The sequence below is a fragment of the Haemorhous mexicanus genome, chromosome 3 (assembly GCF_027477595.1).
Source record: "Haemorhous mexicanus isolate bHaeMex1 chromosome 3, bHaeMex1.pri, whole genome shotgun sequence".
In the NCBI taxonomy this organism is placed as follows: domain Eukaryota; kingdom Metazoa; phylum Chordata; class Aves; order Passeriformes; family Fringillidae; genus Haemorhous; species Haemorhous mexicanus.
This window is the reverse complement of record NC_082343.1, coordinates 61,755,592-61,825,773: the sequence shown is the minus strand read 5'-3', so window position 1 is coordinate 61,825,773 and position 70,182 is coordinate 61,755,592. Positions and strand designations below refer to the sequence as shown.

General features: G+C 41.7%; 4 protein-coding genes and 3 non-coding genes across 9 annotated transcripts in view; 4 read left to right on the top strand and 3 right to left on the bottom strand.

Annotated features, from left to right (window-relative positions):
• The window catches only part of LOC132325133 (pantetheinase-like), a 6,129-nt gene extending 2,511 nt beyond the window's left edge, over positions 1-3,618 (bottom strand). Inside the window, exons 1-5 of the mRNA XM_059842074.1 lie at positions 3,365-3,618; positions 3,130-3,260; positions 1,896-2,088; positions 1,003-1,294; positions 1-92 (exon numbers count right to left, since the gene is read on the bottom strand). The exon at positions 1-92 is cut by the window's left edge and continues 282 nt beyond it. Of these exons, the coding sequence (XP_059698057.1) occupies positions 1-92; positions 1,003-1,294; positions 1,896-2,088; positions 3,130-3,260; positions 3,365-3,577 (921 nt within the window). The 5' untranslated portion in view covers positions 3,578-3,618. The remainder of the gene's footprint in view (positions 93-1,002; positions 1,295-1,895; positions 2,089-3,129; positions 3,261-3,364) is intronic.
• A 9,129-nt stretch (positions 3,619-12,747) lies between these two features.
• Positions 12,748-23,380, bottom strand: LOC132325132 (pantetheinase-like). 3 transcript variants are annotated; one of them, XM_059842071.1, is made up of 8 exons: positions 23,239-23,380; positions 21,276-21,439; positions 21,041-21,171; positions 19,111-19,303; positions 17,399-17,690; positions 15,868-16,241; positions 13,591-13,761; positions 12,748-13,219 (listed from the first exon to the last, which is right to left on the bottom strand). In XM_059842071.1, exons 2-8 carry the CDS (start codon positions 21,327-21,329, stop codon positions 13,040-13,042), a joined length of 1,395 nt encoding a protein of 464 aa, XP_059698054.1. In that variant the 5' UTR covers positions 21,330-21,439; positions 23,239-23,380; the 3' UTR covers positions 12,748-13,039. The 3 variants fall into 3 exon arrangements, with proteins under 3 accessions (XP_059698054.1, XP_059698053.1, XP_059698055.1); XM_059842070.1 differs by having other exon boundaries at positions 21,276-21,517; positions 23,239-23,379; XM_059842072.1 differs by lacking the exon at positions 23,239-23,380 and adding an exon at positions 22,891-23,129.
• A 3,353-nt stretch (positions 23,381-26,733) lies between these two features.
• On the bottom strand, positions 26,734-43,348 carry SLC18B1 (solute carrier family 18 member B1). Its single transcript, XM_059842075.1, has 14 exons — positions 43,219-43,348; positions 42,694-42,833; positions 41,536-41,631; positions 39,772-39,845; positions 38,852-38,999; positions 35,926-36,082; positions 34,315-34,451; positions 32,716-32,817; positions 31,732-31,823; positions 30,497-30,592; positions 29,876-29,950; positions 28,352-28,445; positions 28,207-28,253; positions 26,734-27,404 (listed from the first exon to the last, which is right to left on the bottom strand). Exons 1-14 carry the CDS (start codon positions 43,253-43,255, stop codon positions 27,332-27,334), a joined length of 1,368 nt encoding a protein of 455 aa, XP_059698058.1. The 5' UTR covers positions 43,256-43,348; the 3' UTR covers positions 26,734-27,331.
• A 6,032-nt stretch (positions 43,349-49,380) lies between these two features.
• On the top strand, positions 49,381-53,403 carry RPS12 (ribosomal protein S12). The gene is made up of 6 exons (XM_059842069.1): positions 49,381-49,496; positions 49,636-49,687; positions 50,106-50,222; positions 51,904-52,006; positions 52,473-52,574; positions 53,314-53,403. Exons 2-6 carry the CDS (start codon positions 49,674-49,676, stop codon positions 53,374-53,376), a joined length of 399 nt encoding a protein of 132 aa, XP_059698052.1. The 5' UTR covers positions 49,381-49,496; positions 49,636-49,673; the 3' UTR covers positions 53,377-53,403.
• LOC132325905 (small nucleolar RNA SNORD101) lies at positions 50,950-51,024 on the top strand. The gene has a single exon (XR_009486061.1). It is a non-coding gene; the product is annotated as a small nucleolar RNA SNORD101 (small nucleolar RNA).
• On the top strand, positions 52,320-52,406 carry LOC132325915 (small nucleolar RNA SNORD100). The gene has a single exon (XR_009486070.1). It is a non-coding gene; the product is annotated as a small nucleolar RNA SNORD100 (small nucleolar RNA).
• LOC132325914 (small nucleolar RNA SNORA33) lies at positions 52,851-52,985 on the top strand. Its single transcript, XR_009486069.1, has one exon. It is a non-coding gene; the product is annotated as a small nucleolar RNA SNORA33 (small nucleolar RNA).
• Positions 53,404-70,182: the final 16,779 nt, after the last annotated feature.

Here is a 70,182-nt window from a genome sequence, read left to right as displayed (position 1 = left end):
TGCACTCAACTCTGCGAGCAGGAGATGTCCCTCCTCGGTGTCACTGTCGTAGTGGTAGGCAGCAGGTCCTTCTGGTGTGAACAGCCCACTGCCTGCCGGGGACACCAGCAGCCCTCCGTTAGCCAGCACCACGCAGCACGGCTTGGCAGGGGCGTCAGTCACCCCCCACACCACACTGGCATTGCTTTTCAGTGATACTGTTTTCATTCAATACATTATGGAGAGGTTTTGGAATAATTTTAAAGCAGCGGAAAGCTGAAATACCCATCCTAGTGTTAAATTTAGGTTCATTTAAAAATAAATCATAGCTCTCACAGTGGCATATTTGACAACAGAGAGGCAATGATGGGGGTAGTCATGTTTCACTGAAGGACACACAGGGCTGTGGCCTAAACTCAGTCTATTTAGGGCAGGCAAAAATGCTCCTTTGTAGTTTTCACTTTGATTCAGGGAAGAGTAACAGATGCAGCTACATCCTTTTCTCAGTTAACAGAAAAAAAAAGTAGTAAATATATTTTCAGAGCAAAGCAAAACATAATATCTGTAAGCCTTCAGCAGCCACAAGAAAAAAAGAGAATGTTTTATTCAGTATTCGGGTGGAATTCTCCTTTTGGTTTTACACTACTAGGTTCTGATTAAAACATTTTTTCTCCATTTAACTGTTGATTGAATTTTGAACAGAAAATGCTGCCTCTAGATGAGAGACTGAATATTTAAGTGAAACTTTGTGCTATTTTCTGAAATAAAATTTCACTTTTACGTTATCAAAACTTAATGTCTATTTTTCTATTTTTAAAATTGTCTAATGTCTTAATGTCTATTTTTTTCTATTTTTACCTTTTTCAGAACATTCAACATTCTTTTACCTGAAGTTGCTTGTTGCATTCACTACCAAATCACAAAGACCTTTAGTCCAATTAAAACACTGTTTTTCAGAGACTTCACTATGTCTAAAACATTTCTGCTTCTGAATCTGGGAATGATTTCCTGAATGCAACTCACCTGTCATTGCCTTGGTGGTGTTGTGAGTATTTGCTAAAAGTAAATTAACACGCATGCCCATAGCCCAGGCAGAGTGAAACTCAATTGCAGTCAGAAAGGGCAGGACATTCATCCAAGCTGTTGGGAAGAGCACGGTGTCCACCTGCATCTTGCTCACCAGGACCACGGCAGGCTCATAGAAAAGGATGTCAAAGCAAGTGAAAATACCAAATTTCCCAAAAGGAGTCTCAAAGGTGACAGCTTCTGGCTCTTTTGGATAATCAAACTGAGTTTCACTTCTAAAGAGATTGTACTGCAGGTGAAGAAAATGGCATATTAGAAACTGAAAATAAGGCAAGATTATGAACAAATTTTGCATCTGAGACAGGCTTTAATGCAGAAGTGGGAGTGGAGGTACCTCAGCTGCCTGGCACAGCTGGTTTGTATCCATCCAGCTGACCCTCCCCCCCCAAAATGGGGTGGCTGTGCCCCATCTACCTCCTGACAGCAATGCCCATCCAGTATTTGCTGCTTAACTCCAAGACCAAGGGCCAAGATGTCCCTTCGAAAGAACTGTCTAGGTTGGCTACAAATGTGTCAAAGAAAAGCTAATGTTTACTGAGTATGGAAAATTCTGTCACTGTTTTCTTACCATTTACTGTCATAAATGTAGTCCTCAAGTGTTTGGCAGCTGGCATGAACTCTGCAGCTGCAGTGCTCCTGGGAATAATTTGCCTGACTGGTCAAGCAATTACTTTGTTTTCCTTCTGCTCACAGGATCATCAAATCATCCTGGATTGGTTGGCACTTTATAATAATGTAAAATTATTGTATAAACCATCTGAAATTGGTGCCAGAGAGCTGAAAAATTCATCGATAATAAATTAGAGGTTGATGTTGAAGCATTTCCTTACCTTATGGTACCGAGCCACCAGTTTCCCCTGTGTGTCAAAGACAACATTTGTATTGTACTGGTACCGACCGTCCCTGGGGCAGCTGGGATCACTGGAGTTACACAGCTTCTTGTCCCCAATATTTGCAACCACATAGATGGAGTTATTTCTGGCCATGCAGCTGAGTCGTTCCTGCACTGGTCTTGGACCAAATCTGTTGCATTTTTAGTGAAGGAAAAAAAAAGTCTATTAGAATTTGAAGCGCCCATGTAAAAGTAATCCATTCAGAATTACTACTCCATTAACTTCACATCCCCAGATGCTGAAAAGCAATAGATCAAATCATAGGTTTTGTTCATTTTCTTCTCTGTTCACAGCATCATTTTAAATTGCCAGTCTCTTTTATCTTTAAAAAATGGCCTCCCTGTGTTCTTCTTTCCTGTATCCTTTACAATGTTAATTTCTGTGTGGATAGAATTCCCAGCGAACATGCATACAAAGATGTGAAGAGCTTCAGAAATCAAAGACAAGAATAAATCAGTACAGAGACATAAATCTTAAATAGCATAAAAAGCAAATTATCAAGCAGCTGTAAGCCTTGATTCAGAATAAAATGTTAGCCTTTTTTAATAATAGTTGTCTATATGCCTTTAATAAAAAGTGGACACGGCATTTGCAGAGCTGAGGACTCCCGAAATCTAGCTTCATAAGGCCTCAGAAGAGAACATAAAAGCTTAGCTTAGACATGAACTCAGTCTTTGTCCCCAGCTGACACACATTGGGACCACCTCTATGTGTAACACAGCACAAGTGGCTGGATTTCCAAAAGATATTTCTTTCAGATCTGGATTAATATTTTGTGCAATTTGGTTTAGAAATCACTCAGCCACCTGAACTGAGGACTGAATCAGCTTGTCTGATCTAAGCAGCTACATGATAATAAAATAGCTCCTACTCACAGAAGGTTTTCACCAGTGATCTGAATCAATAAAGTTGTGCATGTTTTTAAAATAATTATTTTGCCTAAAACATCCTCATTTCTGTCCTTTTCCAAGTAAAACTGTCTCAATGCTATTACCTGACATATTCCCATTATCATTTAATTAAGAACTCTTTTTGATATATCTCATTGCTACAGTACTTGTGAATTTTTATAGATTAAAGAATTAGCAGTTCTTAGTAATTTAATGTGAGCTGCTCAAGTCTCCAGGAGATAAAAGGCTGCAATCACCTAAACCACTGCAAAAGGAATCACCTTGAGGGGTCAGTGCAGGGAATCCAATTCACCACCGGATCAGGGATATCCTCCAGGTAGGGGTAGATGGATTCTCTTGTGAATTGCCAGCCATAGATGCCATCTTCAGGAGTCACAATGATTTGGGCACCCTGTCACAACAGGCTCCGTTTAAAGGGCACCCATCAACAGACAAGCAGGAGGGTCAGCAGGAGCAGGAAACACTGAGGCACAACCCTCACGGTAGCCCTCCTACCTGCTGGGCAGCTTCCTTGATGGCCCCTTCCAAGACATCCATGTTTTTGTTCATCAGGGCCAAAGCATCGCTGGGAGGAACGGGCTCCTGGGTGGCGTGTGGCAGGATGACGGCGTGCTCGTAGACGGCTGCCAGGAAGGTGTCGGAGGCAAGGGCCCGAAGGGCTGTGAGTGCAAACACCACAGTGGGCAGGAGAGCCTGGGAAGGGAGCATGGCTGCAGCCTCCCAGCTCCTGGGTCAGCGTGGGGAATATAAACTAGAGAGAAAGAGGAGGAGTAAAGACCAATAGGTTTGCTTTGGCAATAATCTTCTGTTGAGTAATCAGAGATTTCTGCCAAAAAGTCAAAGAAGCTTTTCTGTGAATTTGATTTTGCTTCCAATATGAAAGGTTGTAAATAAAAGTAGAACAAAAGGCTAAGAGAACTTTCAGAAGCCATGTTACTCTACAAGGGGTTCATTGGAAGGAGCACTTGCACATTTCATTTGCACATCCCTCTCCACGCTTTTGAACCCATCTTGGGGAAAGCCCAGACTCCCTTGGTAAGGATACACTACTCCATATCACCTTACTGCACATGGCTGCCATCAGTGAAAACTTCAGCCATGGCTGAAGACAGACCACCTGTGTGGGGTGCAGCCCTCCAGAGGGCAGACAATTCAGCGATGTTTATGAGACATGATCCCGCCATACCTCCTGCTTTTGTCCAATGGCTTATTACAGTTTAAGTGGGTGCCTTGAGAATGTCCTCCCCACCAGGCTCACACTGCAGTATAAACCCTCCCTTGAATTGTGCTGACCTCTCTGCCTAGAGCTAACAGACTTGCTTGTTTTGTGAGAAAGAATTTGACAACACAATTTTTTCTTTAGTATGGTCCTTTCAAAAGGAAGTTTTTGTACAATAAGCAACTTGAAATTGCTCATGGAAAGCAGCATTTTTTCTCATGAAAATAAATTTCTAGCATAGTAGTTTGTAAATAGAATATTGCTACTAGAGTTTTAGACAATCCCTAGAAAAACCTTAGTTAAGACCTGTGGTATTTTAGTGAGGGTAAAGGAGTATAACCTGACTTGTCATTTACCACTTAGAAGAAATTAAAAAAAAAAAAAATCCTTCTTCCTCCTTGAAAAATCTTCCTCTTCTTTATGTAGTGTCACGCAAAACAATGATTCTTCTCCATCAGCACCAAGGCCTCCTCAGGAGAAGCCAACACTTCATCAAGTCTATGTTCTAAAATGTCATTGTGCTCACAGATGGCTGCAACATCTTTGTTCAGGGCACAGGCCTCCAGAGCAGATAGCACCAAAAGCACAGCAGAGGCATAAGTTTTAGGAAGCCTCACGTCTGGAGCCTGGAAGTCACCCAAGAGGACGTGGCAGGCAGGCAAAGGCAGTGGGCTTTAAAAAGAGGAAGTCTTGCACAAAAGCTGGGAATTCCTCAGGGTAGCTAAAAGATGACACCCATGTAATAACCCTGTCCGGAAAGACTCAGCATCAAAAGGAAGAGAGCTGCCAGCATTGAGCAATTCTGCCTCACAGCAACACAGGGAAGCCACTGAGAAGTCCCCACTTGTGCTGCAGCTGAAAAAACACGTTACTTACCAGCTACACAAAAAAATCAGGCATAGTATTGCTGTAGCAACACAGTTCAAGGCAAGCCTGGGTCCCAGAAGGAAAATCACTTTGGGAAATCTCAGCAGAGACCAGTTTGGACACATTCCTGCCCAAACTCATGAGGGCATGAGGTGCTGGGAGAGGTAGGCCCCAGCATGGGTAATACCTATGCCACCCCAGCTCAGCACAGCACAGGTCAGAGTAGCAGGGACTTTTGGGGCTGCTGCATATCCTAGGGGGGAGCTGTGGGGAAGGCTGGTTGTCTGAGCAGAATCATCAGCACACCCACCACTCAATAACCAAGCCCCAAAAATCTCTGGTCCCCAAAGGTCTCTGTAGGAAGACCGCTGTGAATAGGACACACAATTTCTAGATTTTGCCTATTGCAATGTGCTTTCTTATATCCACAGATCACTCCGGCAGAAATCTTGAAGCTAAAGCTGCATGTGCACAAAAATCACTTGTATCTGGCACCCAAGTTCTTACCTTCTTTGGTTCTGACTCAGCAGTCAGGTAACAAAAGGGTTTTTTCTGCACTACCCTTGAAGAAGTGTTTATTGTTATTGGTGGTTACACGCAGCCTTGTTTTTATACAGAGTGAGTTGGTATGTGGGTGACGGGTGGACTTGCACAGGATTACTTTCTGTATGCTTGACTCACTTCTCACAATAACACATTTCACAATGATAAGTGCTATGCAATCTCTGTAGCAAAAAAAGAATTCAGTGTCATTATGGCTTCTGCCAGTCTTCTGTAGGAAAATACTCAACATACCTTAACCAAACCACAATGGCTTGAACAAAATCCTGAATTCAAGATACTCACCACATTCAGGGCTGGGATCCTACACCACCTGCACACACATTCCATTATCCAGAGGACTGGTATCAGCAGTGAACAAACCTGAAGAAGCCACCTCTTAGCTTTGAGACCGGCCACACACTCCTGCTGAATCCTTTCTGCAAGATGAGATCTTCCCAGGTGCCATAACTTCCCTTAAATCCAGATCTTTTCTTTGGGAGAGAGTTGTGGTACCACCCACCAGGTTCCCTGGGGACAACTACAATGTCTGCACTGAGTTTGTACCCATGGGAAGAGGACCACACTGGATAAACCCTTGCTGGACTGAGATCGGTCTGTGGTCACACAGTAACTGACTCAAACAGTGAACAATGTTTTCAGACAGTGTGGCTTTAGCAGCAATAATGTTGAGCTTCCATGAGTCAGAGTACATTGTCTGGGGCTTTTGATAAACATGTCATTATGTGAGACATGTCACTGTTATGTCACATGTACCTATTTACACTTGGAAACAAAAATGGTCATACGGCGTACAGCAGTGGCAATCAGTGCTGGAGTCTGGAGAATATTTGCACTTCCAGTGTCTCACCAGCTCCAGAACATGGGATTGAGGACCTTGAGAGCATCATGGTAAAAATCTTGGATGGGTAAAAAAATGACTAGATGACACTAAGTTGGGTGGAAGTGTTGATCTGTGTGAGGGTAGGAAGGGTCTACAGAGAGAGCTGGACAGACTCGACCAATGGACTAAGGACAATTGCAGGAGGTTCAAGAAGGGGAGGTGCCAGGTCCTACCCTCGGGTCACAGCAACCCCAGGCAGTGCTACAGGCTGGGGGAAGAGTAGTCCAGAGCTGTTTGATAGAAATAGACTTGGGAGTGCTGGCTGACAGCTGGCTCAGTATAAGCCAGCAGTGTGCCCAGGTGGCCAAGAAGGTCAATGGCATCTGGGCCTGTATCAAGAACAGTGTGGCCAGCAGGACATCCACTGTACTTAGCACTGGTGAGGCTGCACTTTGAGTCCTGTTTTGTTCTGGAACTCTCGCATTAACAAGGGCATTGATGTGCCGGAGCCTGTCCAGAGAAGGGCAACAAGGCTCCTGAAAGGTCTAGAAAACATGTATTATGAGGAACAGCTGACGGAGCTGGATTTGTTTAGTCTGGAGAAGAGGAAGCTCACAGGAGACCTCATCACTCTCTACAGCTCCCTGAAAGGAGTTTGCAATGAGGTGAGGGCCAGTTTCTCCTGCTGTGCCCGCCATGAAAGGACCAGAGGTAATGGCCTTAAACTGGGACAGAGGAAATTCAGGTTAGATTTTAGAAAAAAACTTTTTCACTGTACAGGTGGTCAGGCATTGGAATAGGTTGTGCAGGGAGGTTGTTGAGCCCCAGACATGTTTAAGAGGGGTCTGGATACGGCACTGCATGATGGTTTAGTGGTTTAGGGGTTACCCTAGCAATGCCAAGTTTACAGCTGGAATGGATGATCTCAAAGGTCTCTTCCAACCCTGAAGATTCTGATTCTACAGTGAGACCAGCAACAGTAGCAATGTGGGGAAAAGGAAGGAGAAATTACACAAGCAGAGGTCTCTAACCACTGTTAAAGACACAGCCACGGAACATGCACATCTTTATACCCTGATGTGCTGAAAGAAGGTCACTAAGGTCCAGCAGGATCAACAAAACACAGACCACTGGGGGAAGAGAAAGCAAAAATGTGAACAGTGCCATCTCACCAGGACTAGCTGGTCTGAAACATAATAAATCCCCAAATAAAAATCCCCAAATTCCTACAGAAAATTCATCTGCAGGGCAGCACCACCCAGCATTAACAAGAAGGAGCAAAGGGAAAAGCTTATTTCACATACATTGGTGTTACATGATGTCGTGGTTTGAGAGGAAGTGAGTTTTTTGAGATGCTGTCGTCAAACCAATAGGTGCTCAGATTTGAATATTGACACCTGGTATGGCCACTGAGGACATGGATACACCTCTGAGAACACAGTGGGGTTAAAAGCTGAGAACGGCAAGGTGGAAGTTCTTTTGGGTTCCGTCTGTCCGTGAAGGAGAGACCGGCCCTCCCCTGCCCGGCTCCAGGCTGGGTGATGAAGGGGAGGCCACGAGGCCTGCCTGAGGTAGGCCGGGCCTTGGACAGAGAAGGGAGGTGAAGGCCCCTGCAAGATGGAAGGGTGGAGGAACCCTACGAGACATCTGGCAGCCCTCCCCCCCGCCCCGGGGAGAGAGAGAGCTGGTGTCTGTGCCTGTGCCACCTTGAAATTTGATAGCACGACGGCGTGAAGGAGAACGGGGCGGGGGGGGGGCGGGTGTTGCGGGTGCCGGCAGGGCAGCCGTGGGAGTTCTGGACAGGCAGAGCCTGAGACTTTTAACCCTTTTCTTGGATGCTGGAAACCTTGCAAATGCTGATTACTCCTGGAGTTGAAGGAGAAGAGAGACAGAGATGGGATAAGAGGAAATGGGCCACGACAGAAGCTGAAAAGAATCTTAGGTGGGAGGAGGTGATGGAGTGGCCTTTGGCTGGACTTTTCTTGTATGGCCACGGACAGAACCATTTTTCCTGTGACACAGAGACAGCATTTAGGGGAGAGGCAATGGCTTGAAGCCAAGAGAGCGCAGTGATGTGATGCGATGTGAAGGAGTGCATGAACAGAGATGACGGGTGAGGAGGGTGGTGGTGGTGCCCTCCGTCTTCAGGGAAGAAGAAGAAGATGATCTCTGTTCAGGAGACCCCTCGGCCCCAGGGGCTGAAATTTGGGGGGAACAGGTGTCCCAAAAGTGAGAGACTGTGCTCTTTTTGGAACTGGGCAAAGCACCCTTTAAAAAGGAAAACCCTAGGAGCAACTCTGGTTCATGCACAGTGGTGAGAGCACTAGGCATAGAAAGAAAATGTCACGATGGCAAAATGAACTCTGGGCGGTGCCACGTGTGACATGGAAACACAGGAGGTTTCAACTGTGTATCCTGGGGAAGCCTATGGTACAAGAGGGACTCCTCTCTTCTTGAGGAACTAAGAATTGATTATCTGAAGGGTGGTGATGGACTGAGAGTGGGTGATCTGAGGGGTGAATGCATTGGAAATTTGGTGGGGAGGAGGAGAAATGTTTTTGGAAGGTTCTCATCCTGAGTTCTGTGTGTTTCTTTTATAGTTGTAGGTTAATAAAGTTTTTCCCTTTTATTCCTAATGGAGCCTGCTTTGCTCTACTTCTGATCACATCTCACAGCAGACACCAGGGAGGAAGCATTTTCATGGGAGCACTGGCGTTGCGCCAGGCTCAAACCATGACACATGACCAGAAAGAAATAAAGAAGATGGGAGGGTGGAGCTGCTATGAGATACGAGATCACTCAGTAACTTGCTTACTAGTTGCAGTAAAAATTCTGTCACTGAATAGCATCCAGTGCAGTCAGGAGGTGTCATCAAGCTGTTTTTCAGAACTGACAACCAGAATAATTTGAAGTTTCAATTCCAAGTTTTATTTCAACAGAGGTTTCATATGAATAATTATTCAAATCATGTTCTGACCAAAAAGTCGTGGCACATTTTGTTTCAGGAGGAGCTCCTTGACTGCAGTCCTCATCCAGCTTCCATGATGCACTCTGTTGCCATTTCCTAAATGATAGGCACCAATGGCATAAAGGATATAAAATGAAAGCAACACAAATAGGGAAAAAAAATGTCTAATTGTGGTAAAAGAACAGACTGGCATAAGTCAGCACAAGCCATATTCCAGAGACAAAGATATATTGAGCATGTGTATAGGCCTGACACAAATCACATCTTCCACAGCTTTATTTACTGGTCCCATAATAATCTGCAATGAAAAAATATGCAATGCTGTTTTAATAAGAATGTATAGTGTAGACTACAGTTCAGGCTTTCTGAGGATTAGAAAAATAAAAATCCAACAAACAGAGAAAAACAACTGGTGTTTTGAACTAATAAAATATTAGTAATCTTATGACATAGAAATAGATTCTTCTCAATAAGTGGTAGTAATAACACAATATTTCCACGTTATTGCTAAACAAAACACATTATTGACTTTTTGCAGCTGGAAATGAGAAACATAATCGAGATGGTTGTAGATGATGCTGTATCCCATTTGGACATAACAGTGTAGAGCTTCAGCTACAGAAATATCATTGGGAGCATGTTGGTTGTGGGTCTTGTTTCAGATGATCCCTTTCATACAACCATCCAAAAAGCATCACAGTAATGACTGATTTAGTTGGTTTTTTTCTTATTTATCAAGCATCTGTCATTCAGGACATGATTGAAAAACTTGAAACAAGGAGATTATTAGAGGAGTACCCATACGAACAAAGAGCTCAGAAAAATGTGACGAAACAGGAGGAAGGTACGTAACACCATATCTCTCACTAAAACTAGTGATTTCATTAAAATGTGTTTAATAGGTCTGATTAATCACTAAGAGCAGGTTCACTGTGGCTGGATTGATACAGCTTATTCCATTGCTGTCCTGCAGAGGACTTAGCAAGACACAGCTCCAGGCTGTCTTAAAAACTTCTTTCTTCTAGTATTTTCATATTCCTCAATTCCTATGCTATGTCTCAGCATGTGCAGCATGCTTCTGAATTTCTCTAGACCACAGAAATTGCATTAGCATCTCACTGGACTTAGATGTCATGCACCCAACAGGCCAGCAACAGAACTGTCCCTTGAGTTTATCCCAGTGTCTCTCCCAGTCACTTCTGTTTAGCTGAGCAGCACTTGCCAACAGCCTCCCACTAGAAAATATCAATCTGGATAGAATTTTTCATCAGAAATAAGGTGTGTAAGTAACTCATTGCTTGTCTCTCGCTAGCCTGAAACAAAAGAGCAGGCTAGTTCAGCAGGTGCAGTAGCATGCCTGCTCCTCTGCACATCTTCCTCTACACAGGAACCTGCTGTGCATTGCGAGGCCTTCACTTTTAATCTTCAACTCACTAACTCATTTCAAATCCATTTGTTCCAATGACATTTTCCATTTTTTGACTTTCTAGTATTTGCAGTACTCTCATTTGAAAAAGGCTTATCTGAGCAGTGGGAATCAGAACAGGCTGTCTGCTTTCAGCTACAGCAGACTGTCACTGTAGAGCTGGCTCAGAAAATACAGACAGGTGATGAATGCAGATACTACAGAGTTCTCTCACAGAGTAGGGCTTACTGAGGGTTTCAATCATTCGCAACTTTGATATTTATCTGGTGATGTTCATCCCTAAGTACTTCTCCACACACATTCCTAGATCCAGCATGCTCATTCAGGAGCCTGAAATACAAGCCTTTGAAAGGCTGCAGTAGAGATCTCGGTGACACTTGAACTAATGGAGCTTGAAAGTCTCCCTCCCCCTCTGCCTCCCATTTTACCAAACGAAATATAGGCTGAGTCACATTAAGCACAATCAGACATCAGGGTGACAGAGGAAGTAGCAAATGCTCCCTTGTTTAGCAACAGCGAGGACATCAGCCAGAAAGGTGACTGCCCTGCCAGGGCTGAGTAGAAATATTTACAAGTGCGGTGTTAGGGGAATGCCCCGCAGAATTCCAGTCCCACTGCCGGCACAAGGTGCACTGGAGTTATCCCTGTTTGCCTCGGTAGCAGCAGGCAGCGCTCCCTATTTCCTGCGGGGCTGGGAGCTCGCCCAGGAGCAAGGAACTGACACCAGGTAAACAAACAAATGCACCCAATAAACTGAAGAAAACTGCAGCGATCCGGGCTCTCCGTGGCTGAGCACAATATAAGGGGAAACTTACCGAGATCTCCGCCTACTTTCCACACCTCTCTCCTCCCAATCCACCCTTCCCACCCCTGCACTGCAGCCGTCCCCATTGCTGCCACCGCCCGATGGTGGGGGCTACCTGAGGATTGACTTTGTGAAGCAGGATGTAATTTGGCTCTAAATCAGCTTAGCTGTAGAGGGAGTCTGTCGTCAGACTGTGCTCCGGCTTCTTTTCTTGAGCTTAGCGAGAGGAGAGCGTGAGGAAGACAGCCGCGCATTCCAAGGGTTAACCTTGCCTGGAGGAGGCTGTGCGAAAGGTGACTCGGGCAGCCACGCAATCACTGCCGAGCACTGAGTCCACGTGAGCAGGAGTCGGGAAGTCAGAAGGCGCTCACTTCTGCCAACAGCACGTAGTTGTGTTACTTGTGCCGTAACAGGATGGCTTTGCCTAGGGCGCGAGTCGAAATTTAAAGATACAGTGCTTTTCCTCCCCGAACAGCAGAATGTTTCCCATTACTTCCACTACATGAATTGTAGAGCGTTTCCGTCTGATACTTTCACGGACTACAATCTTATTTTTAAGACATTCCCTTGTTAAAAAACACTAATGTATTTTGCCTCCTACAAGTCTATATTTTTTAAATGATGTTGATCAGATTAAGTGTTTGGACTTCAAAGCAAACGTGCAGAACAAACAAGAGAATTCGGTACACAGAAATCTTAGCTGGGAAACACAAAGTAATCCAGTCCACTTGCCTAAGAAACACAGTCTGCAGGGCCCACATCCTCACATGTGCCAGCGTGTCCCATCTGCTCCAGCTGTCCCTCCCCCTTCCCAACAACTGCCGGCACAGTCCCTGCTCTCCCTTGCACTGGTAGGAACAACCATTCCATGGGAACTCAGACATGCTCCTGAGAAATTGCTTGTTTTGAGCATTTGTGACACTTATCAACAATTCTGTGTTAGGGAGATTTTCCACATCCTAAAAATGTGGCCAGAAAGATTAAAGCAGACTCCTCTCTCATGAAGTATGCATCATGGTGCGATAACACACTGCCATATGCTGAGCTGAATAACTGTTTTTTGAAGGTACATGGTTTTGAGGCCTTTTTCTTTTTCAAAGGAAGTTAGAATCTTCAAAGGTTCAGGTGATCTCTTGTTTACAAAAGTGGCTGTTCAGAAATGGAGTGGGAACAGTGTTGTGGAAATGGCTGCTAATACTCCAACAAAAATTTAAAATCATTAAAACCTCTTTTTTATTGAGGCACAACCCACTGAATCCTACACCAGTAAAGTCAGAGGAATTAATTTTCTGTTGTTTCCAATGTTAAGACCAAGCCAATGCCAACCAAATCTATCATATAAAAATGCATACACACTGGTCCAGCAGTGTATTGATTTTTGCTGCAAAATCGAGTCAATAAATCAATGTGCAGTAATTGTGCCATTTGATAAGGCAACTAGAAAAATAGAATGCTATTTTAATTATGAATATTACTATTAATTACCATTATTTGTGATTAATTAGCAGTACAGAAACAAGCAGATCCAAGCTAGAAGGACCTGCAGTGAAATCATGCTGAAGCTTGATATGGAGGGTCCTTTTGATGGAGGGTCCTTTTCATACCACCTCCCAAAGAGTGTTACAGTCAAAACTGGCTCTGATGTAGTATTCCGATTTATCAGACGTCCATCAGCCAGCACCTGGGTATGAAAAAGCAAAATAAGAAAGAGCATCATCAAAGCAGTATTCTTGTATGGCAAACACAAAATCATATATTCAGTAATGTTGATGTAGTCAAAAGAGCTCCCATCTCAACTGGAGCTAGCAGGAAGGCTGAAAAAAACTACATTTCTGTCTTGAGGCAGATCTGGTTCTAGAGGATTTGGGGGAACCCCGTAGAAGAGAATTGGCAAGGTGGACTTACTGTTTGAATACAACCAGGAAAATCAGGCAGAAATAAAGCTGCCTTGAACTCAAGGCCGAGGACAGAGCACTCTGGTAACAACTAAGTTGATCTTGTAGTGGCTTTTTGACCACTGATGTCTGACAAATCACAAAGCTGTCCAGTTACCTCGAACTCCCCGGGGGCCAGCTGCACCCCGCTGTACAGCACTTCTGGGAAGACGTAGCTGGTGCCAAATGTGCCACTGAGGGAGAACATCTCAAACTTGGTCTGAGCTGTCTCCACGGGCTGCCCACATGTGCTCAGGCTTGTGCTGGGGCACTTGAGCAGAGTGCAGATCTGTGGGGAGGAAGAGACAATAATGTATTTAGCAAGACGGTAACACTGGGTGGGAAGCCTTGTGTCATCAAAGCTAATGTGTGCCAAAGCAGGTGATAGTCACAGGATCTCCTTCATAATTCTTGGGTGACTCCTTTTCAGTTGTAGCTTGTTTTTTAATCCCTTGATCTCATAGGGTGTATTCCAGACCTGCATTGCCTTAGTCTTATATTTTATGAATCAACTGTCTTTGACATAAGTGCAGCCAAAGCACCTTGTTTAATCTCTGAAGCCTGACCCTGACCCTTGCACAATTCTTTCAATCACCAATTGTCTTATTTGAAGGTTTCTTTCCCACATGTCCAAGTAAGATGAGTTTGTGAATGGAAATTTTAGGCAAACGAAACAAAGTCTTCCATATAGGTACATTGTACAAGTGCACATCCAGGTCCTCTTACTGCTAATTGTACATGTTGCTACTGGTACTTAGATGGCCTGGTAGTCCATGGGAAGTCTGAATTTGATGTTCCCTGTCCAAATCCTAGTTAATATAGGCCAAGGAGATGAAGTTAGCATCTTTTGTTACAGTTTTGTGTTAGTAGTTGCTGCACAGAGAAGGATGTTCTCTGGTTTTGCTGATAGATGACGAAGTTTTTCTACATGTCTGGTATTGGGGATAGAAGCATATTTGCTAAAAATCAGAATATAGTTTTGTGTGGAAATACAAGTAAGAAGAGAAATAAGGAATATGTTCTGAGGAAATGAAGAAAAATTTTGAGGGAAAAAGGAAGAGTAGAAATTCCTGTATTCGCTAGAATTTTCAATTCTGGCAGAGACTATCTGGCAACTTCCACAACCACTGAAATAAATTTTACAACCAAGCTCACCAAGAACTGAAGTTATTCAAGTTTCCTTCCTAGTATTAGATGAACTGTTTGCTGGATAACACCTCCCCTCATATCCTGGAGTCTGTACCAGCTGGTACAAAATGGTGATGCTGACAGACAGAAGTAACTAAAAAAAGTATCATCTGCTGGCAGAATAACTTAATCATGAGAGCAAAGGATGTTTTCAAATATGGCTTTAGCCAAATTCAACCAGGACGTAACTCACTGCCTTTCCAAATATTTGATTAAAAGAGAGGATATTTCCACTAAGAGTCATAAGCCATTTAACTAAGCTTTTTTGCTATGATTTGGATAATGAAAAAAAAATTAACATTTCTGTGACCCTAACTTATCAGAGCATCTCAGAAAGATAGCTATGATCAACTGATTTTTAACAGCAACTCTTTGATGCAAATGCAGTGAGACCACATCCGGAGTACTGTGCCCAGGCTCCTCTTTTTTCCCAGCACAAGAAAGAAAAGGAGCTACTGGAGAGTGTCCAGCTAAGGCCACAAAGATGATTAGAAATGAGGAGCTTCTCTCTTCTGATGAGTGACTGTGAGAGCTGGGCCTGTTTAGTCTAGAAAAGACTGAGAGGTGTCTCATCAATACATACAAATATCTCAAAGGTATGTGCCAAGAAGATGGCGCCAAGCTTTTTGAGTGGTTCCCAGCAGCAGGATGAGGAGCAATGGCCGTAAGATCCTAAGAAGTTTCACCTCAACATGAGGAAGAACTTTTTTACATTTAGTGGGGCAGAGCATCAGGACAGGCTGCCCAGGGAGGTCTAGGATGCTCCCCCTCTGGAAACACTCAAAAGCCACCCAGATGTGTTTCTGTGTAACCTGCCCTAGGTGACCTTGCCTTGGCAGGGCGATTGGACTAGATGATCTTCAGATGTCCCTAACTATTCTGTGATTCTGTGATAAAGAGGAGATTCAGAACACTTACTGCAGATATTCACAGAAGAGAACCTAAATTTAGCCAATATTACACACCCCCAAAATGTGAGTGCACTCTGGGCATTTAGAAGAAGTTTAGAGACCTCTCTACTTCATTTGTTGGATTTGAAGGCCAACAGGCTTGGAAGTTTTAGCAGCTTCTTTCCATTACTAACAAAAGGTGCACTAGGACTCCAGCATACAAGAGAGTCGTTGTCTTCTCTTTCTCCACCACAGAGCTGAAGGTTTCTCCCTCTAAATAAGCTTCCTAAAGTAAATAAACCCCTCCAAAGAATTACCTGCAGATAGTACTGTCCTTCAAAAACATGAAGGCCATCAAAAGCACCCAGCACATAAACTTCATCCTCTCTTTTCCCTGCCATCTTGTAGCTCAAGTGACAGCAGAGGTCTTTTTGGCAGACAGTGAGATTCCCCCCAGGCTTAGTGAGCTCTGTGAAAGTAAAGAGGTCTTCAAAGATGATTCCTGTGAATTCATGGTCATTCTGTGAGAATCTTTCAACACTCAAAGCATATGAGTTCCAGCTGACAGCAGGTGGGGAGGCAGGAGAAAGACGAGGGTGTGCATCTAGTTCAGCAATGAGGAGGTGACCATCTTCAGTTTTCATGTTGTAGGAGTATGTTCTGGCTCCAGCTGGTGCATAAATGCCACTCCCTGAGGAGAGCACAACAGTCAGTCCAACAAGAATTTAAAACCCATGTTGTCAATCTAATTGTCTCTACTGATAGCTTATCTACTATTCCACACAGATTACAGTAATTTTAGTCTCATCAAAGGTGACCATTAGCAACTCAGTGCACAGAGCTCATGCTCTGGCAAATAAAATTTATTCCCTTAGATAAGGTCTGCTCAGTGTAGCCAAAGACAGAGGATGTTTGGTTTTTTATATTATGATTATGATTATATTTATGGCCTCCTCGGTTCTCTTTTCTTCGGTATGCAATAGAGCTGATAATTCCTTTTTTTCTCAGCTGATTGATGTGAAAGGATCAGCTACTGATTGAGACAATCCAAAACACAACACAGGCAAGTATCACAGGCCTGTCCATGAACAGAAGGAGACAGCAACTGTCCAGCCCCCTTTACATTGGCTGTGAACTCCTCTCCTCATGAGTGATTCACATCTGACCAGCACCAAGGAACAGAGGGAAATCAAAGGTCTGTCATATCCATCACTGAAGAAGCCTTGCAGGCATTTCTAATGAAAAGCCTCAAAACAATACTGTGGTTGCACAGCTCAGTGAAGATACTGGTCTAATTGAAATATACTATTCCATAAGCTGAGGTCTAAAAAAAAAATCAATGCTACATTCTAAAATGAAGATGTGGACATCTTAGCAGTGTTACTACAACAGGCCTGAACATTTGGTTTTTAACGGTTTTCTGTAACAGTGTTAAATACAGCTATAGAAATAAATATCTCATTTGGCAGAATAAATGTAGCCACATATATGGTTTATGAGTATAATTACAGTTTGGCATTCAATCATAGTCTTATAAGTGGAGAGGAAAAGAGCCTTAAAAACCACAAAAATTTCTGTTGAGGCATAAGGGCAGTGATCTACTACTTATTTAGAGCCATTAAAAGAAAAGATAATCCTAAGAAGCTGGGGCAAAGAAAACACTACAAGTTTTTTATGTCTTTATGAAACCAATAGGAACAGGATCCATCAGCTTTAAAATTTGGTGACTAGACTCTTCACCTTCCAGAGAAATACGTTATATTCCTCTGCAAAACCACTTTGTGGAATGGGGAATAAGAGATTCATAGAGGTTATAAAGACCCTCGCATAGAGTGAAAATTAAGTTACCTGTCATTTCCATGCTAGTGTTGTGAGTATTGGCAGCTAAGACATTGACCCGCATGCCCATAGCCCAGGCAGAGTGAAACTCAATTGCAGTCAGAAAGGGCAGGACGTTCATCCAAGCTGTTGGGAAGAGCACGGTGTCCACCTGCATCTTGCTCACCAGGACCACGGCAGGCTCATAGAAAAGGATGTCAAAGCAAGTGAAAATGCCAAACTTCCCAAAAGGAGTCTCAAAGGTGACAGCTTCTGGCTCCTTTGGATAATTAAACTGAGTTTCTCCTAGAAAGAGATTATACTGTAGGGGAAGGAAAATAGAGAAACCAGTTAGAGGCACTTACTATTTGTCTTGGAGTCATTCCCTAAAGCTGTTCAGAATGACTAGACAAAATTTTTGACCTGTGTTGGAAACCCTCAGAGGTAGGAAATCAGGCTAAATGATCACTGTACCCAAAATATGGAACACCTATTACATACTGCCCTGGGATCTAGCTAGGAAAGCAGCCAGCTATCTTCAGTCTGTTGGTGTCATCTGCACAAGAATAATCTCTCCACTCCCCACACCTAGTTTATATTTCTGTCAACCCAAATGCAACCAGAAGAGAAATAGTAATGTAAGGGAAGCATGGGGGATCTGGTGCCAAGAGACAAAACTGGTGAGGAGATGCCCAGAAATACTGGAAGTACACAGCACCGGCATGAAGCACAGGACAGGATTTGGGACACTGCAGAGTAGGAAAAAAAGGCTGTGCTGATGGGGGAAAGGCAGATGATCTCAGCCAACAGAAAAACTGAAGTTTGTGACATTCTCAGCTTTCCAACATTTTCCTTCTTCCTTCATATACATATTTTTTAAGAGTCCTTTATAAATGTCCAGGTGGTCTTAAAGTAAATATGGATGCCATGCCAGAAAAGAAATTCAAGTTTACTTAACTTGCAATTCAGCACGTGGGCCATAGCAGGCTGGGAGACAGATTTGCATTATCAGTGTTTCACTCACCCAGTTTGCTACACAAATAGATATCTTGGCATTGTCTCTACACAATCAGATGAAATACTGGGCCCAAAGTGCATTAAATAAACTCACTTCACTCTACCCACACTGGCATGATATCTGGCACACAATTCATAAACAGCTTAGATGGAACTTGCAGGTAGGCACATAATACTGAAAGAGGAACTTTCATTTGGTACAAATGACCCAAAATCCTTATCTCTTTTTGCACCCCTTGTGCATTTTCACTTGCTTTGCTATATCCAAATAGTTCCCATTGTGCAAAAACTCTGCCAAAACAGCATCAGAAAAAAAGGTCCTGCCTCTCTGAAGCCACACAGCTCATCTACGATGAAATGAACATGAACATTGAAATCCTGGAACAAGAAGTGGTAGTCTGGTGAAAAGCTGGCACTGAAAACTGAAGCGCTCAAGCAGCAGAATTTACAGTAGTAGTGAGCTAATGAACTGAGGAAGTCAACCAAAACCATATGCCACTAAATTGCACCAGAACAATCATTTTTCATTCCAGTCTTTTTTGAGAAACATGACAGCAAATGCAAATTTGGCATCGATGCTTCATAGCAAGAGAGATATTCTTTAAATTTATAAAGAAAACCAAAACTCTGCCAGTGGACAATGACTGGCATCTAATTCTCGTCCCAAAACTAGACATTTTGGAAGTAGGGGAAAATTAATTTCTGTCTCTCCAAGGCCACTTTACCTTATGGTACCGAGCCACCAGTTTCCCCTGTGCGTCAAAGACGACATCTGTATTGTACTGGTACCGACCGTCCCTGGGGCAGCTGGGATCGCTGGAGTCACACGGCTTCTTGTCCCCGATATTTGCAACCACATAGATGGAGTTATTTCTGGCCATGCAGCTGAGTCGTTCCTGCACTGGTGCTGGACCAAATCTAGTGTATTTTTGGGAAGAAGAAAAACAAAATTAACAAAATCTGTGCCGTCAGTGGTGTCCATTTCCACAGTACTTGAGATCACACCAGCAGCATCTCCAACCCTGCAGCCATGGCAGGGTAGGCAGATACACAGAGATGCTGGAGTGCTTCCTCAGATTGCTTCCTGCACCTCGAGGTAGGCCCTGGAGACCTCCCATTGGCCTCTGCAGGGACATGCCTGCCAGTCTCCTTCTGCACCTGGAACATGCTCTGTAGTAAACAGATAATCCTAGGGCTGGGAAAGGGTAGGAGAGCAATCTCTGGGTAGAGGAAGACACTAGCTTGGTGTCACACAAGCAAATATTTTACCATCAGACCTACTGACATCTGAGGGCTGCCAGCTCTGGGCCCTTAGCACACTAAGCAAGGTTGAGGTTGGGATAATGCAGATTACATGGTCAAGGCAATTCAGCATTCATTTCCTCCCACTGACAGGAGCACACAGCACCTGCATGGAGAGCAGTGGGCTATTAATTTTGAGATATGACAGTGTCCATGAGGCAGAAACTGGCAGCACCTCTGAAGCATCCATACCAGGCCATAAAGAGAGCAGCCGTGCATTCCCCTTTGCAGTGGGGCAATGCCTACAGCTTTACAAGGTGTGCGTGGGCCACACAAGGAGGACCTCCATGCAAGATACACATACAGCACCAGGAATAAGCCATGCCAGACACTGATGGCAAGTGCTATATTCCCAAAAGCTGCTAGTGAAACCCCTGATTTGCAACAGTGAGGAGGCACTCAGATCACTTCTGCTAAAGCTGTGTGATGCACTAGAATAAAGACCTGCTTAGACACACCGCCACCCCACACTCCACCTTCAATGAAAGACTGTATACTTGAGCTACCTATGTCTCAGCAAAAGGTTGTGCATCCTCTGCAACTGTGACTCTTCTTCTTGGAAGCACGGAATTATTATATTCCCACAGATAAAATAACCTGCTCCTCATCAAGGAAGTGCAGAAAACCATGGTGAAAAGGGCAGACCACGTCAGTAATTCCATAGCTGAACACGTATTACATGCTGGAAGAGTCTAAAGTCCAGTCCTCAGCAATAGCTTAGTTTCTCACTGCTAAAAATGCTGCTGGAATGACAGATAATGTTCTACAGCACAGAGACTCTAGCAAGTTAGACTTTATCTTATCTTAACTGTGGAAAACAAAGATTAAATATTCCTGGTATTTTATCATTTAGAATTTTGGACTTTAATTATTGACTTCATCACCTCTTATGATCTGCTCAGAGATTACTTCTCGGCTGTCCACAAAAATGGTTTGTGTGCTTTTGTTTCAACATGTCATTTGTAGAAACCAAAAAATCAAAGAAATACTACTATTAATGATTTATAGTCAGTTATATTCAAAATACTGTGGAAAAATTGAAGGCAGAACAAGAAGCAGAATATTCTGGCGCCAAAAATAGAGATTTCCTCAACTTTCAGTAACCCCAGTTCTGTATGTTGTTTGAATTTCTCCTTAAATTGTCTAATTAAAAAAAAAAAAACAAACTTAATGTTTTCCTCATCAGTTAGTCATGGACATAGTATGTATTTCACCATTTAACTACCTTCATACTAAATTTTAATTAAAACTTATGTTAGAGTTGTTAGCAGTTCTTAGTAATTTAATGTGAGCTGCTCAAGTCTCCAGGAGATAAAAGGCTGCAATCAACTAAACCACTGCAGAAGGAATCACCTTGAGGGGTCAGTGCAGGGAATCCAATTCACCACCGGATCAGGGATATCCTCCAGGTAGGGGTAGATGGATTCTCTTGTGAGTCGCCAGCCATAGATGCCGTCTTCAGGAGTCACAATGATTTGGGCACCCTGTCACAACAGGCTCCGTTTAAAGGGCACCCATCAACAGACAAGCAGGAGGGTCAGCAGGAGCAGAAAACACTGATGCACAACCCTCATGGTAGCCCTCCTACCTGCTGGGCAGCTTCCTTGATGGCCCCTTCCAAGACATCCATGTTTTTGTTCATCAGGGCCAAAGCATCGCTGGGAGGAACGGGCTCCTGGGTGGCGTGTGGCAGGATGACGGCGTGCTCGTAGACGGCTGCCAGGAAGGTGTCGGAGGCAAGGGCCCGAAGGGCTGTGAGTGCAAACACCACAGTGGGCAGGAGAGCCTGGGAAGGGAGCATGGCTGCAGCCTCCCAGCTCCCAGAGTGCTCTGGACAAACAGTGCAAAAGGAAAATGAATAGAAAAGAGAAGAGGGACAAAGTTTACTTTGAAAGAGGGAGGAACAAACTGCAGGTCTGTTAAAGCATTACCTTGGAACCATGAGTGAGATATAAGGAAGTATTGCAGTAGACAGTAAGGATGTCATAACTGAGCAAACAAAAAATGCTGGGCAATTCCAAGATTAATGGGGCCAGTAGAAAAATAAGTCATTCAAATCACGTCTAAAAAGAACAGGCCAATTTCTGTTGTTATACTCTTCTCTATCACTGGTAGACTTTTTCTGTGTGGGCTCAGCTGATACCCAGGTGGATATTGCCACCAGGGCAACTAGTCTTTGGTGAATTTTGAGTGGCAAAACTCAGGGTAATAAAAACTTCTTTCTTCTAGTATTTTCATATTCCTCAATTCCTATGCTATGTCTCAGTATGTGCAGCATGCTTCTGAATTTCTCTAGACCACAGAAATTGCATTAGCATCTCACTGGACTTAGATGTCATGCACCCAACAGGCCAGCAACAGAACTGTCCCTTGAGTTTATCCCAGTGTCTCTCCCAGTCACTTCTGTTTAGCTGAGCAGCACTTGCCAACAGCCTCCCACTAGAAAATATCAATCTGGATAGAATTTTTCATCGGAAATAAGGTGTGTAAGTAACTCATTGCTTGTCTCTCGCTAGCCTGAAACAAAAGAGCAGGCTAGTTCAGCAGGTGCAGTAGCATGCCTGCTCCTCTGCACATCTTCCTCTACACAGGAACCTGCTGTGCATTGCGAGGCCTTCACTTTTAATCTTCAACTCACTAACTCATTTCAAATCCATTTGTTCCAATGACATTTTCCATTTTTTTGACTTTCTAGTATTTGCAGTATTCTCATTTGAAAAAGGCTTATCTGAGCAGTGGGAATCAGAACAGGCTGTCTGCTTTCAGCTACAGCAGGCTGTCACTGTAGAGCTGGCTCAGAAAATACAGACAGGTGATGAATGCAGATACCACAGAGTTCTCTCACAGAGTAGGGCTTACTGAGGGTTTCAATCATTCGCAACTTTGATATTTATCTGGTGATGTTCATCCCTAAGTACTTCTCCACACACATTCCTAGATCCAGCATGCTCATTCAGGAGCCTGAAATACAAGCCTTTGAAAGGCTGCAGTAGAGATCTCGGTGACACTTGAACTAATGGAGCTTGAAAGTCTCCCTCCCCCTCTGCCTCACATTTTACCAAACGAAATATAGGCTGAGTCACATTAAGCACAATCAGACATCAGGGTGACAGAGGAAGTAGCAAATGCTCCCTTGTTTAGCAACAGCGAGGACATCAGCCAGAAAGGTGACTGCCCTGCCAGGGCTGAGCAGAAATATTTACAAGTGCGGTGCTAGGAGAATGCCCCGCAGAATTCCAGTCCCGCTGCCGGCACAAGGTGCACTGGAGTTATCCCTGTTTGCCTCGGTAGCAGCAGGCAGCGCTCCCTATTTCCTGCGGGGCTGGGAGCTCGCCCAGGAGCAAGGAACTGACACCAGGTAAACCAACAAATGCACCCAATAAACTGAAGAAAACTGCAGCGATCCGGGCTCTCCGTGGCTATGCACAATTTAAGGGGAAATTTACCGAGATCTCCGCCTACTTTCCACACCTCTCTCCTCCCAATCCACCCTTCCCACCCCTGCACTGCAGCCGTCCCCATCGCTGCCACCGCCCGATGGTGGGGGCTACCTGAGGATTGACTTTGTGAAGCAGGATGCAATTTGGCTCTAAATCAGCTTAGCTGTAGAGGGAGTCTGTCGTCAGACTGTGCTCCGGCTTCTTTTCTTGAGCTTAGCGAGAGGAGAGCGTGAGGAAGACAGCCGCGCATTCCAAGGGTTAACCTTGCCTGGAGGAGGCTGTGCGACAGGTGACTCGGGCAGCCACGCAATCACCGCCGAGCACTGAGTCCACGTGAGCAGGAGTCGGGAAGTCAGAAGGCGCTCACTTCTGCCAACAGCACGTAGTTGTGTTACTTGTGCCGTAACAGGATGGCTTTGCCTAGGGCGCGAGTCGAAATTTAAAGATACAGTGCTTTTCCTCCCCGAACAGCAGAATGTTTCCCATTACTTCCACTACATGAATTGTAGAGGGTTTTCGTTTACTAATTTCACAGAATACAATCTAATTTTTAAAACAGCCCCTTGTTAAAAAACACCAATGTATTTTGCCTTCCACAAGTCTATATATTTTTAATTATGTTGGTTAGATTAAGCGTAAACAATGTTTGTACTTTAAAGCAAACGTGCAGAACAAACAACAGAATTAGGGACACACAGATATCTTAGCTGGGAAACACAAAGTAATCCAGTCCACTTGCCTATGAAACACAGTCTGCAGGGCCCACATCCTCACATGTGCCAGCGTGTCCCATCTGCTCCAGCTGTTCCCTCCCCTTTCCCAACACCTGCCGGCACAGTCCCTGCTCTCCCTTGCACTGGTAGGAACAACCATTCCATGGGAACTCAGACATGCTCCTGAGAAATTGCTTGTTTTGAGCATTTGTGACACTTATCAACAATTCTGTGTTAGGGAGATTTTCCACATCCTAAAAATGTGGCCAGAAAGATTAAAGCAGACTCCTCTCTCATGAAGTATGCATCATGGTGCGATAACACACTGCCATATGCTGAGCTGAATAACTGTTTTTTGAAGGTACATAATTTCAAGACTATTTTTCCTTTTTAAATGAAGTAAGAATCTTCAAAGGTTCTGGTAATCTCTTGTTTACAAAGGTGGCTGTTCAGAAATGGAGTGGGAACAGTGTTGTGGAAATGGCTGTTAATCCTCCAATAAAAATTTAAAATCATTAAAAACTTTTTTATTGAGGCACAACCCATTGAATCCTACACCAGTAGAGTCAGAGGAATTTATTTTCTATTGTTCCCAATGTTAAGGCCAAACCTATGCCAACCAAATCTATCATATAAAAATGCATACACACTGGTCCAGCAGTGTATTGACTTTTGCTGCAAAATCAAGTCAATAAATCAATGTGCATTAACTATGTTGTTAGATAAGGCAAGCTGAAGAACAGAATGCTATTTTAATTATGAATATTACTATTAATTACCATTATTTGTGATTAATTAGCAGTACAGAAATGAGCAGATGAAAGCTCGAAGGACCTGCAGTGAAATCATGCCGAAGCTTGATATGTGGATGGAGGGTCTTTTTCATACCGCCTCCCAAAGAGTGTTACAGTCAAAACTGGCTTTGATGTAATATTCCGATTTATCAGATGTCCATCAGCCAGCACCTGGGTATGAAAAAGCAAAATCAGCAGGAGCATCATCAAAGCAGTACTCTTGTATGGCAAACACAAAATCATATATTCAGTAATGTTGATCTAGTCAAAAGAGCTCCCATCTCAATTGGAGCTAGCAGGAAGGCTGAGAAAACTACATTTCTGTCTTGAGGCAGATCTGGTTCTAGAGGATTTGGGGGAACAGGGCAGAGGAGAATTGGCAAGGTGGATTTACTGTTGGAATACAACCAGGAAAATCAGGCAGAAATAAAGCTGCCTTGAACTCAAGGCTGAGGAGAGAGGACTCTGGTAACAACTAAGTTGCTCTTGTAGTGGCTTTTTGACCACTGATGTCTGACAAATCACAAGTGTCCCGTTACATCGAACTCTCAATTCTGCAGCAGATGCACACAAAATTGGTGCTTGAGTTCTAGCATCTGCTCAGCAATAATATGCAATGAAAGCCAACAAAGAAAATGTGACACTCAAAGTCTCCAACCCAGAACTATTTGCAGAACTCACAAGAACTTTTATCAGAGTTAGGGTTCCATCTAGTGGAGAAAATGAAGTTTGGGGCTTTTACATGGCAAAAATACCAATAAAACACCAGAGCAGAAGATGAAGAATAACACTCATAAACTCCCAGGACTGATTATTTAACAAAGACTAAAGGTGCTGTATCAACTTAAGAATTTCCAAATTCTTACATGGCACATTTTTATTTCCTTTATACCAAGAACTTTACACGTTCTCATGTCCTAGGCCTGTTGACATGAGTATGCATCCTTAAAGCTGATGGGAATTTCTGCTCAGGTCAGCTGCACTACACAGATACAGATGTTGCCCATGAGAACGTGGATCAATTAGAGCACTGTCACATCACCTGTCACATCTAAAGTGGAGTTGTGTGTATTTGCTGAAAGGAAGTTGACCCCCATTCCCAAGGCTCACACTGAGTGAAACTGGACAGCTGACATCAGTGGAAGGGTGTTCACCCAAGCAGTAAGGAACAGAATGGTGTCAATCTGAAATCTGCTTGCCAAGACCACATCTGGGTCAAGGTAGAGTATGTCTGCAGAAGTGAAAATACCAAAGTAGCCAATGGGCGTATTGAAAGTCAGAAATCCTGGATCCTCGGGGTAATTAAATGGTTTCTCTGTCACAGAAAGGTTGCACAGCTCATGGAAAAGAAAAAAAATTCGAGAAAAGAAATTATTAGAAAATATCTTGCATCCAGCTCTAGTCCTCTCAGTTCCTTCTCACCTGGCTCATCATCAGCACTGGCATGGTCAGCATTTCCTAGTAAGCTGAGGCATACATTCCTGGCTTCAGTATAGTCTAATGTCTGATACAAAATGGAAAGGAAGCTATTAACAAGATGTTCTATGGGGAAGCCTGCCCTTTGGTACCCTGAAGTTTCACAGCTCATTTGGCTACCAGAGTTTTTTTTTCTAGGCCAAAAGAGCTCTGACAGAGAAAGAAGTATTTCTTATGTAAAATCCAGGAACTATTCACAGAAGAAACCGACTGGAAGGTGGTAGGACAGACCACTTTGCTTATTTATGGTAAAAAAAGCCACAACAGAGAAGCCCTTCTAGAAGCCAGTTATGAGATCCATGATAAATAAAAGACTTTTGCCACAACCAAGGTCAAGAAGTCTAATGTGAGTTTGTCAGGAGTCTCCTTGTCTCAGTTCCCCTTGAATATCTTTAGCTGAGCATCTGGAAGAAGTGAGGAAATGTTGGGTTTTCTTCTCCACAGTAGCCCTAGAGTCCTTAGAGATTTGCTGTTGCAGAAGCAGTAAGTACAAACATTCTAGCTAACATTTATTAGCAAAATAAATCTCACAATCACCAAGCTGAGTCTTCATATATAATACAAACATGCATTTGTCTTTTGTGTATGTATATAAACGTATACACCAGATGCCAACGCTCCCCCAGGACTGAAGATCAGTTTTTATTGTGTACATATGGCAAATTTTCATTATTTTTGCATCTCATTTTCAGGCACTCTCAAGACAACACAAGGGCTGGTAGACAAGAAGTATCTTAGACTCTTGTTGTCTAAGAAAATGTAAAAAACTTAGGGAAAAAGTTTCTTTATTGAAAACAATATTGTGCTTGGTCCTTTTTAATTTCAAATTCTGTTTTTACAAGATAATGAATTTCCTTTTAAAAAGTACAGAAAATCATGGTAGCACAATAGTAGCTTTACCCAAGAATAACACACAGCACACACAAGCGTGGAAACCAGACATTTGAGAACACATCTTTTCACATACAGTGGTGCACTGTACATGGAACACAATTAAATAGGCTGACAGCTGAGTGTTACTCATCACTTAGGAGAACTTCCAAAAGAAAGGCAGTCAGTGTTTAGTGTTTCAAAACAGTAATGCCTGTACAATTAAACCACAACTGGTTGTTCACTAAGGGATCATGTCCCAGCTCCAGAATAATGAAGCACTGTTAAGGCCAGTCACCTCAATACTAGGTTAAACCACAACAGCAAACAGAGAATTGAAAGTATGTCTGGCTATGTTTCATTGCCCATTAGACGAGTCCTTTCTTCATTATCACCAGGAGGATTTTGCAGGCTGGAACTGGAACTGTTCGCATAAGGAAAATAACAGAAGAGGTAACACAGATTTTATATTCTCTAGATACTTCTATGTGATATCAACATAATATGCAAAGAAGCACATTACATGCAAGAACTACATGGATCACTGGATTTGGTTCCCTACTACTGCACTGTTCATTCCCATGATCATACAGTGGTTCAGATTGAAAGGGACCTTTAAATGTCAGCTAGTCCAGATACCCTGCCATGGGTACCATCTTAAACTAGACCAGGTTTCTCAGAGCCATGTCCACCCTGGGCCTGAATGTTTCCATGGATGAGACATCCACTACCTCTCTGGGCAACCTGGTCGAGTGTTTCACTATCCTCATTGTAAAAATTTTTTCCTCCTATCTAGTCTGAATCTACCTTCTTTTAGTTGTTGGTGAGGATACTAAACAGTACTGGTCCCAAGGCAAACCCCCGAGGGACACCACTCGTCACTAGTCTGTGTCTGGACATTGAGCCATTGACCACTGCTCTCTGCATGTGACCATCCAAACAATTCCAGCTCACAGACACCTTCCTGATGGAGGAACCATCAGAGGGTTTGCTCATTAATGCCACAGTCCTGCTGCTTGTATAGAATAGACACTGCCTGGTTTAGCTGTCCGTTTAGGTCAGTAGGGATTTAGGAAACCATACAGAAAAATTATTTAAGCAATGTTTTTATTGCTCATCTTATCATTCATTATCAGGTTGGTAGTGAGGAAAAAATGCAAGCACAGATTTCAAAGGTTTGCCTTATATGATTGCAAGCAAAATAAAGAATAAATATCTTAGCATACCTTTTCCTAGTTGCCTCAATGATATAAAATATTCCAGTTGCAAGGCCCTTTTGAGGAAACAGACAGTTACAATTGTAGTAATTGTAACAAACTTAGGCAATAGCTCATGACTGCAACAGATACATAAAAATGTGTAATTACTTACACTTAACAGTGGCCATCCTCCTTGGATAGCTGCGGCCCATTCAAAACCCAGTTCTTCATTTAGAAATCCTCCCAGAATTGGACCTACAAATGCCCTGCATCAAATCAAAATCAGGTATTGGCATCCCAAACATAAAGGATAACACCATATTCTCAGAAAACTGTTTCATTGGGTTTTGTGGCCTTCCTTCATAGACTCTCTCCTTTCACAACAAAGAGATTTTCTTCCATAGACCTAACTTTCCTAAAATCCACCATACGTATGAATTTGTTGTTTGCCAAGGCTCCAATAAATCTAATTATCTCCTCATCTGGAAACAGGATCCACATCAGAAAGCTGAATGCAGTCTTTTTCAGTAGAGAGACCCAATTAATGAACATGCTCTAAGAAAACATCTATGCTGATCAATTCTATCATAAGAGAAATCCCTCAAAACAAAAAGTTTCTAAACTTCAAGACAAAGGTGTGATGAATATAAGCAGGTGGGGAGGCACAGCGTGACAGACACAGTCACTGCAATGTTCAGCTGTGTTTAACTGCTCTGCACTTTATGCCTGTCTAAAAATGCAGGTTATAAATGTTGTGCAGCTGCTGTCTCTTTAAAAAGGTTTTATATGACTATATGGTCTCCCATGACAGAAAGAGACAAAACTGTGTAAAACTAGAGACACTTCCTGGAAGCAAGTTACATTATAAAACCAGGCTTAATAGCAGCATAAACCTGGGGTTTGCTAACTTTATCCTACCTGTGTCTGTACTAAACCCTATACCAAATAAACAGGACTGCTAGATCTTAAAAAAAAAAAAAGTGGTGCAAATTTGTGCCACTGAAACATACCTGCAGCCACAGAGGACTGCAAGGACAGATAAAAATATCCTGCAAAGTGACTGCCAACAGGGGCACTCAGTCACTTCCCTGAGTGACAGCTCTGAGGGGCCACTCAGCCAGCAGCACCTTTCACTTACTTCTGGGATGATGACCCTGACTATATAGAGTTATAGAATTACAGACACACTCTGCTGAGCTATACAAGCATAAATCTTAAAGAATTTCTGTGGCTTAAAAAGAAGATTCTAACTTAAGCTATCAAAGACAAAAGGAGGAAATGTGGAAAAATGGAAAAAGGAAAACAGAATTAGTCAGGAGCAGACATCTAGCTCACTCCACCTGGGTGGACTTAGCTTTGTAAAAAATTAAGGTCCACATCTCTCTCTCCTGAGCATTAGATATTTTAGTGAAAGGAAAAATGACCATACAAAAGTCCAAGCAAACATCCACTTTAATCACTGCAGTTTTTTGATATGCAGAGCAATATGCTTCAAGAAAGAGAAGTTCAGAGCATTGTCAAAATAAAAGTTTTACCTTTTGTTAAAGCTTTTTGTAAAAAGCTTTAACATGCCTACCAGGCACCTGTCAAGCAAGAAGCTTTTGAACCAAGGTCCACACAGCAACAATCAGGTTTCCATGTGACAGTAGTGTGGAACAGCTGAACTCTCATCGCTTACAAAAAGGGGTACACTTACCCAAGGGACCACATGGCATTGAAGAGCCCAGACACCAGTCCCAGAAGACTCAGACCTTCTTCAAATCCATTCTCACTGCAGAGAGACAGACAGTCTGTAGACTGAGACACAAGTAGACTCCCTATAGACTTTTTCCCCTCCTTTTAATTTGCACACCACATAAATAGTTAACAAGCACAAGTGTACAGTACAATTTCTGTTCACCCAGTACTTTCTTCTTTACTGCCCCTCTGAAGGATTGCAGTGCCATTCCTCATCACTGTTTTCTTCCAAGATCACACCATCATACCAATTTCCCACGTTTCATATGGCAAGTGTGAAACTGTGACAGGTGGCTTTTTAGAAGCAAAGACCTTGTTCCAAAAGGAACATACTAATAAGAATAAATCAAGACCCTTCTAGGTCATTACTGAGGTACACAAAGTTATACGGAGAGGGTAATGACTGGGGTGCTCAGTCAGAAAAAAACTAAGACAATAGAGCAGTGGAAAATTTAAGTGTTACTATCTGCCTTTGCCTCAAAAAGGGGCAAAAAAGTCACACTTTATATTCACCCCTGAAAAACAGTTGCAGATTCCTAGCATCAGTAACATGAAAGAAGGGTTGGACTGAGTTACTTACTACGCACATTGCAGGATCTCTGGAAACACTGGGATAGCACTCATGCCAAGGGAAAAGCCAATCAAAACCAAGACTAGCACAAACATCCACAGCTGACTGAAAGAGAGGCATTTACAAGAAGTTAGCTGCTGAAGACTCTTTTCAGTAAGGACTCTATTTGACTGAAGGCTGTTGTATTAGCTCTCCCTGACTGATCAGCAAACTATGTGTCTTGAAGCCAATACTAATATTGAAAAATCCAGTTCTATGCTTTAAAAAAAAGACTTTGTAAAAGAATATGAAAAACTTGTGCTCAACCTATATATTTTCTTATCAAAAGCAGCTCATTTTATGATGTGCATACAAGGAGGAGTTAGATAGATGAGGTTAACTGAGCAATGACTGTGTGCAAGCACCAGACTTGTTTTGTTGCAGAAGTGAAGGATTTTGAAGTTTAAATTTTGTAGCCTAATATATTACAACCAAATAGACTTAGCTAAAGAATTTTGAAGACTTTACTAATTTATTTTTCTCCCCAGCTCAAATCTATGATCTAAATTTGGAACCGCACCAGTTACAAACCAATGATATTTAAAAATTAGCAACCTAGGAGGAGTTCTATGCATTAACAAGCCTATTACTTTAACACAGAATCTAACCTGGGACAAAAAGATTGTGTAGTTGTTTTGTCACAGTGTTTTGCTGTGAATTAACTTGAGAAATATGACACTACAGCATTCAGGTACAAGAGACATAGTCTTTGCTAGTGAAAACAAAGGTATAACCTGTCACTTTTCTCAGCAGGCTATGTACTGAGAGAAGTAAAATCAGTACTGCTGCACAGCCATGCAAATAAACCCCATAGTTTAAAAACACTGATGAAACAGAAAAATTTGGAAAATAAGACAAAACAAGAACTTTGTTTTGCTGAACAGGAAATGCCACAAAACTGTGAGGGAAGGAAAATAAAAAGCAACATTCTTCCTACCAAACACATTAACATGAACACAGTAACACTAAAAAGCAAAAGAAAAGGATATACTTAATGAAGCTGTAAAATCTCTGTTTTCAGATGATTTCACCGCTTTATATTCACAGTCTCATGCTACAACATCAAAAAACAACCATGTTTCATGGTCAAAAGTGGAAATTAAAAATCTGTTTCATGGTCAGAGCTGCTAATTACAGACTTACGGGCATACATGACTATGGCTGAAAATATCACATAATGGGACAGGTTCAGGTAGAGGCAGTACCTTTCAATGTGCAGTACAGGAGCAGGTCCTAGCATGAAAAGGCACACTGCTGTCATTAAGTCTCCAAATATCAGCAGCCACTTCCTGATGTACTGTGTAAGAAAAGGAAAAGCTATGCAATTTAAAACTGGGAATCTGTCATGTACACCAAAAACCAACAAATTCTTGTTTCCTCACTCCAGATGCAATCACTGGCAGCAGTGGCTTAGTACAGAGATTTCAGGATACTGAGCAATGATCCTTCTTGGTTAGCAAAGTATTTTAGGTATTAGGCTTCTTTAATATAAGAAACACCCTGTATCATTTTATGATGATCTTTAAGTTCCTTCCAACCCAGGCCATTCTGTGATTCTATGTAATTCTCATGTGACACTAGTTTGCATCAGGAAAAAAGTATCAGAAAATTGTCACTGTCTTTCAGGCATAGTATTCAAAGTTTAGGTTCCCTTCATCAATTAGCACTGGCTGTCAAAAAGGCAGTTTTAGGTCTATCACTGTCAAAGTCTCTTTCTATGGTGCTGTTAAAGGACCAGGTTAAAGGATAGGCAGCCCACTGTGCTGATCTAATTTGAATATTACACTTTTAAAGAAATAAAATCAATACAGCTAACCAGAACATCTTTACTCCTCTTCTCAAAAACTAATAAAATTAGATGTGGTTAAAAGCATGGATAACTGGGACATATTTTCCTACTCTCTATTCCATATTGCTTTGAAAAAGATTGTGCTTAGTCCATTAGAAAAGCTCAGCACACTTCAGCTGCTTGTCTGATTTCCTTTACTGACTTGGACATTCTTAAATTACCCCGGATCTTGCAAAAGAGACCTCCCACATGGCAGTAACGGGTGATGTGCAAGGTCTTGAAAGGCAGACCCCTTTACAAGACCAGGCCTAGATCCTTTGTTTCATCCACTGCTCCCCACGTTTAAGCAAATGCACAGAGTGCTTTAGTCACCCTGCACACATAGCAGGGTAGGACTCACCGGCAGTTTGTCGCTTACAAGTCCAAGGAGGGGAGAAGACAGGGAGTACGAGAGTGCCAAACCAAGGAACACCAAGCCCACATAACCAGCTGGGAGTGTGAACTATGGAAAGGAAGATCAATAAAACAAAAACCATATATGCTATGTTCATTGAAGGACAATCCAAGAATTACATATTAAGTCAAAATACTGAAATGTGCAATTTTAAGTATTTTACTGATACCCTGCTGAGGTTTTTCATATATTTGAAATCATCCACAGAGCTTCCGTTTCATTGCTTTCACCAACACTTTTTAAGCATTGAGTGGTGGAGATACCTGTATTCATATAAAGCCTAAATAACTGTATTCATATAAAGCCTAAATAATGTCAGGAGGAAACATTATGCGATGTCCCCTAAACCAGCACACTGGATTCTAATGTTACAATCTGACACACTTAAAACAGACACTTCAGATACTGAAATTTCAATGATTTAGTCTCTACCTCTCCAATCTTTAGTTTAGTTGCATTAGAAAAAGTAAGTACTGTTTTCATCCATTGTTAATCAGCACAGCTTAAAAGTAAGTAGTGCCATAAAACTCAACTCCAACTTTTCAACCGTAAGATGATTTTATGAGAAGGAATAACATGTTTTTTGCTGACATCCTGAGGCCCACATTTTCCTAATACAGACACATATTCTGCATTGAAACAAAACGTGTAACGAATCAAAAGCACCTTAGTTTCTCAAATAAGTGCCTTAACTAAGAGTTAGAAGGTATTCCAAGATGTTTCATGTGATATAGACTACATAAATATTCACTATTTCCTTGTCATATGCAAATACATGATAATAACTCTAATTTAGTGGTTAGAATACCAGCCAAGAGGGCCACAGCCCTTTCACAGTAAGTATCAGCGAGTACAGAGCAGAGAGAAAGCAGAAGAGCCATAGAAACACACAGACTCTACAGTGGGATAATTTCAGATCCCTCCTGGGGGATGAAAGATGTACATTCACATCTCCACTGATGAAAGAAGTTAGCATCAAGTCCCCTCCACCCTGGACAAGTGCTCAAAGAACAGACTAGGCAGACAAAAAGTAGCAGAGACATCTGTGAAACATTACTCCTTGGAAAAACAATTCGTAAATAAAGCCCTCAAAGACAATTGCTTAATTTTACCTAGGAACAGAATCTTAAAGGGGTTCACATCAAGAGATGTAACTCTCTTAGAAAGTCATGTCAATGACTGCAGCAGCTTTCAAGAATTTGATTTCAGCAAGGAAGGAAAAAATCCCTATTTACAAAAGCAGTTTCTATGCCCTATTCAGAGACAGTACTTTGGAGCTGAAAGACATTTAAGCAGAGAAAGCCCACTTTAAAAGATACACTTCTTCATTCTCAAAGTTATCAAGACCCATCAGGAGGAGATGGTGCAATAGATATTGACTTATCAGTACTGTGTAAATCAAGTTATTTGGAATTCATACAACTAACAGTTAACTAAAGCAGTGTTAATTAGATGAAGCTCAATTTTGTTAAGGATATTTACATTTATAGCTAGTTACTCACTATTTATTAAGTCAAGACTTCACTGCATGTTAGCAGGACTTACCTTCTTTAGGATAAATAGAGATATTGTGGGATCAAAAAAACCCAAGCATGCACTTAGAGAAAATATAGTGAGACAGAGTATTAGGACTTTTGGCAGAAGAATGAGCTTCCAAAATGATTCCTTCCTAGGAGTTGAATCTGTTTCAATAGAAGAGGGGGGGAAACTTCATTATTTTCAGCAGCATAAGCTCATGATTGATCTTCTTGCTTTAGATAAGAAATAGTATTTCCTTTTTTTTAGTTTTCTTACTCCAGTTGCACAACAGATGAAAGTCAATAGTTGATTATTATGGGCTATATTATTTTTATAGTAAAAACTAAAATTCAACAGGTGAAGAAGAAAAGCATTCAATTTAGATTCCAACACTGCAAATCCCCAACTTGAAAAGAACTAAAGCATGTATTACTCCAATTATGTGAAAAAAGTACTTGCGTCTCTGCTAGCAGTTATACAATGAAATCTTCGTGGATATGTCTCAGCTTGATTCTTGAACACATATATGAACAATTCATATCTCATAAAAGAAACATGCTTTGAGAGTAAGATTGCTATTTATCAACTGAGATCTATCCAAGTTTTTAAACAACTAATTGAACTCCAACATGTTCAATTTGTACTCCAGGAAACTTTTTCAGATGTCATGATTATGTGGGAATTTTAAGTCAGGCCCTCTTCCTGACGGTGATTCTCCTATAATACCTGAATGTGGTCTCAAAGTATACAAAGAACTGAAATTTCAGGCATTAGGATCCACCAGCTCAGAGCTAACATTTATGAAACATATTTACAAACTGGCAGCAATATCATGACAATTTCAGAGCTTGGGGAGGTCAGGGGAAACTCAGCAGTAGCAACACACGGTTAATAATTTTAAGTTTCTTCAAAAGGCCAATATACTTGAAGCTATTCTCCATGGGTTTTGTATTAAAGGATAAAAAAAATTAAAGAAGCATTTCAAAGTTACAAACTTTTTTTTTCCTCTAAAACAGAGTAACAGAACTGTAACCTTACAGTTGCATGAGGACTTAGATTTAAGCTAGTTTTCTCTCCAAGCAGGATCATCTAAAATTTAATAAATTTATATGACCTCCAGCACTTCATTAAATCCCTCCTTTATTAGCTTTAACATTCTTTCATGTTTATCAGATCCTGCACTGTTCAGTACAAATAAACACTTTTTTTTTCCTCCCTTTAATTAGTTTTCCCCTCCACTGTTAACTCCTCAAACATGTTGAGTTCTCCTGTTTTAGGCAAAATCTGTCTCCAGCTTTTCTTCAACTAGCTGCAATGACAAACCTACAGGAAGCAGACACAACTGATCCTTTACAAGCCCTAAATCTAAGACAAAAGAAAACAAAAATATATCTCAGTTCACTTCCATACAAAGTTCCTACTGTTTGCAGAAATGGGCATGAGGAGTTGTGTTAATTCCAGGCCATCTTATGAATTTAGGTTAACATTAAACATGGGCCTCATCAAGATGATAAGCTAATTCAACTGGGGTTTTGCCTTCTGACTTGGATCAGACTCCAGAAGCTGAAACTTTTTTAAAGACACTTAAGTACATGAGAAGTTAAGGTGAATGAAGGAAGCAGGTAGAAGGATGCTTACCATATCTTGGCAATATGCACATATTCACAGGCACCAAAGTCAGCACTATGCATCCCAGCGTGATGAAAGGGACCTCATAACCAAATGATTGATACAAAAAGCCACCCAAAGGTGGGCCCAGCACCAGTCCGAGTCCTGAAAAAATTTCAAGGCTGCCCTAAAGCATGAAAAAGCAGAAATTAAGTCAGTATGTTGAGAAAATACAATGCAACAATACAAAGCAAGCCATGTGTCTGAGGAGCAGTACCACATATCCAGGGTAGTGAAAAACAAGACAATGCATTGCCAGGACAAGACCTAGAAGTGACCTTTACAGGGATAGCAAAGGGAATTCCACAGTTACGTGTGTGACAGCCATGACCTCTTTTGCTTCACTACAGGCAACCACCTGTACTGGTTCCTGTACAGCACTCACAACTCTGCTGTCACCTAAGAGATCTCAGTCTTGAGGCAAGGCAAATGCTCCAGTAGCAGAAACCATCCACAGGACAGCTCAGGCTGAAGGGATCACCTCTCCCACCTGCCATTACACTCCAGCCTGAGGGAAAGGAGCTAAACAAACCCACTCAGATGGGTCATTATCTCATGGGATGAAGCATATGTGCCAAGGTAAAGTTTTTACTCCATAAACTGTTTGGACTCACTCCCTAGTGGTAGGAAAAAATAATGAAACTGCAATGGGGACAACCCAGATTGTTTTGGATAGAATTTATTAATGTGGTATGTTTTATAAGATACTAATTTGTAAAAGGACAGTAATACAGATACATCTTGTGCTACAACGTCATAGTCACCACTGTCAACATCTGCCTCTACACTTGATTAATCAATGCTTAGACCACCAGGAAGAGCTGGTGGTAATAACTGCTTACAGATAAAAGTTTTGGTAACTTCCAGAACCCAGAAAGATACTCCAGGGAATAATCCTCATCTTTAATTTTACTGATACAAGTCAGAGTAGTCAAATGTCCTGAAAACAGTCAGAGTCAGCAAAAGCCAAGTTCTTTATCCTAGGTCAGTCTAGGGTTGCAACCTTTTGCTTTCCTAGCAAAGAAAATAACTAGGCATGGCCATTAATATCACTGCATCCAGATGATGCTTTCACTTTTTCACAGCCAGAAAAAACACTTGATTTGTGAGACTTAGGTTCAAATAATTTACATGATTTGGGGCTGTACATCATTTAGCCCTTCTAAGTTAATGAAGAGGGGAGGGCATGGGGGGGAAGCTGAGACATTGCAGTAGTACAGATCAGAGGATAAGATAAACCTGATACAGTAAAGAAGTGAGATTGCTTATGTTCTGAAGTCCACTCCTCCTCCCTCCACAGAGGGATCATGTTGACAGATGCTCAACTTCCCACTCCAACAAGGCTAGTAACTTCCCCATATACCCTCTAGGGTACCCAACAAGTAAAAGGAAGGCTGAAAACTTGTACCAAAATGGTAAGGAGATCAAAGGTGCTTTTCAGGATCTAGCACTATCAAGAAGGACAATACAGAGCACTATAAAAGCCTCATCCACTCCTTCAGGCTTCAATTTTACCCTAGAGTGCACCTTGCTCAAAAAATCAGCTTTCTTCTGCCTCCTGCCTCAGAGCTCACAGAAACAAGAACTCTCTACCATGCCCATTTAAGGACACTAAATCTACATGAACAAATATGAAGAGGTTTTATTCTCACGCAGAGCAAGACACTAGAGTACACAATATGGTAAAAAGACAAACATTTAGAAGTCATCTAGAAGTCATCCTCTTTTTATAGCACCCTTTCTAGATTTTAAACAAAGGTAGGTACCAAGCCACAGCTGTGTAGCATTTCTGCTTCTGGTCTTGAGATGACCTTCACCACCACATATCATTTTCAGCCATGGTTACTGTGCTGCCATAACGGAAATTCTTTTCTTTATAATTCTGATTATAAAGTGGGTAACTAAGTCCCTTGAAGTCAACATTACTTTACTTACCTATTTAAATTATGTTTTGAAATTTGCAAACAGGAAACCTTAACCTTATTGACTGAATAAATCCAAAACATGATTACAATATATAAATTGCTCCAATGAAAAGGTCAGCTAATCACTGCTGATACAACTTAGTAGGTTTCTTTCTAGTTATAAAGACATGTTCTTATAGATATATATTTACAGAAGTAATTAAACAGATTAACAAAATATTAATAAAAGCAGAAACTTTTCTATTTTTATTTAATATTCTAAAATAAGTTCTCAACATTTGGTCACTCATTAATATTTAACCCAGTTATTTCTGACAGAATGTATTTGACCGAAAACCAGAATGTATTGAAGAATAGACAGCAAAAGCAGTATTTTATTAAACAAAAAACTTTTCTTTAACACCTTAAAACCCCAACTGAAAAAGCACAATATCTCTGTTTGAAATGAATTGTTGATAATCAGAAATACTGCCTCCAGATTTCAATAAATTCTAGCTCTCATCTTTTCATACATAACTTTTATCAACAGATGAGAAAAATTAAGCCAAAATGGTTTCAGTTTTGCATCTTTCAGTCATTGAAATCAAAACCATTTGAATTAATTTACCATTTTTTTAATCAATTCACATGGATCCTTACCATCCAGGTAGAAGTAGTCATTAAAACCTGTACTAGTATTTTATTAGTATTTTGTCTTGATTTTCACTGAAGAGATAACTACTGCCACTAATGGTCAGCTGTCTTCAAAGCACAAGCAACTAATATATACTGCTTAATTTACATCTAACCAGAGTTATGCTAAGGTCTAAACTTGTACTAGGATTGTGATTCTAGATTACAAACAAAACATTATATAATGATTTCAAATAAGCCTGCATACAAGACAACAATTTTTTTCCTGATTTTAGGCTGCCCACTGGCAATTTGTCATATTTCTGGAACTCAGCTGTAACACTGCTTTCTGAACTTACCAGGACAGTAGCTATATTAGTGGGAAATGCCTTTGCAAGGATTGAGAACGACGCTGTAATTGCTGCTGCAAAGCTTATTGCATCCATTGCTCTTACTAAAAAGCAGAAACCAATGAACATTGGTCCACTTCGCACTTTGTCGAGCATTCTGGAAAAGAAAAATCCCAGCATTAAATTGGATCTCTCTCAGGATGGAAGAAGCCATCTACTGAAGGCCCTAGAGCAGCATTTCTTGCTCATTAAAAGACACAGTTACAAGACACTCACTGCTTTCTATTACCACTTATCTTTGAACCACATCAGTGAAATTATTCAAACTCTACCAAACTATTTCTGGCAGCTTTCTCCTTTTCCCCTTTACTTGCAGTGAATAGAGCATGAAAACCCTAACCTGTGAAAAACTCCAATGCCACCTCTGTTGTATTCCATAGCTTTTCCAAGCACCTGTGCAAGAAGTCTGATGCAATGTGTTAGAATTAACTAATAAGAGATTCCTTCATTGCTAATAAAAGATTTCTTTTTTTCTAAAATTAGTGACTTAGCATCTTGACCTGACAGGCTAAGCTTCCCGTTTAAGCCAAATATTTTTAAGGAAAGAATAATGAAAACATTATGCAGAAATAGTTTTCTTATTGCTGCACGTTTGACAGGCTTCTTGCTGTCTGTGAACTAATATTTAAAAATTCAGAACCTACCTCTTCTAACTTCAAAGTAGTAAACAGAGTCTGAAACCTAGTGAAAGGGAGAAGTGTTCATTCTGCTTTACAAGAGGTAATAAAAATTAAAGATGTAAGAAGTTAGATGACCTAACCAACACACAAAAGATGCCCAAGAGTTTCTAATTTTGTGTCCATCTTTTCATATGGATGAAAACAATCAGAAGATAAATGCAACAAAACCAAGCAACAGAAATTACTTACCCAAACAGAATGGTCACACATCCTGAAACAAACATCCCTGACACAAACATGAATTTTGCTCCAATTTGTGAAAGCTGTAAATTAAATACCAGTTTTAGATGTTAGTATTTCAAGAAAGATCAAAAATTTTCAATATAAGTTATGGTTAAGAAATAAAAAAAAAAAGGGAACTTTATAGCACCTGTAACTAAAAGATTGGGAAACACTGCTTCTGCTGTGTGCCTTCATTCAATAATGAACCTAAAAATACTCTGAATGGTTAAGTGCCTTAACCCAGTTTTAGAAAGGTAAGACAATGCTGCAGTTAACTATTTCACAGCAGCATGCTGCAGCTTCTGCAGAGCTGCAGGTTACAGCAGCACTCCTCACTAAAAACAAGCAGAAAGTTTGTTACCAAACCTTCCCTGCAGCACTATCAGTGACTGAGGCAAGGTCAGCAATACCCAACATATATCTGGCTAGTCAGAGTCAATGCAAGCTGATTTTAAAGCAAATTTATGACAACCCTCAACAGCACAAAGCTTTGGCATGGGAAGTATGGTACTTTCAGGCCTCCCCATTCATCACCAGGAAGGACCCCACCTTCCTTCATTTCAGATTCTCTCATCAGAGTGAAGGATGACAGGAGGCATGCCATAAAGCAAACTCAATCCTGCAACAAAGTACAGCTGAGCTTCAAATTCCATGCTGCAACTTCCCCTAAGGACAGTAGGTATTTCAGGCCACTTTTTTGTTCAGGCCTGAACAAAGTCCCTGCCTTTCAGTCATTATTACTAAAGCCCGTATTTTGCTGAGTCTCACCGAAACCCTCAGGATCTCTGATTGCTGCACTGTCCAGGTCTGTTGATGCTCACTTCAGCTGTCTGCAGTGAGGACACGCTCACTCTCTTCCCTGTAAAGTACTTGGTGATGCTTGTGCCATAGCTGAATACCGCCACAGGCACCAAGATTTGGACTTAGTAATGGCACTTATGTGACACTTTATGAGCCACCTCAGCACCAGAGAAAAGCACTCACCACAAAGTCAACAAGGAGGCTGCCCAGTCAAAGACAGAGACTATTTTGAACTGCTGCTCTGCCGCACTCCAGCTTAGGGAATGATCCTGAGCAGCCCCAGCAAATAATGCATAGACAGCAGTACTGCAGCACATAAACAAACAAACATTTATATAATTTATTTGTGATTTCTTCAACATGAGAAAAATCCTGAATCTGCGGGAAAGCTCAAGTTATAAGAACTGGAGACATTTCTCCCATATTACTATCAAATGAAGTTGAAACTGAGTTAAGCAGCAGGAAGTCATAACAGGAGCAAATGTTAAAAAAAAAAAAAAAAAGACAACATACCAGAAAAGAAGAAGAGGTGTGGCTAACTAAAGAAAAAAACAAAGCAAAAACAAAACACCTTAATGTCACCAAAGGCAAACTGGATATATAAGTGCCACAAATAAAATGGGGGGATAGGAGAAAGTGGGTCATAGAAAGCAGAATTGATCATCAGATTACTCTAAAGCAAACAGAACAGTTAACCAGAGAAATGAAACAGTTACACGTCTGTTGCCCTATGCTACTCTCAGAAACAACAGAAAAGTACTGACAAGACTAAGATCACATTCAGACTGACTGGTCAGACTCCAGTTACTGCAGACAGAAAATTGCAGTAGCACTACTGAAAAGACGTCTCTTTTCTCGGGCTTGCAGAACTGCCTTCATGTACCAACCTGTGTCACCACAGAAAAAAGTTACAGTTCCAATTATACTTACATAATTTCCCAATATTAAAGAAGACAAGAAATTGAACAAAGCAAAACATCCAAAAATCAGGCCAACAATTGTGTTACTGGCACCTTTTTTTTCTGCCTGCAAAAAAGATCACAACCATTTAAAGACTCAGTCAAATTCTTGAGGTGAACAACATTCCTGCCTTGCATATTTAAATCTGTTTAATTGTCTATGAATACAGTTAGAAAGCAATTTCTTTTCTCAAAGGCAGTAGGGGCTCATAAGGTAACAACACAATTAAAAGACAGGTTGAACTTCTAATATGTCATCAAGGGAAAAGCAATGTTAATTTGTCAGTGAATGAAAGTGCTATTTGCTGAACAGGCAGCCAGACTATATAAAGGTGGCTTCAATTGGTGTGCAAGGGCACTAGCTACAAAACTTTGATCCCTTGCACAGTGAGAGGGCAGTAAATGGAGAGATCTGCTATCTTCAATGTGACATGCCACCCCATAACAAGCAACAGACAAGTTTTTACCTAATTAGCTGGCCAAATACACTCACTTGGGCACAGGCAGTACACAGGGATATGTAGAGAAAAATAATATTTCTTTGTAAATACTTGAGACAAAAAGAATATTTCTTTGTAAATACTTGGTAACAATTTGGTCATGAGAGAAATGGATGCAAAGGCAGCATGACCATCGTCTTCTTTGTTATATTCATTCAACATAAGCAGAGATTTTATTTTTTTTCCCCCTTCCTAGGCCAGGAAATGATGGCCCAGAATGAGTTAATAGAGGAAGCTATAAATAAACAGTCACTGAGAAGCTAGGGCACAGAAATGCAAGTCAGGACATCGGCAGAGTTTAATCTCAGCTCTACAAAACTACTATGCAACACTGAGCAAAATATTATTTCACTTCTCCAAGAATCCACTTTGACTTCTATCTCATCTCATCTCATAAATTTGCTGCCTCCTCTGCAGTCATAGGCAAGATTAATCCATGGACAAGATCCAGGTCACCATTTTATGCACTGCAGCTACACCAGCATCATGCTGTCACTGAATTCCCACAACTGAAAAGTCTTAACTCAGAGCTTACAGCCAGCCATAAATGTCCCACAGAGGTCATGATATTTCTGAAAGTTTCAACATGCAAAAAAGTAATGTAGAGAGTAGCTAAGTTGTGTGCTTACCTCTGAAGGGAAAAAGGGTCCCAGGATTGAGTAGCACATCATTGAACTGAAATTTATAGAAGCTGCTGCCACTATTGTAAAAAGCTGTTCTCTGGTAAGCCGTCTTGATTCCTCACCAACTGCTTCTGACACGCCATCATCTAAAAATACCAAATGAAAATGATAACAAAGTATTATAAGCTGACAGAGGGGAACAATTTACAAACCAGGTTGGAAAAATTAAAACCCGCACTAAACTGGTACCCTCCCGGCTCCGAGATCGGAGTCGAGCCGTGCTGCCTTTTACTCCGTGCAGGAGCGCAGACCTGGCCGCGGTGCAGGTGCCGGCAGCCGCCCCTCAGCCCGCCCCGGAGGCGCTGGGCTGCAGCCCGAGCTCCCCGCCGCGCTCCCGGCCTGGCCCCGGCGAGAGACCCGTCCGGCTCCCTGCGCTCCGGGCCCGGCCCGGCCCGGCGGCAGCCCGCGGGGGAGCCGCTCCCCCGCCCGGGCCCTGCCGGCGGAGGAACGCGAGGAGCCCCCGCCTCGCACCTGGGGGCTGCTCGCCGCCCGCCGCCCGGCTGCCCATGGGGCCGCAGCGGCGCCTCCGCCGCACGTGTGGCAGCGCCCGCGGGCTCAGCGAGCACCGGGGCCAGCGCCAGCCCGGCCGCCGGCACTGAGCATGCCCGGCCTGCGGGAGCGGCCGCCGCCCGCCGTGCCCGGAGCCGCCGCCGGGGCTGCCCGCACGGGCCGGGAGAGCGCCGGGCTTGCCACGGTCCCATGGCAACCTGCCCGCTGCCGGGGTACGCCGCACACCTGGCCCAGGGCACGCACACCTGGCCCAGGGCATCCACGATACACTGCTAAGACTGGTAGAGCGAGCAAGATCGCCGATTATTACACAGCCTACGACAGGTTGCAGGATTCATTACACAAGGGCTTAACGACAGCGTTCCCGCTAGAATTAATAGTTGTAAACTGGCCAGGAGTAAATTCAAGCTGGAGATGAGGAAGAGGTGGTATAATCACTGCATTTGGCACAAGGTCCTATCCACAGGGAGGCAAAGTGAGGAAGGAGATGAGGTGTGAGCCGAGGATAACTTCCAAACACAGTAAGAGATGTTCACCTGTTGCTTGGAGAGGAAAACGAGTAATCACCTCTTAAAATAACTATTTTAACCAAGCTATCAGTATTCCATCTAGTCACCAATTACAATATTAGAAAGGACATTTCAGAACAAACGTTGCCATGTATCTAACTTTAGAATCTCACACTTCACATGACAGGAAAAAACAGAACTACTTTCTTACCACAAGATTAGAAAACTTAAAAGCTATTTAGCAGCCACAAAGAAAACCAGCAACATGTTCCTTTGCTGGAGCCTGGTTTGAGAATATATTTTGTGTGGCATGTATTATGGCTATTGAAAAAGTACCTAAGAACTACCTTGACCTTTCCCTGTCTGCTTCTAGAAAAAGACATAACCATAAATCCTTTCCACAGATATTGCCTCTTCAGCAATGAGAAAGCAGCTTAACCCACCCCCCCCCAAAAAAAAAAGAAAAAAAAAAGGAAGAGGACTTGCAAGCATAATAACAAAACCATTATATATTCAAAGTATGACACACAAGTAGAGTGAATAAGAGAAACTTATAGAGAAAGAATAAAATTGTGGCAAGAGAATAAAGCATTCATTTTTGTGGCTGGAGATGCAGTCAGTTATCTTCAGGAGATGAAACAATTCTTACAACAACTACTTGCTCTTTCAAGTCTATACTCTTAACTCCACAGCTTCCAACTATTTTCAAACCCCAATTGTCCTTTCATTACTTTACATGAGTAACCCAAAAAAGCCTATAGAGTCAGAGTTCCACAAAGTCAGTGTGCACAGAAGGCTGAAGTGTGAGAAGCAGCAGTGATATATGACTCCAATAGTGAAACATGGCTATGAAGGTCCTTGCTTATGCACTGCTCATTATTGCCAAAAGAAACTTGTTAATAGAACATGTTGTTTAATCCTTCACATATTCTCAGTAAGCTTTCATTGTGGTTTAACACCAGCCAGCAACTCAGCCCTACACATCCTCTCATTCACTCCCTCCCAGTGGGATCAGGCAAAGAATCAGAAGAGCTAAAGTTAGAAAACCTATGCATTGAGACAAAGACAGTTTAACTGGTGAAGGAAGAGCCATGCATGAAAGCAAAGCAAAACAAGGAAATTCTTCACCAATTCCCACAGGCAGGCAGGTATTCAGCAATCTCAAGGAAAGCAGGGCTCCATCACATGTAACCATTACTTGGGAAGACAAATACCATCACTCCAAATGTCCCCCACTTTCTTCTTCTTCCCCTAGCTCTGCATATGGTGAGCATGACATCGTACAGTATGGGATATCCCTGTGGTAGTTGGGATCAGCAGTCCTGGCTGAATCCCCTCCCAGCTCCTTGTGCATCCCCAGCTTCCTCACTGTTGTAGTGGGCTGAGAAGCAGAAAAGGCCTTGGATCTGTGCAAGCACTGCTCTGCAGAAACTAAAACATCCCAGCGTTATCAACACTGTTTACAGCACAAATCCAAAACACAGCTCGATACTAGCTATTGTGACAACAAGTAATACTACCCCAGCCAAAACCAGTAGAGCGACAAATAGTTGCTACCTTTGAACCAGGACCAGTTACCAGCCTATTACAACAGTTTATTAAGTCTAATAAAAATATATATATTTTCAAATCATACAAGCCCTTCTTGCTTATGTCACATCTGCAACAACTTTTATGACATGTATTTTTTCTTTCAGATCCCAAATTGGATGTAGAATTCACGGTTTAGAGCACCTGTTCTCTATAAATACTAGACATAGAGTCAAATTCATGGCTTATGTCCACAAGGTAAAAACATATGAAGGACAATTGCAGAAAGAGTAGCTTCCTTCATAGATTTCAAGGACTTTATGAAATGCTCAGCACATGTGGGAATACATATTCCTTATTATTGCTTTGTATAGTTGTAGAGATCTTAGAAAGACTTGCATTGCAATCAAGAAAATCTTTAGTGCATATTTATATCATATGAATATTTTTTTTGTCAGCAGCTGCACAATGCTATTGGGAAATAGTTTAAAATTACTCTAATGTGACCACAAGATAACCACATCCTTTCAGCATTTCATGCAAAATCTGTAGAAGGCAACAGAAACCAGCAAACTGTTTTGTTCAGCTATCGTGAATCAAGGCCTTAGTTAATTTCAAATTGGTATTGAAATATCATAGTTTGTCCTCTCTCTGAAACTCCAGAATGACCTCTCCCTAATTTCTCCAAGTACTTGAAACTTGACACAGACATCTCTTGCATGTGGGTGGCTGTTCTTTTCTACATCTGGAGGTACTTGGAAATACACATCTCTCCCTTGGGGCTGGTGAGAACTTCTGTGGATATAGAACAAGAAGGCTTCCAGGTTGATTTTCCACAGGACTGAGAAATAATTTCTGTTTTGCAAGGAAAATGAGATGATTCTATCCTATGACATTTATTTATTACACATGCCCGTGTTTTGTATTTCTAGAGACAGATGTGAGATAAAAGTAAGTTTTTGCAAGGATTGTTTGGAACTGAAATTCACAACTTATTGTTCAGAGTTTAGCAGTGTCATGGACCTCTCTTGGGAGTCTGCAATACCTGATACTTTCATCTGCTTATGTGGCTGCCTCACCACACTGTGCCACGTCTAAACTGCTCATTACTCAGGAACTGAGTCTCCAGTTTACAATATGGCACTTAAACTATCCCTGTAGTCTGACATTTTGAAAAATATGGTTGTGGTTGCCAGGGTGAATGCAAGGGGAAGATAAATGTTACCAGAGCAAGAGACAAGGAGAGATAATGGGGAAAAGGAGCAGGAAGAGGATGGCTGAGACAAGAGTGAACCATTATAGTCTCACTGCAGTACTGCTCTTCTGAAAAAGTCCCCAAGTTCAGTTCCCATTTTGATCAGAGTGGAAAAAGAAAGGAAGGCTGCCAGCCTGGAAAGGGAGACAGTCAGGGAGAGTCAAGGAACTGAATGGCAAGCACAAAGGGTAGTGGCTATAACCAAAGGGTTTTTAAATATATGCAGCAAGATGGTGAGTCCAAATGGATCACTCAGAACAGCAGGCTGGAGAGAATCAAAATTCTTGAATGCCTTGTGACAGCAGCTCATCTTCCTCTCCCCAAATCCAAGTTTATAGGTAGCATGTTATGCTGTTTGTAATATAACCAGATTTTGAGAGGACCGAGTTCCTCTGCTGGGGCTGGCTGCTCAGTGAAGCTGCAGGTCAGCATCTGCACTGACACCACCTCAGCCCTTTAGAACCCTGCATCCGGCAGCTCCTCATTTTCTAGCACTCGCTTTACACCACTCACCCAGCCTCAAGTGCACTGGAAGTACTTTTAGCACAGGACTGCAATCCTTGGCTTAAACATGTCATTCCCCATGGCTGTGTGCCAGCATTTGAACTGCAGGGTGCTCAATGAACATAACTCCAAGGGAAAATGCAGAGCTTAAGAAACTAGCTACTGCTTCCAGGAATGTGGACAGAAAGGTGGTGCAGGTGGAGTAGTACCAACAACCTGCAGAACACCCATATGAATGCTGAGCTCACACTGTGCAATGAAGAGACCTTCCAACAGGATCACATGCTTTATTAGTTATTAAACAAAAATAACAGACTCCTACTAGGCTATACCAACATTTCCACACAGAGTTCAGTGCCAATGAAAACCTCCTCTCTACAAATACATAACTTTTATCTCAGCACAGTTTTCTTGAAACTGTGGAAACTAGGAAAACTGCTTTTTAGTGGTGGCAGCTAGACTATTAGACTATACTTTGACTGTTATCGTTTTTGCTGTAATACAAAGCTTTCAGATGTGCATACTTCCATCTCCTGGGCTGAACGTATATAGCACTTCCTGGAGATACTGATGTGTTGTAGGCTGCATACAGACTTCTTATCCTTTGAAGACCTTTAGGGGAGGTAATGGTATATTGTTCCACTCAGTACAAAAACTACTCTGTAGATTAGGTGCCTCTGATGCTTTTCAAGGGCACAAGAAGATTAAGTGATGGATGGATATAGGGAAAAACATTCTCCCCTGAAGAGATGGGAAAAAAGTGGGCAGTATTATTTGTGTGTGCTTGCATGCTTTCTGAGCAGTGCAAGGAAATTACATGTTCCTACTTCTTGTGGAGGAAGGAGGGAAGAAGTCAGGACCACATGTCTCACAGGAGATGCTAAATTAGAATATCTATGTTGGGACTGCAGTGGTTGCAACAAATGGGGGTATTGCAACAAGAGTTGCAGTTCAGAATTTCAAGCAATATATGGCAGCATTGAAGGTGCTAAATGCATCTCAGAGGCTGCTGTGTTAGCAGTGGGCAGGGTCGTTCCTACCCACTTTGTCCTTGGTAGCTCAGCTTGCAGGGAGAGGACAGGCCCCATATTGTGCTTCTCTCTCCATGACTTGCTCAGAGGCTGGTTCTGCCCTTTCTACATCTCTGTAGTGTAAATGTAGGTGACTGCCTGAGAGTTGACATGGGCTGTGTCTCACAGCTGGAACCTGGAAGTGCTGCAGGCCCCAGCCAGGCCTTTCCCCCAGGCAGGCTCTGAAAAGCTGTGCAGGCTAAGCTGGGCAGCTCCAAGACAGCTGAGCAGATTCCACTTTTCCTCTCTGTCCTCCTCTGCCCTGACCAGCTCCAGTGAGTCGTTTTCTGCACAGTGTCTCTTCCCTAGCTGTATTTAGCCTACATCCTGCTGCTTGGCAACACCAGGAAGACCAAGGAAGAACATATTGTGGAAAAGGTGGCTGAAAACGCCGGTGACAAATGTGTTTGATTGCACTAGCCACAAACCATGGATATCAATATTTGTTACCTATTTCTCTTATATTTTATCACATGTAGAGTACCCAACAGTCAAGTCATCCATCTGAAGCGGAACACATTGCAATGTGGTGGCCGTGCTGCACTCGCCATCAGCTGAACCACCTGTGCACGTGTGACAGGAACAGGGGTGAGCAGTCGCACTTATGAGGCTTCCAATCTACAGCTCAGTGTTGTGACCTGCTGGCAGAAAGGGGAATTAGGGTGTTTTCCCCATGTTCCCCATTTCTTGGCTGCCAGCGACAGGGGGATTGTGCCAGTGATGCCAGACCGCTTTGGCTGCACCGGGTGCACGTCCTGCCCGAGTGAAGCAGCCCAGGTGACCCTTGGCTGGTGATCCACCCCGAGGTGACTCCTGCCCACTGGCACAGCTGGTGTTCCCCCCAGAGGCTGCTCCTCCAAATCAAAGGGATACTTTAAGCACTTAAAAGTTGTTTTTCCATTGAAAGAGCAATGCTCCTTTTTATGGAACCTCTTGGGTGATAGTTTTCCTTCGTAGACTTAATTTGCACAATTCTTTCCCAGGAAAACAGCAAACCGAGTTTCTTGTGAGGCTTTATTTGATCCTCACTGAGGAAGGGCATCTGCTGTGACTGCTGGGTTCAGCCATTGGTAACAGCAGAGGAATCTCCCATACAGTATTTGTTTGACAAAGCCAATTTGCAGTTATTGCTTACAGCTACTCAGTTTCGCACTTTAATTTCTGTTTAAAACCACTTCCCAGCTCTTGGTTTCAAAGCTGCACAAATCTCCCTCTGCCGCGGACAGCAGACAGGCAAGCCAAATACCAGGCACCGCGACGGGCAGCCCCGGCTCGCGCGCGCGCGTACACAGGCCGGGGTCCTGTGGCGCTATAAGAGCGCGCGGCGGTGGCTACGCCTCCTCTCTGTGCAGCGGCGCGCGGCGGTGCCGGGTGAGTGTCCGCAATGGCGCCGGGGCCCGGCCGGGCGGGATCCCCCAGGCCCTCGGGGCATCGCGGCGGGAGCGGGCCGGGCGGGGGCCCCGGGGCGGCCGGCGCCGCTCACCGGGGCGGCCTGTGTCTGTATTTGCAGTAGGAACCCAGGCGGGGACCGCACCCACCGAGAGCGCCATGGCCGAGGAAGGGTGAGCAGGGCCGGGGCCGTCGAGGGCGGCGGGCGGAGGGGCCGGGTCGCTCCGTTGCGCGTCAGGCTCGGGAGCTCTGGCTGTGCCGTGTGTGCAGGCCTGGGCGCGGTGCTGCTGCGTGCTTCCTGCAGGCCGGGAGATGGGCGCGGGGTCCGTCTGGCAGGGCCGCTGTGCGCATGGCGTCCTCTCCTCCCCAAAGGAGCGTGGAGGCAGCATGGCCCGGCGGCTCACCAGGAGGATTTAATGCCTTAGCTTCTTTCAAGTTCATCCTTCTTCTGTTTTTCCTTTGACATAGTGCTTTAACTTGCTTTTTTTTCTGTACTTTTTTAATGGCCGGATGCTTGCAGGTGGACGGGAAGCTTTTGCTTTTAGTTGAAAGTTGTTGGCACGATCAGAACATTGTGTGTCTTCTCTTTAGCATTACTGCTGGAGGTGTAATGGACGTTAACACCGCTCTGCAAGAAGTGCTGAAGACCGCACTTATCCACGATGGCCTTGCTCGCGGTATCCGTGAAGCAGCCAAAGCCTTGGACAAGTAAGTGTGGTATGACCAGTTTCTCTGCTGTGAATAGTAAAACTGGGTGAGACCTTGTGATGAGGTGTGTTGAACATTTGCAGTCGCCATTTTATTCAGGTGTTCAGTTTAAAACTTATGCAATATTATAGCTTTCTGCCAGTAATTTTTGTCTTATGTAACTCCTGGTTTGGGGACTTAAAGTGGAATCTTAAAATATAGAAGCTAAACTCAATTATTGAAGAAAAGCAGAATCTGGTGTTTTAGTTTCTGTCATTTTGTGGCCCCAGTGCCCACTGAGTGTTCATGTGGGAATATGGGTTTTGTGAAGAAAATTTAATGGTGCTTGCTGTATATGGCTATGAAACCTAAGGTTTCAAGAACCTTATATTTTAAGAAGTAATAAAGTATTCTCAAAACTTTAAATGATTTTAATGGGGTAATATGTATTTCAGACTTTTCCTACAAGTGTTCATTTCGTTTTTATGAAAAATCCTTAAATTCATCAATTTCTTAGGCTTTTTTTGCTGTCTTTTTTTTTTTGTGTATTGCAACAATGAGTACATTGTCAAGGTGCAATATCAAAACAATATTGAACTGCTAGTCATTGGGTAATCAGTTGTGGTCTTTCCTAGGGCTAAGTATATACAGATGTATATACACGCATACATACATACCTGTGTGTGTGTTCATACGCTTATCCATACTTTCCTTGCAAGAAAAATCTGCTTAAATGTAAAGCTACAGTGTTTGGGTGATGACTTCTCAGTTAGTCGGATACCCCTTCACTCGTCCTGTGAGTGACAACTGCTGTCTGACAAACCTGTATGCAGAAACCTCTGGGACAAGGCAGTAAGCAGGGGCAAAGAACTACAGCTTAGGTGACTGACAGCTGCTTTATGTGAGTTCTGAGTTCAGCTCCTGCTTTAAAAGCTGTGTGCTCAGATGATGTGTGTGCAGTTTTTACACATTTGTGTGTGATGGTTCTTGCTTAGAAATGTTTCTGGCGTTCTGGTGACACTCCTGATAAAGAAGGTCTTTTTAGGGAAAACTGACTTTGTTTGCAGAGGTCACATTTCATTAGGTAAAGCATAGAAGACCTACTCAGCTCTCTCTGTTGTCAGGTATCCCTTTGGTATCTTAACATTGTACCACAGTATACAAAGATCCTAATTAGAGTTGAGGCCCTGTCATTACAGCTTCTCTGAACGTAAGTAGAAAAGATTGTTCTGAAGAACTTACAACACCTTGACATGAAAAATTCAAGCTTTTAGTAACTAAAATTCTAATGTTAAATTACTGTAATATGTGGTAAATAAGAAGTGACTTGTAACTTGGTTGCTTTGTAACTGTGGCAGTTCTGTAGGGAGCATGGTATTTATCCAGTCATCAGACCTTTTTCCAATGGCTGAAAATTTATTTAGTGGTATTTTTAGAAGCTTTCAAAACAGGAATAGAATCTGAGGATAAGGCTAAAAATGTATGAATAGCCTGTAATGTATATATAAATAACATTAAAAGTGACAAATCACATCAAAAGTATATTTAGTATTTCAAAAGCTTATGGTGTCTCATAACCAAAAGTTAAAACTTAAGAAGTGGTTCTCTAGAAATGCATGTGCATTTATTTTTGGTTTTGATTATCAAGAAATTTTAATTAGTGCCTGAAGTAACATCTGTCAGTTCTTTTTTTCTTTTTCAGACGCCAAGCCCATCTCTGTGTTCTGGCTTCAAATTGTGATGAACCCACATATGTAAAATTAGTTGAAGCACTCTGTGCAGAACATCAGATCAACTTAATAAAGGTGAGTGAACTTTAAACAAAAGTTTGGAACAGTTGTGCTGCTTGTTTTAGCATGTAGAGAGCTGAACTTTTAGAACACTACTGTAATTCTGTGTATGACTTACCTAAGCAGAACTTACCTTAGCAGCAGATTGTTCTGGTTCTGTGTGATTGCCATTTTTCCACAGTACAAAACCTATGGGTGTAAATGGCAAGGGATGTGGATTGGTTCTTTTGCACAGTTGAAGTGAATTTGGGTGTCCTGGATAATATATAAGATTATTGCTGGGAGTGGAGGGCAGGAGGAACATTGCTGTGACTCCAGGAAGGCTCCAGCTGTACGATGATGATACTTTGGCTCCCTCTGCTGATGCATGTGAGGAAAGCAGCCATCCGTTACCCAATGCTTCTGACAGTACAGCAGCTTCTGGGCTGAGCCAGCTCTACTAGAAATGGCAAGTTCTAATGTGATGTGGTGCTCTGCACAGGTTGATGACAACAAGAAGCTGGGCGAATGGGTGGGTCTCTGCAAGATCGACAGAGAAGGAAAACCTCGCAAAGTGGTGGGCTGCAGTTGTGTGGTTGTCAAAGTAAGATTGCTAAATATGTTTTATTTTTTGACTTCTGAAAATAAGTAGTAAACCAAAGGTTGCTTTAGATAAGGAACTGTTGAATACAGCTCCTAAATTTTTTTGTTGATAGTGAATAGAAGCTGCTTTCCTGTATCATAGTCCCTGTCATGTTCATTTACTCACATACATTTTGTGAGTTAATAGTTGTGTCCTCAAAGTATCTATGCCTATCTGCCAGTAATCATTAAAAGGAAGGGCCTACCTAGAAGATAGGAATCTTTGCTTTACATAGAAAAGCCAGTTCAGTGTGTCCGCTCAACTTGAAAATGTTTTGCGGAGCTTACTTCACAATAACACTGGCAAAGTAAAGCCACAGTACGAGCCTTGAAGACTTTGTGGTCTCTGAGGTCCCAAGAGATGGCTACATCTTCTCAATGAAGACTGGTACCTTCTGCATGCATTTTCATAGTCATGCTACTTTTTCACATGCTTTTCTTGAGTTTCTTTAAACAAAAAAGATTTTGTTTGCATTCCTGTCAATGGGTGTTACATTTGAATGAAATAGAACTGTACTTTATTAGAATAGTTTTATTAAAGAATAGGGGAAAAACTGGCAAATTGCTTGAGCTTACTTGTGTGAAATTTTTAAAATTTTTGTGACAAAGTGTCAGAATCTCATTTGTCCTTATGAAATACAGTTTGTGCAATTTAGGATGGGTCTGTGTTTATGTTAATAATGGGTTATTTTGTGTTACAGGACTATGGCAAGGAATCTCAGGCCAAAGATGTCATCGAAGAGTACTTCAAGTGCAAGAAATGATTGACAAATAAATTTTGAACCAGTCTAGTGTATGTGTGTTTAATGATTTTGTGTCTGTGGAACAGTTCTTTCGAGTTGCAAAGGATAGCATCAGAAGATGCAAAAAACTTTGCAAATGTTGGTGTAGTTTATTAGTATTTTAACTGTGCCAGTTTACTAAAGAGATCTTGGGGATCCCTGCCACTATTCCTGGTTTAGGGTAATTCTGTTTTCTGTTCCTACCCCAGAAGTTACCAGCTAGGACATGGCACAGATTCAAGTTGCAATAATGCAGACAGTTAAAAACTATCCTTGCTTGGTAGTCTTTTGCATTTTTAGGATTCTGATCTAAAGTATTGCTGCCTCTGTGATACAAATTTGGATCTTTCTGCCAAGACAAATGAGAAGAACAGCCTTAACTGTTTCACAGTTCTTCTGAGATGTAGGATTTCTATAAATGCTTTCTTAATTCATCCAGGGAAGTTAATGGACATAATATGTGTTTTACTTGTTCCTATGCCTCAAATTGTGGGTGATAGCATTTTCTAACTAGTGTTGTCATGCCACTTGTAGATTTGATTCTGTAGTTCTTAGTAGGATAGCCAAGTAGTTGAATTCTCACTTGCTCAGATGAGGCAGTGTTAAACTCCTAACTGGCCCAGTGTTTTGGTTTCTGTAGTTGCTCAGAATTGATGTTCAGAACTTGTGTTTTTGTCTGTTTTTTGTATGCAAGAGATTCAGACTGGTGGGATCTGTTACCCTCCTGCAAGTTGTTTCATGTGTCTTAAATTTTCTGCAGAGTAGCTCCTAAATGGAGTGAGTCATAAGGAATTGCTGATCATGCTAATGTGTAAGATATGAATGTGAATATTTGGGACTGAGCACCTGTGGCTGAGGAGATGGGAATGTTTCTCCGTTTGCAGGCTCTTCAGCTTCAATTTTTACTATAGTTTGTAACCCCTCTTGATACCCCTGATCATAAGTGTGAGAGTGAAGGCAGGTATCTTCTCCAGCTGGGCTCAGATGCACTTACAGCTCTTTAGGCTCTTAAAGGGTCTCTTTAGTTCTGGCCCTGTCTACTACTTTGTAGCAGGTAGATCTGGGTGGCTTGGGTTGTTAAAAAGGTTTCTATAGTAACATTTTCAGGTGTACTCAATATTGAGTCACCTGCTCAAATATGTGAGGTCTGTATCCTTTTGCTAAACTAATGCATGTTCTCAGAAAACAGACCTTAAGGTACTTTAGTTTGTTCAAAGGAGGATGGCAAGTTTTGTGAAGGATCTGAAACCAGTTAGGAAGCGGGTTATTTAGCCTGGAGGAGGCGAGGTTTAGTGGTGGGCTTGGCAGTGTTTGGTTTGCAGTTAAGACTCCATGATTATTTCCAACATAATTTATTCCATTATTCAATATGTGTTAAATCTGCCACCAAGTTGAGAGGAGTCCAGCTCACGCAAACTATCTGGGTTTACAAAATACTCATTTAATGTTTTAACTTTGTGTGAGAAAAATAACATCAAAATGGGGTTTTTTGTGCTTGATTTATACCAGTGTAATTGCAACATTAGCAGTAGCTGGATTATTGCATTTCCTCTTAATTGCTGTGAAGAGATGCAAGTAAGGGGAGCTGTAGTTTACAAGCAAGTTTGTTAGGCAGTGTTTCTTTTGCTGCAGTGGAATGGCACCTCAGTAAACATTCAGGAATGTTACATTTTTTTTAGTGTTGCCATACCATTTTACATAGTCATGAATGTTAATACTAGGGAATGGCATCTTTTCATGCCAAGTTTTTTTATTGGAATAGAATCAACGCTTCCTAAATGTTTTTTGAAAGAAGGATTTAGGTTGAAAATGAAGTTTTCTTATCAAAATGCTTAGGTTTCAAATTAGGACTTTTCCAGGAAATGAAATGTTACAAGTGACTTGGAGCTTATGCAGAGTAAGCATTGGAGAACTGATTTAGTGTTCTTCATGCTTTTTACTTAAAATTATCCCTAGGGTTTGGTTTGTTTTCAGAAATTTCCTGAGATCCAAATATTCCACCCAAGGCTTAAAGGTTTATTTTTCTAAATTGGCTGAGGCAAAGAAGTGATTACTACTCATTCATAGTGCATCACTTAATGCTTCTCTGAGGCCTCTGCTTTGTAGACTAAAGAGAGCCAATATCTTCATGCTTTCTTGATAAAGGGTATTTTTTGTTTAACTGTAGAAGCTGTACTGATTTTTATATGTCCTGCTGGATTTCAGATAAGATTTTGGAGGAGTAGGCTTTGGGATCCTGCTTCAGGCTGCAGCCCCCCTGCCCAATGGGGTACATTAGTAGTCTCCAGAATAGATGTGGTTGGACAGCACTAAACATGGGAATGGGGAATAAAGACTACTGAGTTAGGGTTCCCTGACTTTTCCTCTGTTCGTCATATTCAATGTCCTTTTCGTGTTTTCCTTTTGAGACTGGAAGAATGAGCAAACCATTCTGCAATGATGTATGTTTTGTGGCTTTTGGTTGGCAAAATCCTGAGAATTATTTTTTGTACTCTGAACTGAAATAGCGGGATTGGGTGGTTTTGTATGGAAGGGTAGGAATAGCGGGATTGGGTGGTTTTGTATGGAAGCCTGTTTACAGGCCTAAAATATGTTTCACCATGAAGTACAAAGCTAATGAAGTTTTTTGAAGAAATTCTGGGTAGTCATTTGAAGGTGTCAAGAACAGACTCCCAAAGAGCATTGGAGAACATCCTATATGATAAAAGTCTTGAAACCAGTTAAGCTAATTTTCTTGTAGAACCACTGTGTCATCTGGACCACTACTGTTTTCTGTAGGTCACAAAAGCTTGAGTATCTGTGCAGCAGCAGCAGCTCCACGTTTGCACAGTTCCTGCTTTGATGGAGTCATGGGCCTGACTACAGCTCCTGTAGGAGAGTAGGTTATACCTGGCCTCCCGTGTTGCTCGTGACAGTGCATATTTCACTGTTGCAGTCCCTTGGAGTCTGGGATAGTGGCACAGCTACTCAGCTGCTTCTGTTTAAAAGGGTGTGTGTGCTTCCGATGTGTGAGCCTGAGAACTCAGTTGAAGGTAATTTCATTTTAGGACAGCTTGTTCACAGCAGGGTCCCGTTGTAATGTGCTGGTGTGCTTTGCAGTAGCACAAGTGTTGGGGCATCGGGGCCTCTCAGCAGCAAATCTGCTGCGCAAGCACTTCTGAGGGCTTCAGCCATTAATTTGGAGAGCATTGTTTACTTTGCCTGCTTTGCCAAGAGAAGAGATGTTCCTGTCCAATTTAATGCATTAAGTACTTTATGAAGGGAGAGAATTAATCCCACATATAGAAAAAATATATTTAATAATAGGCCAGAAAATATCCTTTAAAAAATTTGGCCCCAATATTTTCTGTTTAATATTTCTGGCTAAGAATTGCCTCTACCTGTCTGATTGTGTTCCTTGTTCGTTTGGAAAGAGATGCAAGCCAGTGTTCCTCAGGTGTCTCCGTTCCTGAATCTGGTGCAAGCATTGTCCCTGAAACCTGCTCCCTTTCCTGAAGACTTGACAATGGTCTTTCATCCAAGGATGTGAAGGAATTCTGAACATATATCTATTTGTCAGCCTTGAAGATCTCTTGGAGATGATGTGTTTGGGATATGAAGCCTTAGTAAGATTTGTAATTTGTGATAGACTGTTGCCTGGAAAACAGAACAGATCTTCTCTAGCACCTTTAGGGTGATAACATAAAAGCAAAACTTTACTTGAAAGCTTTTAAGTACATGACGTGGCAAAAACTGAACATGGCACAGTAATCCTACAATTTTTATAAGATTAATTGATTAGTATACCTATTGTCCAATTAAAATGTTGGTTGGTTAGGTAATAATTCCCAGGGTACTGCCCCACTGGAGGCAGCCCAGGGCTTCTTTGCCTCAATTCTGTTATCTCAAGTCCAGATTCTGGTTGTATAACAGAACATCCCTATAGTTGGTTCTCTTCTTGGAATAAGACTAAATATTTTAGGAATGTGTTTAGGAGGTTAGCTTATTGTTCCTAAATGTAGGGAAAGAGGACAGGAAAATTACTAGGAGCTACAGCCATGTGTTAGCAATCTACAAAGCTACAAATATATGAAAAATATAAAAAGCTAAGTACCTGATCATGTACCTCATCTACTCTAAATTATGATACCATCTTTTATAGAAGTAAATCACTATACAAATATCTGAACTTTCAGCCATTTGTTATCATGCTTCCTCCTTTTTTCTGAAAATGTGCATGTCATATTATATGAACTAATGGAAGCTAATCTGAAAATCACTTTGTCTTAAGGAGCTTTTCCCCTCCTCTCCAATTCAAAGTTAGGAGGGATTTTTTTATAGTTTGTAAGTAAAAGTATTTAAAATATTTTCACCGAGACCTCTGAGCAACACAATATTACGTGAAATGAGGATACTTAAAGTAACAAGTATGCTTTTCAAAAAAATTAATTTAAAAAAATTTACAATCCAAACACAATATGGATTGTACCTGAGGAGTTTGTTTAAAAAATTCTTTTATTGATAACTAATATTTTCTACTGCTGAAAGATTAAGAGGCACAAAACAGAGTAATATAAAAATATATCTACAAGAGAGTAAATGTTTAGGTACAAATCAACCTAGCTTGTCCTATAGCTCAGTCAGTGTCAGGAATCTGTTCATCTTTGCTGTAGTCTGACTAAGGCCTAAGGTAAGGAAAGTTTTACACTTTGAAGCAGAACAATTGAGTTAGTAAGTTGATGTTCTAAAATACACTAATGTGTAAGCAGACAGGTCCTATTTTCCAAAAGTGATGAAAAAGATATTTATGTCAGTTCCTGGCATGCCAGGTTCCTGCACTGTAAAATTTACGATCAAGTTTTGAGACTTAAAAAAATGTATTTTATGTGAATGTGCAGAAAAATGTTTATTAAATTAACCTGTTTCCAAATTAAAAAAAAAAAAAAAATCATACTTCCAGTATGCTTTATTTTTCCTTCTCACCTGAGTGGTTCTAAGACATTTTCTACAGTGAAAGCAGTCAGATCCCTGTTAAAATAAGCTTTGTATTTTGAGGGCAGAAAATCCATGACCCCTAAGTAACCTTTTGTATTGATTGTATTGTTAGCAGCCAGTGTGTTGGATAACATAATACAGATGCTTAGGACAGGTTTAGGAAGGCAAATGGGGGAAAAAAACAAAAGATTTCTAGTTTTAAGACTATGTGTTTAAGGAATTGAGGTCATGTTTTGTAGAACCCCTCCACAAAAAAAAAAAAAATGAAACACCCTTAGATATCCATATATATAAAAGTGTTCATATGTCAATAGAGCTATGGTATATACCCCTTTTCATCCATTTATTTGAATGGACAAAGTTCAAGTAGGACCCTTCATCTTGCTGTTTTCAGAGCAGCAAAATGGAATGTTCATCAGCACACGTACAACAAGTACCTTTACAAGCATGGAACTTAGCGAGCTACTGTACTTGAAAAAACCATGTAAATTCAAATCCTGCTTCTGCCGAGGCTGACTTCCATCCCTCCAAACAAAAATCTCAGCTGATTCTGACTCTTCCCTCATGGTTATCATTTGTTTTTCAGCACGACAGCTTATACAGTTTCTTTTAAAACCAGTATGTCTTGAGCCTTTTTTGATCATTGTGAACCGCATCATCATCAAGACTGTATTCATGCCCTTTTCAGATGAAAGTTATTGGAAATATATGTGCCTCTTCTACTTGTAATTGTGTGAAAACACCCCTAAAGCTACTGTTTGGACATGTAGTCTGAGTGATTTTTCTTATATTAAGAAGAGAAGAGGCAGACTAGTCAACATGGTTAGTAGCAGGTGGAGGCAGAGCAAAAATTGCAAGAGGCTAAATCAATGAGACAGAGACAATCTGGCCATGAGCCTCGAGGTGTCCCTCTCTCTGTCACCCTTGATTTCTTGCCAATAAAAATCCGTAAAATGAGTGGCTAAGTATAGGGAAAACAGCTGTCACGGGTCAGAGGAGTGGAAGAGCAAAGATGCATGCATGCAGACACATGGGTGTGCCATTTTAAAGGTAGATTACAAGGCTCAAGATAAAATTAGGTGGGAAAGAAAAGCAGCGTGTGCCATCCTGTTAAAGTCTTTTGGCATGTATGTGTTATTGAAATATGCAGTTATATGCTATTTTTTCTACAGTTGCACCAGGAAATTTTAAGGCAAAGCAGCAGACGCTAAGAATGATCCAAGGTTCTACTGGGATGAAATCTGCAGTATATAAAAATAAACCAAACAACAAGACCAAAAATGCCACCAAAAAACCAACCCTCCTGCTCAAAACCAGCCCCAACAAACCCAAATGAAGACTGTGGTTTTTATGGTTAAAAATGGTGGTGAATATTTGTGCCACCGAGCTCCTCTGCAGGGGTTGGTGAGCCATTTGGAAATGTTCATTGACCGTGTGTTTTCATTCCCTGGATGCACTAACTTGTTAGTGCTTTGTTCTTTAGGAATGAACGATGCTCACACGTATGGACATTTTCTGTTTTTTTCTTCTTCCTATGTTTTAAGCATAGAAAGCTAGCAAGCGTGCTTTATTCCTGAAAAACAGAGTTTAGAAGAGTCTCTAAGAGACTGGGAGGTCTGCGTGGACGGGTGCTTGTAGCTTATGAGTTATAATTTCCCAAAGTGTAGAACGGGGAAGCAGGCCCGTTTGGGATCCCAAACCCCGTTCTGCTAGTCCCGGGTGCCCGTGCCGGGGCTGGCTGGCGGGCGGGGGTCGGGCACATGGCCGGGGCCCGGCGGCGCTTCCCGGGCCGGGCAGGAGGTGGCAGCCGAGCCCCGGCCGGGAGCCCCGCCGGCGGGAGCAGGTGCCGGCCGCGCTCATCCCGGCGGGCTCGCCGCGCAGGAAGCGAACGTGGAATGTGACTCTTTAATGCCTTTGAATGCTGCCGGCTTCTATGCCTACTTTCCAGCGCTGCAGCCTTGTAAAACCCCAGCACGTCAGGTGTTGGGGCTTTTACGGTGTGTAGAAATGTGCTCGCTAAACCCAAGGACTTTGTTGTACAGCTGCGACACCTTTAATCCGTTTTTGTGGGAGCTGTACCACACAGGGCAAGCACTCTAGTCTGCTTTCCTTCACAGGCATACTTGATGAACAAGCTAACAGGTTTGGGGGATGTGGGCGAGGATCCAGTTGTTTGGAAGTTCACTTCATACGTTGTAAGTAGCGCCATCCATCAGACCGAAGAACACCATTGTCAAACACATAAAGGAGCAGCACAGACTTGAGATAAGAGCCAAGATAGGTGAAGACTTTTTTTTCTTTTCCTTCCCTGACTCAAGTGTCTGATGTATTACAGTGTTCAAAGCGTTTCAGTATGCTTATATTGTATTCACACATATGCAATGTATTTGAAACATTCCTACCGAGGAGATTGTGGTAAAAACTGTAATGTGCAGCTTGCTGGGTTTCATTGTAAAGTAATATAATATCCACATGTGCGAAGGCCAATGCAATATTTTATTTTTTGCTTACCCCAGGGAATATGATATTAAATTTATCAGCTGAAGTATTTGAATGAGAACTCATAAATATTTTCTGAGGTGCATCAGTGGCATACATAGGGAGGGAGAAGACATGCAGCACTGGGTGAAGAGGAAGTTGTTCATACTTTCCATCCTCCACTATCTCATAACAGCTATGCCTTGCCCTTCAGATGGGATACTGGTAAGGTTTCTTGGTGACTGAAAACAAGTCTTAAATTGTGGAGAATTTGCTAGTTTGTGATTTTTTTTCTTGTAATTATTAACTCTGTTGTACATGGAGTGCAGATGTTCACATTGGATACAGAGCTTGGGGAGAGAGGAGAAGGCTCCCAAAAAGAGAGGTACTGTTCTGAAGACATTTCAAATGCTAAAGAGGGCTGTTGGCCTGCCTGCTTTACCTGATGTGCTGTGACTGTAGGCATCCCAGATGGACAAGCTGCTACCAAATCTAGGAGGAGTTTGCAACTGCCCTTGTGTAGCTGTAAATCTTCCAGGGCTTAAGCAAGCATCTCTGCATGGCATAATCCTGTCTGGCTGTGTGATCTAACCTCTTGTTTGGAGTTAATTTAAGCATCTCCAAAACAATTCTGTGGTGCTTTAGAACAGTCCAAGCCATGTTGACTTCTCTGTTGGCATTGTCTCAGTGTGTACCTGCAGCTAAATTTGTCCCTATCAGGAATGGTACTGAGAACAAGACCAAAGAGTACATTTTGCCAATGTAGAAAATATTTGTGCCTCCACACCTTGAGTATCACCTGCAATTGGTCTCTGCATCTCAAGAAGGGCATATTTTTTCTCAAAAAAAAAAAAAAAAAAAAAAAAGAAAAAAGGAAAAGGGCATCAAAATTTGCTGCAAAAAAAAAAAAAAGTAATAGCAGGCTTATGGTTTCACTTCAGTTTGGAGAGAAAGCTGAAGAGGGATGAAGCTGATTTATAGCATCAAGAAAGCAGTGCAGAAGATGAGTGCTAAACTTGTTTACCAAATCCTACAGAACTGGATCAGTGAACGTGTATTGAAACTGATCGGTAGTAATTTAAAACAGGTTTTTAAAAGTGCCTTTCTTCAAAGCCTGTAATAAACTCCTAAAACTGGCTGCTGCAAGAAAGTGTGAAGTCAGAACACATCAGGAGTTTCAAAATAGATTAGACAAATTAATGGATAAAAGGTGCAAACCAGATCCTATTGGGAAGGCAGTGATATTCCCTCTAACACCTGAAATCTAACAGCAGGATGCAGAAGGAGCATGAGGATTAGATTTCAGATAGTGGCTTTTTTCATGTGCTCTTCTAAAGCCACCTCTGCAACAGCCACTGTGGGAGACAGAAGCCTGGGTGATGGACATTGGTCTCACCACATGGGGCATTTCTGATAGAAAAAGATCAGATGGGCATGCCCTTGGGGTGCTAAAAGAGCTGAGATTGCTGCCTAAAGCCTCTTGTTTCAAGACCTCAGACTTAAAAAGATACAAAAGAAATCAGTACTTGCAGAGAAAGCAAGTCAAGAGGAGGTAGCTGCTACAATCCTTTTGGAAGTCAGGAAGCAAGACTTTTTAGGAATCTGTTTGATTAGCAGACAGCTTGAAGGTGAAGTCTAGCAAACTGAGGGTGGCTCAGAAGTGAAAGAAGTAAAAAACCTTTTTTTGTTAACATCTGAGTTGAAAAGATGAGAACCATGAATATACCTATCCAGTTATTTTTCTACCTTTACTTGTGGGAAATTGTATTAGAATGTCCTTGAGCTTCTTTCTTTCTGAGCTTGCTCTGGTTTTGCAGTGGATGCATCTTCTGTGACAATGTCATCCTGGGAACTACATCGCTCTTGGATCTTCTTATCTTCTCCTGGCTGAAGCTGATCCAGGGCTGAAGCTGGCATGTGCTCTCTATTGCCCTCCAAGTATGTCACCTTTGTGCACCAGGATGGGCTATTTCCAAAAGGAGCTGAAAGTTGTATTTGTCCAGCCCAAAATGTCTTTAGTCACCCAGCTCTGCCCTTATTAGATACATTGTCTCTCCATGATATTTAATCCATTAGAAAAGATGAACTGGCACTTTTATTTGGTATAATAGCAAGGAAGCCCTTGGCACTTCAGAAGGCATTTCTCCCTTTGATCTAAAATAGCCTGTGTGCACCGACTTCTCTGGCACACTGCAATGTTCACCAGTTCTCTTAAGTTTTCCTGAGAGGAACAGAATTGTGAAGGTGGTGAAAGGGTGAACGGGGCAAGAATTTATTTGGTTTTTTTCTTTCAGCTGTTGTTGGCCTGACATCTGAAGAATGAAGCTAAATTTGTAAGGACCATATTTTTAAATATTTGCCAGTTGTTCCAGATAATAAAATAGGGATTTTTGTCCAGAAGTGAAGAAATGAAAATAAATAAACATGGATCTTTTTCACCTAATTTATGACCTGCAAATAGGATTCCTCCGCAACCTGCATGATTAAATCTCTCCAGTCAAAAGGGACCATTTCGATTACGTCTTCTATCAATAAAAAGTCATGAAAACTTTCTTTTTTTTAATAAGAGAAAAGAAATCCAACAATACCAGGTGGCTGTGGTTTAGATTGTTTTGCCATTTTTACCAAGAATTTGACTGTGTTACAGGCAATATATGAATTACAGTTCCTCACCTTTAACATCGCTGTCAAATTTAGTTTAATGGACATCACCTTTACTCATACCAATTTTACGTATGCTAGAGATGGAAAGTTTTTTTGTATAGGTGTGATATTACTTGTTCTTATGGATGCTGGTTATGGCACAGCTTTGGTTTTTGACCTTGTAGATGTGTCAAGAGGGATTAGAAAGTTTTGTTTAAAATGTTGCATTTGATTAACATTGTTGAAGCCCAGTCTTCTTTTAGAAATACTTTGTGGCATAAGTGCTTTTGGAGGACAGTTGATTCCCAAAGGAAAAGGTGCAGCAGTTCTGTGTTAAGATCACTGTTCAGACTTATTATCCCAGCCTCAGAAACATGTTTTCACTAACCTAAGAGTGTGATAACCTGAAGGAGAAGGTGCACAGCTTAGGCATTTGGCAGCGCTTCCACTGGAGCTGCTGTGCAGGGGTAGTGATGGAGGATCATGAAGTGAGGTGTTCTTTCAAGTCTTATCATGTCTCAGCTACTTTACAGTCTCTGGAGGGTCCCAGGCAGAGTTTCTACAAGCTGTGCCTTAGTGTTCACCAAATTGTACATGTGCTGCAGATGTCTTGGGCTATCACCCGAAGTTTGTGATAACTACAACACATGCTGTTTTAGATGATCTCAATAGGGCATCTAGTATCTTATTTCTGAGGCATTTTTGCTGCAAGAAGCAATAAATTCAATTCTGTCATCATTAGGCAGGTGTTTATAAGTACTGCAAGGCTTTAATCTCTCTCCAGGGAGAAAAATACTTCAGGGGCCCATTCTACAACTTGGCATTTGCTTTGCATCTCTGGCATGTTCCTGTTTCTTTCTATGTCAGGAGAGCAAGTGTGGTTTTATGGCTAGGACACAAGTCTTGAATCATTTTCCAGCTTTGCCAGGGACTGCTACGAAGTGTAGAGCAAATCAGTCCCTCAAATCGCCAGCTCCAAAGAGTGAGGGTAGTGTGGCTTTTTATTTCTATGGTGTGTTTCTTCTACATAGCTTTAGGACACAGACCATGTTGTGTTAGACCTGTGTATCACGAATCCAAAATTTGTACACAAAGTCACCATCTACTGCTAATAATAGAGCAGAAGCTTAATTTAATTTAATCAGAATATTTGATAAATTGATCTCCAAACAACTTTGCCATCATCCTGTACTTTGATAGTCATATGATGTGCCAACAAGAGATTCATGGTTGTGATGTGACTACTGCAGTGTCTGGGTTTGGGAGAGTGTCAGCGTGTACCAACTCCGGTTTCCTTAAAAAGGTTTATGTAGATGGTGAGCTAATTTCTAACTGGATTATGAATTAATTTTCTTCAGACCCACAAAAGTTTATCCAAGCAATGTCTCCCTGGTCCCTGCAGGAAGCCCTGTGGTCTCTCACGGCCTCCATCTCCAAGGAGACAGTTTTTTCTGGCTGCAATGGTTCCTGGATCTGAAGGCAGTTTGCACCATCTGAAAGGCCTGGAAAACCTAAAGTCCACTCACTGATAGTTGTTGAGCAGTCACTAGTGAAACTTTGTGCTGAAACTTTTTGAAAATTATTTGGGTAGCTAAGAGAAAACTCACAAAACAAAGAACACAGGGAAAGAAAATGCTATGAAGAAGCTTTGACTAGATTGCATAGAAGGCCAGTAGCTTTCATTGCTCTCATTTCTTACCTCAGGGAAGAAAAGAACACAATTTTTTAAGTTTTGGGCCCTGGGAGAAAAGTAACAAATTTAACAGGTTCTCTCAAGAAAATTTTGATGTGCCACATTGACCTTGGAACAGCCCACCCATAAAGGCAATGTTAAAACAATTATCTCAAGAAATTGTGGTGAACTGAAAAAAATAAATAAACATCTCTGAGTAAACTTCCCATATTTAGGCAAATATGATAGAATAACATTAAGGCAATTAGGAAGACTATGAGAAACACAAACAAATCCTTAAAGCTTTAAATATGAGCTTATTTGATGTATGCATAAAGTAATGACAACTGCTGCCATTTGCATCAAACAGTTAATATTTCCTTTTAGCTGTAGTTTAATTTTTTTTTCAATTAAGATAATATTCTTTGTTTTACTCATTAAAACATTTGCAAATTCCTTGTATTATAAACTATGTATATAGTTAGCCTTTAGAAATCTGTGCTGATGCAAAGAAGAAATTTCTCCATTTTTATTTTACAGCTTTTAATTTGTTTATTTCAAGAAAAATACACCATAATCTATTTTTATTTTTTTCTGGCGAGTCTAGAAAAATTAAATTGTTTCCTTTCCTAACTCCCCCGCTGCATGTTTTGCACACATATAAGTTATAAACATGTGCATACATGTTTCCCTGACACAAGAAGGTAATGTACTTGCAAATATTCATGTTATCTCTACTCACTTCTTTCTTGACTTTCTTGATGTCAGAGTTTCACACTCCCTTGTGCTTAAAAATATAAAATCCTTAAGTACTTTAAAATGCGTAGTACAGTACCTTAATTTGGTATATTTTTATTCCAGCAAATAAATAGCCATTCTATTATTTTTTCCTGTGTTATAAAGTTTCTGTAATTGTGATTTTAACTGCTTTATCTTCTGAACTAATCTAGCCTTTTCTATCCATCTCTGGAGGCTGTGTTTCCCCAGTCCTGCTGAAGCTGGACCTGTGCAGTGTAAAGGTTGAAATCTTGAAGCAAGAAGGAGGGGTGGCTTGGAGACCTGCAGTTTGGTGTATGCAATCCTGGACTGGGAATGGGGAGAAAGAAGTTTGGTCCTTTATGTCCAAGTAATTTCTTGAGTTGTTTTTTGCATTTTTTTTCAATAACTCTCTAAAGTAAAATGCAGAAGCAGTCCAAGGCTATTGAGTTTCTTCTGGTAAGGTCCCTCATCTCTTCCTTGGTCTCTCTGTTTATGACTTCAAGACTGGTTTACCAAACCTATATATCTACAAGGTACAGTAAGCACCCCTGACTCTCCTTATGGCCAATGGAAAACATAAATGGGGTCACTTTACCTCATCTTAAAGCAGATATTTAAATGATGAGTGAAATGAAGCATCTACTTCTCCAGAACTACAAGGGGAGCTTTTGAAGACTGGTCCAGGTGCCTGCATACTTCTGGTGCATGGACCCTCATGGTACTGTGAACAAAGACACCTCAGGCCAGTGCTAAGTCAGAGTACCCCAGTTAAGTAGGCCTGACTTAATATTTTACAGGAAAAAGCCTGATTTGGACAGCCTTTTGTTTCCTTGCTCCATGGTTTTGTCTGCTGGAATCTGACTAGCAGCCCCTATTATTTATCTGTTCTCCAAATTTAGTAAGAATAGGGAGACTCTCCCTTCCAAAAAAAACTCCAAAAAACCCAATAAACCAGCAACAATGCCTCAGGAATCACCACACAGAAAGAAGTGGATTGTGCTTGGTTAGTGAGCTGTATGTGGGGGAAGGCATTGGAAGGAAATCAAAGGCAAGGTCAGTGCTTAAAAAAAGTGTGTACACAGTACCAAATGGCTCCTTTGCCCTGAGCACAGCCACCTAAAAACTGCAGTTCTGCTCTCAGTGTGCAAGCTGAATATATCCCAAAGCTCAAATTGCAGTCCATGAGAGTGCAAATCCACATGGCCAGTTGGTAAATCTGAAAGTCATTTTAATGAATGTCAGTAAATGTGAACACACTGTGGCTGCCCCTACTTTTAAAGGAGGAATTAGCAAATACACACTTGAGCCCTTTGTTCTTACTGACTTCAGTGGAAGGTGATGTGGAAACTGTTAAATCAGGTCTGGAGATTATGAAGTCCTCAAAATAAAATTATTTGGAATAGAAACATCTAACACAAGAGAAAATCCTTGCCATCTTCTCCACAGCATGTCTATTCAGAATAGTATATTTTAAAAAATTATTTTTAAGGTATTTCCTTCCCTCTAAATGACTCTGAAAGACATAGAGACATGTATTTCTTCCCTCCTTCATAATAAGGAATCAGAATCATATACCCATCCCTTGTACAAACCAGCTGCTGGGACTTGGCATTGTATCTAGCCGTAGCAATATATAATATGGGCAAAACCACAAATTTGTCTGACCCTAAGAAAGACACAAAATTTTGCTTTCACAAAATGTTGGAAACAAAGTGACTCTACAAAATGTGAAACAGATAAGCTCTAAACTCTTCCCTCCAGATCAGTGCCAAGATCAGCCCAGTATGGGGAAGATGCAGCTCTGATCAGAAGGACAGAAGGAGGAAGGAGCTGAAGGGGGTTGGCTGAATGGCTGTACCCCTTCCACGGGACACCACCTTCTAGTTGTTCTTGGCAGCTCCAGCTGCAAATTGCCTAAAAGTTCTGATAGATGTACAGTGCCTGCCCTAGAATCTGGGTTACTCTGCTTTCTGCTCCCTGATTAATTTTTTTCTGGATTATTTAATTTGTGACTCCTGAGATAAAGAAATTATTAGTAGCTGCATTACCCATAGTGCTGCGAGCAATGATGTTTGGCACATTCCTGGTTCAGCTATTGCAAAAATGCTTGGGGTTCCTCATCCTAGGATAAAACTCACTTCGAAAACAAATACCAAAAATCTTCTCTCTGGCCTTTTCTCCAAACCCAGTGGAATTAACTGCAGGGCCATGTTTCCCCTCAGGACAGGAAATCACTCAGCTGAAAGTATTATAAACCATTAAATAGTCATCAAGTGTTTTTCCAGGAATTTTTCAGTATTAATCAGAAAACAATATCATAACTTATTTACACTAATTTTGACCCTTTTACATGTGTGTGTAGTGTAACTTCCATTAATGTGTGTCATGGTTTAACTGCAGCTGCCCCCCAGCTGCTCCCTGACTTGGAGTAAGCACTGCACAGCAACAACTCAAACATCAGTGTGTTACCAACATTGTTCTCATCCTGAATCCAAGACACAGCACCCTTCCAGCTACTGAGGAGAAAATTAGCTCCACCCTATCCTAACGTATGGCAAAGTGCCTTTACATTTACAAAAGGGGTTCTGTAAAAATTACCTCGCGGTCTCCCAATTTTTTCTTTCAATGATTTCAGATCAAATTTGCCTACTTTAAATATTATTTTTAAAAACTGCTGGTGTCATTCACTGATTGCACCTTGAATCACATTTTGTTTTTTCTCCGTTGCATTTATAATGAGGATGACTTCATTATTTCACTGACAGTGTTATTAATGATGTGCAAGAAGGGATGGAGACTGGCCCTTCAAACCTTCCTCCCTTTCTATCTTGCCCTCACAGGAATTGTTGTAATTGTAGACTGTTAACAGAGGAAAAATCTGTATTGTTTGGCCAAAGGTGGAGATATATCTGGATGAGAAAGACAGAGCCTGGTGGGAAGGAACCATATACTAATCTTTTCTGATCATTGTTGTATTTTAAGATTAATGAAAATTTAGTACACATGTTGAGTGAAAGGATTTAGGCATCTTAAATCACTGCAAAACTAGATTCATTGGTGATTGCCTTCTGTTTCCTTCTGTTTCCTTCCAGCTTATCTCCAGAGAATTTCTGAAGGAGCAACCTGCAACCCTAAATCCCACCTCAGAGTGTGTTGCTTTTGGGTGTGGCCCAGGATCCAGGAGAAGGCTGCTTCACCACATGTCACAGCTCTATTGCTTCAGCCCCCTCCACTCCCCCATCAATGCTGGAAGTGTTTGCTGGACATTGTGTGGCTTCCCCAGAAGAAGTAAATTTGTCTGCATTCAAACATTTTACATATACAGCCTTGTCAGCTAAGAGTTTCAGCAGAGAAGAAAGGGAACTCGCCACTGGTTAAACCATCAGTTCTAGTCTGTGTTTTTATAGAAGCAAAAAGCTCTGTTGAGAGGTTTACCTTCTGTCATGCGGGTAGCTGGTTTAAACACTGCTAGCAAGCATCTCTTGCCAGTATGCGCTGCATCTCAACAGAGTTTGTTGTGGAAGCTATGTCTGCAAAGATTTTGTGCTATGGAGAGGGTTCTAGCCACAGGGTGGAAGTGCCATTATGTTGAAAGTGAAACTTCAGTTTTCCTCGTCTGTAGTGGAGTCTGAAACTGCATGAAATGGGAATAAACAGGCAAATGTACCCCAGTATCTCCTAACACTTTAAATGGTAGCTTGGCCTTTAGAGCAGATGCTTTGTAAATACTTTGTCTGCCTGGAAGCTTCTCATCACATGTAGAGCCTCCAGACAATGATCCAGTGTGCAGGCTTCAGCATAATTATTCAGAATAATTTCCACTGACTCTTTGGGCAGTTTTATCCCCTAGTTTCTTTCCTTAATTTTGCTGACTGGAGATGGTGTGTGTGTGTATCTACTCTCTTGCAGTGTTCAAGAGTTCCTGTGTGTGAACAGAGTGGATGTCTGGAAGCAGCAGCAATACACTTGAGGCTAATGTGTGGGTGGTGAGTGAGCAGCAGCTCAGTAAAGCCAGCAGTAGGAAGGGGAAGAATTATAGAATAGTTTGTGTTGGAAAGGACTTTTTAAGTTCATCTAGTCCAATAAATGCAGCTGCTTTCTGTCCCGTGTGCCCTGTGTCTGTGACCCAGCCCTGAGATTTTTCTGCTGGTGATCCTTGGTGCAAAAAGTGAAATCTGAACATCTCGTGCAGGGGATATTACAGGTAATAACCTTTCCACAGACAACAATGGACAGAAGCAGCAAGACATCAGATGTGACAG

What these genes read in the sequence shown, in the direction of transcription:
- SLC18B1 (XM_059842075.1), bottom strand. Translation starts at nt 43,255, where the DNA reads ATGGGCAGCCGGGCGGCGGGCGGCGAGCAGCCCCCAG. An exon ending in CCTGTACTGCACATTGAAAG is followed by an intron (nt 30,593 to 31,731) that starts GTACTGCCTCTA and finishes CCTCTCTTTCAG; the next exon opens with TCAGCTGTGGATGTTTGTGC. An exon ending in GAGATCCTGCAATGTGCGTA is followed by an intron (nt 29,951 to 30,496) that starts GTAAGTAACTCA and finishes GTCTCTCTGCAG; the next exon opens with TGAGAATGGATTTGAAGAAG.
- LOC132325132 (XM_059842070.1), bottom strand. Translation starts at nt 21,488, where the DNA reads ATGCTCCCTTCCCAGGCTCTCCTGCCCACTGTGGTGTTTGCACTCACA. An exon ending in CCCTGCACTGACCCCTCAAG is followed by an intron (nt 19,304 to 21,040) that starts GTGATTCCTTCT and finishes AAAATACACTAG; the next exon opens with ATTTGGTCCAGCACCAGTGC. An exon ending in TGGTGGCTCGGTACCATAAG is followed by an intron (nt 17,691 to 19,110) that starts GTAAAGTGGCCT and finishes CTTCCCCTACAG; the next exon opens with TATAATCTCTTTCTAGGAGA.
- RPS12 (XM_059842069.1), top strand. An exon ending in ATCAGATCAACTTAATAAAG is followed by an intron (nt 52,007 to 52,472) that starts GTGAGTGAACTT and finishes TGCTCTGCACAG; the next exon opens with GTTGATGACAACAAGAAGCT. An exon ending in GCAGTTGTGTGGTTGTCAAA is followed by an intron (nt 52,575 to 53,313) that starts GTAAGATTGCTA and finishes TTTGTGTTACAG; the next exon opens with GACTATGGCAAGGAATCTCA.